The sequence below is a fragment of the Gymnoscopelus braueri genome (assembly GCF_963280865.1).
Source record: "Gymnoscopelus braueri genome assembly, chromosome: 1".
In the NCBI taxonomy this organism is placed as follows: Eukaryota; Metazoa; Chordata; class Actinopteri; order Myctophiformes; family Myctophidae; genus Gymnoscopelus; species Gymnoscopelus braueri.
Window position 1 is genome coordinate 10,383,116 of NC_137603.1, and position 70,042 is coordinate 10,453,157.

The 70,042-nt window shown below is 41.5% G+C and overlaps 3 protein-coding genes across 8 annotated transcripts in view; all 3 read right to left on the reverse strand.

Moving 5' to 3' along the window:
- Positions 1 to 30,928: 30,928 nt before the first annotated feature.
- On the reverse strand, positions 30,929 to 39,453 carry LOC308085161 (uncharacterized protein). 3 transcript variants are annotated; one of them, XM_080428244.1, is made up of 5 exons: positions 39,425 to 39,453; positions 39,272 to 39,330; positions 37,060 to 37,244; positions 36,559 to 36,651; positions 30,929 to 33,298 (listed from the first exon to the last, which is right to left on the reverse strand). In XM_080428244.1, exons 4-5 carry the CDS (start codon positions 36,617 to 36,619, stop codon positions 31,986 to 31,988), a joined length of 1,374 nt encoding a protein of 457 aa, XP_080284370.1. In that variant the 5' UTR covers positions 36,620 to 36,651; positions 37,060 to 37,244; positions 39,272 to 39,330; positions 39,425 to 39,453; the 3' UTR covers positions 30,929 to 31,985. The 3 variants fall into 3 exon arrangements, with proteins under 3 accessions (XP_080284370.1, XP_080284371.1, XP_080284372.1); XM_080428245.1 differs by lacking the exon at positions 39,425 to 39,453 and having other exon boundaries at positions 39,272 to 39,406; XM_080428246.1 differs by lacking the exons at positions 39,272 to 39,330; positions 39,425 to 39,453 and having other exon boundaries at positions 37,017 to 37,103.
- Positions 39,454 to 48,804: 9,351 nt separating this feature from the next.
- Positions 48,805 to 56,154, reverse strand: LOC308082515 (uncharacterized protein). Of its 4 annotated transcripts, XM_080424310.1 has the most exons (6): positions 56,044 to 56,154; positions 55,060 to 55,123; positions 53,305 to 53,489; positions 52,811 to 52,903; positions 50,370 to 50,648; positions 48,805 to 50,300 (listed from the first exon to the last, which is right to left on the reverse strand). In XM_080424310.1, the coding sequence occupies exons 4-6, from the start codon at positions 52,869 to 52,871 to the stop codon at positions 49,342 to 49,344; spliced, it is 1,299 nt and encodes a 432-aa protein (XP_080280436.1). In that variant the 5' UTR covers positions 52,872 to 52,903; positions 53,305 to 53,489; positions 55,060 to 55,123; positions 56,044 to 56,154; the 3' UTR covers positions 48,805 to 49,341. The 4 variants fall into 4 exon arrangements, with proteins under 4 accessions (XP_080280436.1, XP_080280433.1, XP_080280434.1 ...); XM_080424307.1 differs by having other exon boundaries at positions 48,805 to 50,648; XM_080424308.1 differs by having other exon boundaries at positions 48,805 to 50,648; positions 53,262 to 53,489.
- An 11,215-nt stretch (positions 56,155 to 67,369) lies between these two features.
- LOC308092861 (nuclear receptor ROR-alpha A-like) overlaps positions 67,370 to 70,042 on the reverse strand; it is a 63,882-nt gene continuing 61,209 nt past the window's right edge. The window contains exons 9-11 of the mRNA XM_080438959.1: positions 69,930 to 70,040; positions 69,143 to 69,255; positions 67,370 to 68,525 (exon numbers count right to left, since the gene is read on the reverse strand). Of these exons, the coding sequence (XP_080295085.1) occupies positions 68,361 to 68,525; positions 69,143 to 69,255; positions 69,930 to 70,040 (389 nt within the window). The 3' untranslated portion in view covers positions 67,370 to 68,360. The remainder of the gene's footprint in view (positions 68,526 to 69,142; positions 69,256 to 69,929; positions 70,041 to 70,042) is intronic.

Below are 70,042 nucleotides of genomic sequence, written 5' to 3' on the forward strand. Positions count from 1 at the left end.
GTCAAGTCTGTTTCTCATTTCATAAAAGCAACACTTTTGTGTTTTTGAACATGGCCTCACTAATAGCTGTTCTTTTCTTACTCTGGTTTATTTGTGCAGCATAGGCTCCAGAGAATCGCTGCAAATCACCTGAGAGTAGATCTGACCATATTGGAATAGTTGGGAGGAAGTTTGAGAACAGTTTGTTTAAAACAGTTTCTCCATGGTATTGATTTTCACCTGTGTCATTGATGGTTTTAAAGGAGAATACCGGACAAATTAAGTGTTGCCTTTGATGTCTCGTTACTTACCGACCGATGTGAAAAGTGGCGTTCTTTTTTTCCATAGATTCCCGAGTCGTCATTTTTTAAACCCCCTCCGTTGTCAGAATGGGAGCGCGTGGGTCAGGGAGATTCGTCTATTGTAACCGAGGCAAAGTTGTTTTTCTCTCTTCTGCTCGTCTTTGTGGAGTTTGACTATCATGAGACTCCACAAAGACCACCTCTGATTGTAGTAAGGTTTTAAAAGAAGAAAACAAAAAAGGAATGACTCCAAAAGACGAGTCCTAACAGTAGCAGTATAAATATACATGATATTTGTGCCTCTCTATCCAACTCCCTGACAACATACAGCTATTTCATTTGATCCTCCCGTGAGGTAAATATATTGGAATGATTTTTTGTTTTTTTCCCCCCTTTGGTGTGAATGCACTTTTGTCATTTCAGAGCACTTAACTGACTGAAACCCTTCTCAAACTGTTAATGTGACAAGAGTTTTCTCCTGTGTGGACACGCTGCTGGTGTCTCTTCAGGTAATCTGACCGACTTAAACTCTTTGTTATAATGTTTACAGTGGAAAGGTGTTTCTCCAGTGTGGATGCGCTGGTGTACCTTAAGTAGACGCGACCCAACAAAACTCTTGTCAGACTGTTTACAGTGGAAAGTTTTTTCCCCCAGTGTGAAACGCTGGTGTGTCTTCAGGTTAGATGCCTGACTAAAACTCTTGTCACAATGTTTACAATGGAAAGGTTTTTCTCCAGTGTGGACACGCTGGTGTTTCTTCTGTGAACTTGAGTCACTGAAACTCTTGTCACAATATTTACACTGGAAAGGTTTTTCTCCAGTGTGGACACGCTGGTGTCGCTTCAGGTTAGATGAAAAGCTGAAACTCTTGTTACACAGTTTACAGAGGAAAGGTTTTTCTCCAGTGTGGACAATCTGGTGTGTCTTCAGATGACTTGACTGAAATAAACTCTTGTCACAATGTTTACACTGGAAAGGTTCTTCTCCAGTGTGGACACGCTGGTGTCGCTTCAGGTTAGATGAAAAGCTGAAACTCTTGTTACACAGTTTACAGAGGAAAGGTTTTTCTCCAGTGTGGACAATCTGGTGTGTCTTCAGATGACTTGACTGAAATAAACTCTTGTCACAATGTTTACACTGGAAAGGTTTTTCTCCAGTGTGGACACCTCCACTTAACTCCTCCCAATCATCACTGTCTTCAGTGACTTCAGTGTCAGATTCAAGCTTGACTTCAACTTCATAGCAGTGTGAAGAGCTGTCTTCATCATCATCACCTTTCACTGATAATAATGTCAACATTGACCCATCAAGCTCCTCTGGTCTTTGAAGTATCTCCTCCTGTTCCTCTTTAATGTGTGGAGGCTCTGGTTCCTCCTGGAGCAGACTGGGGCTCCTCTTCTGCTCAGGAGAATCCTTCTCTTTACACGCAGCCATGTGCAGGATGTCTAGGAGCAGAAAAATAACATGATAGTGAACACGGGATTCCTAAAATGTATATCTATTGTACATAGCTATTACCTACTAAGACTGACAAAACAGTTACTAAATGAGTACAGGTTGTTACAGGTGGTTCTGGAAACTCTAAAGAAGGCTCGAAAGTGTTAACAAGATTATAGCAAAATACATATTTTAAAAAGTAACCTGAATCAATATATTTAGTTATATTACCCAACAAATGAATTACGGTGATGGAACAAATATTTATCATTAAAACGTGTTTTTTTTGTTCCTTTTAGCCCAAATGTTTTACTGTACCTCCATGCAGTTTACATATTTTGACCGATAAAGTATTAAACCAATCAATCAATCAATCAAGATGTGAGCTCTGATTTGGGAGTAAGTGAGGCTGTAGGCCAAGCTGTATACAACTGTATGTGTCTGTATGTACAGTATGTATGTATGTCACCTCCAAAGTAGACCAATCATAGCTCATGCCACTAAGTGCATGACGTTATGAACCAGAAGCACCTCCAAACACAAAAGCTTGACATGTCTGGTGAAAGTTAATAGGTCGTAGTTTAAAGGTTTAATGACATTCACTTTTACACCACATTCAAAGTCTTTGTCCTGGTCCTTCAAAAGTGTTAAATTCCATTCCAGTGATCCATGGCAGGTGTTTTTCTCTCACATTTCTAAAGCCTTTTCAACTGCAATGAAAAAAGAAATCTTTGCCTGCGGGTGTCGCTGGTGAGGGATTTTGCCTGTCAATCATCGCCTCTGCTCCGCCCCCCCCCCAAAGCAAAGGATAGGGGAGGGGAGGGGCGAGGAGGAGAGTGGGCGGGATTAATCGACTGTGACCTCACTGTCGAAGGGCCAAGCTCAGATTACTTTTCAGCCTAATTATTCAGAAAACCCCAGACCACAGAAAATCCACTGAATGTTCTAAGTTCAAGTTTTTTTGGTGTAATTGAAGTCATAAAACCCCAAATAAAACATTGAAAATAAAAAAAGTGAAAATGAATGTCAGGATACCTTTAAAATGTATGTACACTTATTTTCATGATCAGACCCTGTAGAGTATGTCTAGATATTAGTCTGTGAATCTGTCTGTGTGTCTGGTGCTAATTTCACAAACCACTGTACCGACCAGCGCCTCATTTCTTGTGCATGCTGCCAATAGGTCAAGCAAGCAAGCTTTTTTCCACATCTGATAGAATGCGCTGCAAGTCATGGTCATTATATTATTCCGTTTTATTATTAAAGTGGAGACTGTAAGTTTTCAATTGACGTGCCATGCACTGAAATCTGGAAATAGTTGAAGAAGATACACTTATTTTAATGTTGCTAACCACTTAAAGGACAACGTCACCCATTTTCAACCTGTCTTCATATAATTGGACCTCACTAAGGCTCATGATAATATGGCACAATTTTTCTCAGCATCAAAGGTTGGATTGGGGTAAGTCATCATCATGGCTCGGGGAAGTAATTAAGATTGGAAATATTCTCAACAATTATAAATATTATTAATATATTATTGTTTTGGCATCTATTGCCAACTATGTCCCCATTACGACCACGAATATTCTCTGAAAGTGTGAAAAAAATGCTTAGTTAAAGGGCAAGACCACTTTGGTAGAGGTTTGGGTTGTGTAGTTACCAAAGTGGTCTTGCCCTTTAACTAATACTAATGTTGAGCAGGGTCGACTCTGTACTTGGTCCTTTCTCTTTTCCCTCTACAACAAATCTCTTGTTGAGTTTGTAGATCAGCATTTTTTTTTAAAAATCAGTTTTCATAGTTTTCACCTACTACAAAACTTTTACCAGGCATGTCAGGCTTTCATGTGCTTCTGATTCATGACGTCAAGCACTTAGCGGCTTGAGCTGTGTGACAGACAAACCCTGTTCTAGATGCTTTTGGTCTGCCAAGATTATCGTATAGTAACAATACGTACTGAGGTGTGGGTGGTCTTCAGGTTTCTCCTGTTTAATAGAAATCTCCGTGGCTGAGTCTGGAGAGTTCATCTTCACCTGCAGTCTGGACTCCACACCATGGTCTGAAATGAAGCAATTGAATAAGGACTTTAATAACAGGAGACCTAGTGGTGTCAAGAATAACAACAATATTTGCAGATGCTAAAGACAAAATGGCCTAAGCCCAACTCTCCAATTATGAATCTTGGGTGCAATTGTGCAAAGATTATAAGATTCATATTAGGGAATCATGCTTAACGCATTCTGTGCCAAGTAAATAAATGAATAATGGCCAGTAGTGCGATTTCTTGTTTGTCTTTGTTTTTTATCAGAGGAAAACAAGGTTACAGACGTTCAGGTAAGTTTTCCCAAATCAAATAACAAGGAAGCGAATGGTGACTAAGATTTTGCGATCACGTGATCTCCTGTTTCTTTGTGTGCCTGAGAGTGAAATGGCGGATCACAGGTTGGGGAACAGCGCCATCTAGCGGAAAAACTGAAAACACTGTTTGCCCCAAAATACATCCCCAAGTTACAACTAATGTTCACAAGTAGGGATGGGATCACATAACCAGCCTATATTTGACCTCTGTGAGGGCAGTGATCAAAGTAGGACTGCTCAATTAATCAATGTTTTTTTTTTTTTTTTTACTTTGGCTTCTTACAATTATGAAAAAAGCACCCATTATTTTATGGACCCGACAAACCTAAAATGCTGTTCTAACACAGTATAGGCGAGATGTCAGCTATACTCCATATGAAATATGAAATCTAGCCTAGCTGTAGCAGCCTACAATAAGAAACATTCACCTCGATGAATAAGGAATCCATGATCACAAATGCCACGGTGCACTTTGATTCCACAGAGGTTTGATGTGCTTTGTGCGTGCGCTCTCTGCTCTCACTTTAACTGACGGGGGAACAACTTTGTTCCCATAGCCTATATTGAGCTGCAGTAATCTGATCCCCGGTCAGTCAGTCTATCATAGCAGCAATTGATTCTTGCAACCCGAGCCCCACGGGCTTCCGCTTCTTTCACACCCACAGGCGGAATACAGAGAACAACGATTTGTTGTGTATAAGCTTGTCTGGCACCTAGTTGATCGAGTTGAGAGAGCAACGTAGCACACGTAGCCAGTAACTTAACGGTCATTGCAGCGAGAGGCAAGCATGCAGCCAATACACAACGACGATTGTGCAACACAATGGGAACAGTGGGGTGCTAGACCAGCGCCAGTCGGGGAAAAAATAAATAAAAAATAGACCAGTGGGCGGCGAGATCGACAAGTCGAACGCTAAATAATGGGGGGACATCCGGTGCCTATGGTACGTGCACAAGACAGCACGACCAATTGGTTTCATCATCGGAATATTATCATGATATATTTTGTCATGATTATTGCATAGTAAAAAATGTATATTGCGACAGCTCTACAATAGAACAGAAAAAAATGAAAGAAAGAGAAAGAACATAAAACGTACTGAGGTGCGGGTGGTCTTCAGGTTCCTGTTTAATGTCCCTGGCTGAGTCTGGAGAGTTCATCTTGACCTGCAGTCTGGACTCCACACACTGGTCTGAAATGAAGGAATTGAATAAGGACGTTAGGGTTCCATGGCTCTACTTCCCCTAAAACATGATCATTGGGTATTATTATTAGTCCCGGAACAGTATTATTGAGGATATAGTCAATCCTGGGAAGAGCTGTCTCTGGTACTCGTCCAGGCTGCGTAAACACTGGAGAGTCAGCCTCTATGTATGATTTTATTTCTTGTTATGTATTTGTTGTGTGATATTTGTATGTACTCTATGGACCCCCTGTGTGTCTGGAATAAAGTTTGAATTGAATTGAATATTAATATATACGGAGGAAGAATGTTTTTCCAAAGCTTGTACTACAGTAAGTGTTAAAATTATATTTTTGTGTGGACAAAACCCACCAGTTCATTAAGTATACCTGGTTGGCACCTTAGCACAACCCACCTGACCCAGTCCTTCCCCGTCCTTCTACAGGACCTGTACAGCATGTGCCGTTTTCTTAGTAACTTGGCAACGCCCCCTTCTGTGACGCACGCCGAACTGCTTCGCCCCTAGTCACTGCGTCTCATTCCAAGAGGACAGCACTGGCCGGCTTTCCTCCGTGGTGGAAAATAGTCCTCAGGCACTGCCTGGGGTGTGGTGGGGGGAGATAATTAACCATTCTGTCCCTCCCTATCGGTATATAACTCGAACGGCGCTGAGTCGGCTCTAGTGGACCTTGCAACGTTTGGCGGTGTCTCTCGTTGTTCAAGTCCACTAAAACCTATAATACTTTGGTGATCTGAAAATAGCAGATCTACAAGGTATTGAATAATGATGCATCCCAATGAGACCCGTTGGGCACAATTCACTAAGCTGTTTACACCCATATTATTTTTACGTAGAATTTACACAACTTCCCATGTTAGTAGTCTGATTCATTCATCTTTTTTGACGGTGAATTGTGCGGGAGGCACGCTCTTTCTCATGTCTGCTCGGAGGCAGACTTATGTAGGACCAAAGCTTGCGTATGTCATTAGAATGCCTTATTCTTCATGAAAAATCAATTACAAGTGCAAAATCTCAATAAAAATATTTGTGCCCAACATTTGTCAACACTTAAGAAAGAAAATATAGGCTGGGTCTATGTCAAACGATCTATTGCCTGTATGCATATTATAGACATGATGCAAATTCAACCGTTTTTTATTTTATTTTCAGCATTTAGAGCTGAATTAATGTTCCCTCGGCGTGTTTGCCGTTTTCTTAAATTGTGATGTAACAATAAACTTGAAGTATACACGCTATATAATTTGAAGAAATGAGGAGAAAACCTTTGTCAATTATAATAACAGCAGAAAGGTGAGTTTGGAGCTAAACTGTCAATTTGCAGCCCATGAACAAGACAGGGAAACTATTTTCAATGCCATGCATTACCTGGATGGTCATTCTAGGCCTAATCTCTCAAGAACAGATTCTGCTCTGCGTTGGAATCTGTCGTGAAGGTTCGTCATAACGTGTACGCACTGTGTGGGCGTGGGCGTGCCTTCAGATCAGGAAGCAGGCCGCGCTTTACCCAATCAAATGTAGTGGGCGGGATTTACGTGTCCGCTGATCCTTCCCTACTCGAAACAAGCCGAAACTAATTTAACAATAGCGTCCGCGGAGCAGACAAAACCACGGAAAGATATTCACATTTTAACTTGCTCTTTCATCATAGAAACAAGTGGGCTTATAACCAAAACGATCCATGTTCTCTGGGAGAAGTGGTGTTAGTGTTCCGTGTAGAAATATTGTTAGTGGGAATGAAAACATAGTCCCACCACCCGGAAGTGGAGCGTGAAGGCAGACTAAAACCCCGGTTTCCTTGAGCACAGGTGCTGCGTCGTCATTGTCCCAGAGCCAGTGAGAGATAGTAAAAACAGCAGAGGGCGCTGTTTTTCATTCTCACTGGCTCTGGGTTCCCAGATTGTTCTAGGTCTGACACGCTACAGCATGACAAATGTTTAGTTGGTAAGGATTCAATGCCTGGTTCATGAAGACATGGAGCTCCAACTTCACTTGACAATCACATTAACATCATAGATTAACATTACTGTGGACAGAGTAAAGATTCTACTGGTTTACAAGACTTGATACGAGACTGTCATATATTATCTGACAGTCTTGGAGTTAGTTCAAAATAGTCTTTGCACTTTCGCACTTAAGGTCAGTACATCAACATAAACATTCAGATTTCAAATATAAAGTGCTTACCCAATGGCCACGGATAATACGATTATGTACGGGCCCTCAAAAAGACCTGTATCTGTCGTATTGTTCAATAAAAAGCATGTTAATCCGATCAGTGTCTGATTTTCTCATTGAGTTATAATGTATCAGAGTGCAATACATCTCCCAACCGATAGGGTCGCGAAGCTGAAAGCATATGAGGCCACCGATTGGAAATGCTTTTTATTGAACAATACGGAAGATACGGGTACTCCTGAGGGCCCGTACAGTTTTGTAACATCCGTGGCCATGAGGTAAGAACTTTATATTTGAAACCTGAACGTTTATTTAGATGTACGGGTTGTAAATGGAGAAAGTGCCAAAACCAGGTTGAAGTTCCGTCATGACAGACGAGCGTCATGTGAACCATGTCTACTCATGTACTAGCCATGGTTCGCTTGTATACAAGCGTCATGGTGCCGAGTCCCCCTGGTCTAAAGTTGTGTTCGATTTTTTCACATTGCCATCTCTCACATAAACATAAACGTTCAGATTTCAAATATAAAGTGCTTACCACCGAGCCACGGATGTTACAAGGCGACGCGAACCGCGATAAGTACCCGTATCTCCCGTATTGTTCAATAAAAAGCATTTTAATCGCATCACCGGCCATTTTCTCCAAATTGTCTCCGATACTTTCAACCATGCGACACTAATGGTTGGGAGGTGTATTGCACTCTGATACATTACAAAAAAAAAAAAGAAAAGAAAAGAAAATGGCCGGCGATGGGATTAAAATACTTTTTATTGAACAATACGGGAGATACGGGTACTCATCGCGGTCCGCGTCGCCTTGTAACATCCGTGCCTCGGTGGTAAGCACTTTATATTTGAAATCTGAACGTTTATGTTTATGTGAGAGATGGCAATGTGAAAAAATCGAACACAACTTTAGACCAGGGGGACTCGGCACTGGTATGACAGTCATGTTTCAGGGCTACTCATGTACAAGCTACGTTTGCACCTCATTGCTTTAAGTACTGTTTGTTGTGTTTTTCTGATCACATGAATTATAATCTAGCAAGTAACAGCAATTAGATTTATGTTCCATATTGAGTCAATAAATACTAATGACACCCAACATGAATGAGTTGATCTTTACCTGCTGTGTTTCAGTGGTTGAGCTGCTAACAAACGTCCTCCTGCTGCTTAACGACGACACTGTTTAGAAACGACACGTTTAAGTTTTCTTTGTATGTTACTTTTATATAAATCTATGGTATTTTAAAGTGTCAACAACAGTCAGTCAACACACCATGTTGTTTTCACTACTGCATTGAGCTGTGTTCCGTGAGCAACGCTAACAGCAACAGTGTTCCATCAGCAAATATAACGGAGCAAATATAAGACTTCCGGTGGACGATCTCTTCAGAATAAGAGTACACTCTAGAGCAAAAAGGAGCCATTGAAAAACGGTTAATTTGCACATTAAAACTATAAATTAAGCATTTAAACGACATATTATGTTTCTACACAACACATTTTATGTTTCTGTGTAACAAAAACGGTTTTTTAAACATTAATAATTTATCTAAATGGATAAATGGTCAGAAAAGGGCCGTTTTCAGACAATAGTGTCTACAAATTGGACACTGGACAGGAGACGGTGCTTGGCGCCGGAACTTCGGAGGTACGCACGCGTTCGGGGAGAGCCCCTCTACACTGCCACACTCTCCGCTAAGCGGGAGAGCTGTATTTGGAAAAGTGGCGGGCCGTCCAGTGAGGTCAGGGGTCAGAAAAGGTCCCTTTTCAGACAATAGTGTATACAAATTGGACACTGGACAGGAGACGGTGCTTGGGGCCGGAACTTCGGAGGTACGCACGCGTTCGGGGAGAGCCCCTCTACACCGCCACACTCTCCGCTAAGCGGGAGAGCTGTATTTCGAAAAGTGGCGGGCCGTCCAGTGAGGTCAGGGGTCAGAAAAGGGCCGTTTTCAGACAATAGTGTATACAAATTGGACACTGGACAGGAGACGGTGCTTGGCGCCGGAACTTCGGAGGTACGCACGCGTTCGGGGAGAGCCCCTCTACACCGCCACACTCTCCGCTAAGCGGGAGAGCTGTATTTGGAAAAGTGGCGGGCCGTCCAGTGAGGTCAGGGGTCAGAAAAGGTCCGTTTTCAGACAATAGTGTATACAAATTGGACACTGGACAGGAGACGGTGCTTGGCGCCGGAACTTCGGAGGTACGCACGCGTTCGGGGAGAGCCCCTCTACACTGCCACACTCTCCGCTAAGCGGGAGAGCTGTATTTGGAAAAGTGGCGGGCCGTCCAGTGAGGTCAGGGGTCAGAAAAGGTCCGTTTTCAGACAATAGTGTATACAAATTGGACACTGGACAGGAGACGGTGCTTGGCGCCGGAACTTCGGAGGTACGCACGCGTTCGGGGAGAGCCCCTCTACACCGCCACACTCTCCGCTAAGCGGGAGAGCTGTATTTGGAAAAGTGGCGGGCCGTCCAGTGAGGTCAGGGGTCAGAAAAGGGCCGTTTTCAGACAATAGTGTATACAAATTGGACACTGGACAGGAGACGGTGCTTGGCGCCGGAACTTCGGAGGTACGCACGTGTTCGGGGAGAGCCCCTCTACACCGCCACACTCTCCGCTAAGCGGGAGAGCTGTATTTGGAAAAGTGGCGGGCCGTCCAGTGAGGTCAGGGGTCAGAAAAGGTCCCTTTTCAGACAATAGTGTATACAAATTGGACACTGGACACTGGACAGGAGACGGTGCTTGGCGCCGGAACTTCGGAGGTACGCACGCGTTCGGGGAGAGCCCCTCTACACTGCCACACTCTCCGCTAAGCGGGAGAGCTGTATTTCGAAAAGTGGCGGGCCGTCCAGTGAGGTCAGGGGTCAGAAAAGGTCCGTTTTCAGACAATAGTGTATACAAATTGGACACTGGACAGGAGACGGTGCTTGGCGCCGGAACTTCGGAGGTACGCACGCGTTCGGGGAGAGCCCCTCTACACCGCCACACTCTCCGCTAAGCGGGAGAGCTGTATTTGGAAAAGTGGCGGGCCGTCCAGTGAGGTCAGGGGTCAGAAAAGGTCCGTTTTCAGACAATAGTGTATACAAATTGGACACTGGACAGGAGACGGTGCTTGGCGCCGGAACTTCGGAGGTACGCACGCGTTCGGGGAGAGCCCCTCTACACCGCCACACTCTCCGCTAAGCGGGAGAGCTGTATTTGGAAAAGTGGCGGGCCGTCCAGTGAGGTCAGGGGTCAGAAAAGGTCCGTTTTCAGACAATAGTGTATACAAATTGGACACTGGACAGGAGACGGTGCTTGGCGCCGGAACTTCGGAGGTACGCACGCGTTCGGGGAGAGCCCCTCTACACTGCCACACTCTCCGCTAAGCGGGAGAGCTGTATTTGGAAAAGTGGCGGGCCGTCCAGTGAGGTCAGGGGTCAGAAAAGGTCCCTTTTCAGACAATAGTGTATACAAATTGGACACTGGACACTGGACAGGAGACGGTGCTTGGCGCCGGAACTTCGGAGGTACGCACGCGTTCGGGGAGAGCCCCTCTACACTGCCACACTCTCCGCTAAGCGGGAGAGCTGTATTTCGAAAAGTGGCGGGCCGTCCAGTGAGGTCAGGGGTCAGAAAAGGTCCGTTTTCAGACAATAGTGTATACAAATTGGACACTGGACAGGAGACGGTGCTTGGCGCCGGAACTTCGGAGGTACGCACGCGTTCGGGGAGAGCCCCTCTACACTGCCACACTCTCCGCTAAGCGGGAGAGCTGTATTTCGAAAAGTGGCGGGCCGTCCAGTGAGGTCAGGGGTCAGAAAAGGTCCGTTTTCAGACAATAGTGTATACAAATTGGACACTGGACAGGAGACGGTGCTTGGCGCCGGAACTTCGGAGGTACGCACGCGTTCGGGGAGAGCCCCTCTACACCGCCACACTCTCCGCTAAGCGGGAGAGCTGTATTTGGAAAAGTGGCGGGCCGTCCAGTGAGGTCAGGGGTCAGAAAAGGTCCGTTTTCAGACAATAGTGTATACAAATTGGACACTGGACAGGAGCCGGTGCTTGGCGCCGGAACTTCGGAGGTACGCACGCGTTCAGGGAGAGCCCCTCTACACCGCCACACTCTCCGCTAAGCGGGAGAGCTGTATTTCGAAAAGTGGCGGGCCGTCCAGTGAGGTCAGGGGTCAGAAAAGGTCCCTTTTCAGACAATAGTGTATACAAATTGGACACTGGACACTGGACAGGAGACGGTGCTTGGCGCCGGAACTTCGGAGGTACGCACGCGTTCGGGGAGAGCCCCTCTACACCGCCACACTCTCCGCTAAGCGGGAGAGCTGTATTTGGAAAAGTGGCGGGCCGTCCAGTGAGGTCAGGGGTCAGAAAAGGTCCGTTTTCAGACAATAGTGTATACAAATTGGACACTGGACAGGAGACGGTGCTTGGCGCCGGAACTTCGGAGGTACGCACGTGTTCGGGGAGAGCCCCTCTACACCGCCACACTCTCCGCTAAGCGGGAGAGCTGTATTTGGAAAAGTGGCGGGCCGTCCAGTGAGGTCAGGGGTCAGAAAAGGGCCGTTTTCAGACAATAGTGTATACAAGTGGCCATACCCTAACCCAATAGTGTATACAAGTGGCCACACAACCCCACACCATAAAAGAATACAGACAGGCTTTGAAAGTTTAAAAAAAGACCTTTTAATTACTCTTTACTAATAAAACAGTGTACAAATTATCAAAAACAGAATATATATAAATACATTTTCCAATATTTGTTTTTAAACATTGCCAATTGTCTTAAGGTGGACTGAGAGGCTACTTTAGTAGTTTAGTAGTCACAGATTTGATCAATTTACTATATGTGTGTGTGTTAATAACAGCAAACATTATTCAAACACAATCATCATGCAAAACTGTAAAAATGTGGAAGTTCTAGGAAGTGCAAACCACACTCAAAAGTATAAAATGGTACTGCGTGCAACGTACCTAAGTGCAAAGATCACTCAAATGTATAATAAACGGGTACAACATGCAATGTACCAACGTGCAAACATCACTCAAATGTATAAAAAAGTATAACATGCAATATACTGAAGTGCAAACATCACTCAAAAGTGCAACACAGCAAACTTAAAGTGCAAACATTGTACACACACACACACACACAAATTGATCAATAGATAGATGTACGTATATAAAGCAGAACCAGCTCAGTCCAAACATTGCATAGTCCTGTGCTCTAATGTTTGTTTTTAGATGATCACAGTAAGCACAAAGACAAAAGAAAAAAAGAAGAAAACATTTGATTAAATCAAAACCTAAAGGAAAAAAAGGAAGACCAAAATGACGTTCCCTCCTGGTGTCTTGGGAACATGTCAGTTCTGGTCCCTCGCATCCTCCATTTGTGACGTTCTCCTACAACAGACACAACAGAGCCTTTTAGGTAGTTTGTCCAAGATACAGTAAATCACAGTACATGCTTTAACTTTGTACTCAGATAAATATCTTTTTGCCTGACAACTCATGCATAACACAATCTCACTTTTCACGGTGGCTTTTGAAAGTGTTGAGGCTCACATCAAACAGAACAGCTTTGGAAAACAAACAAGTGAAAATACCACAGCTGCTGCCGTCAGTTTGTTCTATGAAATTGGGACAACTGTGATAACACTCATATCTAAATGTAATACCCATACCTCTACCATACAATGCAAAGTACTGTAATGCTAAGTACCTTTGCAGTGGAAAAAATGCCTTAACCAGGTCTTGCTCATGCACACGTAGTGAATCCATTATCACAACATCTAATACTATAACATCACCATTCACTGTCTTTTTGGTGAAATCTACCGCGATGGCTCCCCAATGGGACTTATTTGCGTTGACGGGCAATATCACCAACTCGTAGTTCCACCAATTGCGTGATGCTCGTGGTACATCTGGGAGGACACTGATGTCATCACACCAAAAACTCTGTAACTGTTACTGTTGGCTTACAAAAGTGCTGGGACAAATAAATGCATTTTTTTTTCTTTCAACACTTGAAAGCAAGAGCTTATGGTACTCATCGATCATCTTATCACTCAGCCACTCGTTATTCTCCACAGCTGCCGTTGGAATGGATCTCCCTTTTCTAGCCCTTGTCTGCTTGTGTTGTTTGCATCTGTCTGTGCATTTATGTTTTTGTTCGACCTGCTGAAAGTTGATTAGTTTCACACTATTAGTTTTCTCGTATGACACGACAAAGCAACTAGCTGTGGTCAGTATTTTTAGCATCAGCTCAAAGGTATAGCCTGCTGTGTCATTGGATGCTTTTGTCATGATATGCCATTGCTGGTCTTTACACGTGTACAATGACACATATGGTGACTTGTCAAAAAATGCACAAATGCTGGACACAGCATAATCATTTTGGTGGTACAGACAGGAGAGAGTGAACGTTTTGGGAATTTCTGCACCAGATCTTAGCAGGAGAAGTAAAGTCTGTGGGCTGTGAATTACTTGATAGGTTGATAAGCTTAAGTCCTGCTTACATGTTTCACATTGGTCAAGTTGAGCAGAACATATTTTGGCAACTGTGTCCAAGATGCCTTTTTGTGACACTTCAAGTGGCTGCACTATGAGTTCTGATATGTTCTTTCTAGATGGTACGGCCTGGTCACCACATTGAGTACAAATATAGCGACCAAGACTTTTAAGGCAAAGCAGGTCATTTCCAAGGAAAGGAGCCCCAAGTGTGTCATTCACAAAGCTGTTTAATATGTGGTACACGTCTGTCATAGAAAATTGCCGAGACACTAATGACACCACCTGAGTGTTGGCAAGTTTCTCAAGCGCTCTTTTAAACAATGCTGGGGACTGCGCTGCTGCTGCTGCTGCTGCAAGCCGTGTGTGACATTTTTGGAAAGCAGATGTCTGTTTTAGAAATGTTAGTATTGGTAATGGTATGGCTTCACACATATTGTGATTTGGTCTTTCATTGCAAAAAAACACATCCACACCATGGCCAATATCTTCCAAATTGTCCTCTATTGTGATAACAGCATTAAGTGATGCATCATTACATTTCACATAGAAATAAATGTACCCATGTGGTTTTGCCAATTGCAATGCATTTGCTGGTTGAAGGATGTTTATATTTGTATCATCTGCTCTAATTACAACATTGTCATAAAGCAAATGTGCCCAGAAGTGTCCGGCTTTGGCCACTGAGCCTACATGACAAATGATTGAGCCCAACTTATACTTAATTTTACTGCTGTCACGAATGGGAATTTCGATTATATCAGATGGGACTACAGGCGTGTGGAGCACCGTCCCACCATTATCAACACGGGACACAACAGAGTAATGACATCAGGAGCATCAATCCAACATATTTGTCTCTTCATTTCTGAACCACATGCTGTACATCTCTGTTGACCTTCACCTTCCATGATTGTGTGTTCGAAAAGAGAATTGAGGGACTCACATTTCTGTATCAGCGGTAATGCAAAAACAGTAGGCGCGCATGAAATGCTTTCAACTTTCGATGCACATTTTTTACAGATGTCTGTATGTTTTGCCATAGCAGTTGTTTGGACACTACAATCATGCAACCAGATTAATAATTTGTGTATCAAATCTAGTGGGTCATTGTGCATTGACAAGGACAACGCTGGGATGCTCTTGACTAATTCTTGAGTGACACCATGGATTGTTTTAGCATCAAATGTGTGCCCTGGATTTTGAAAAAACGCTTGGATGAGAGCTGCTAAATTCCCTGGCATTGATGACATCGCAACCATATAAGTAGGTGTCAACTGTTTCAATTTATCTTGTACTACTTGCAGATGCAGTATCGATTGTAGGGTTGCATTTAGCCAACAATTACTCTCATTATTTGCAAACCTGCATATACTATTGCATATTTCCTCATTTGTGCCTCTGTTTTGTGCCTTTGTTTTGTCTGGCACACTTGCTGAGCTGTCATTTTGTAAGAAAATCTTTGAATTTGCTTGTGGCTTATTTTGATAAGAGCGTCTCAGCTGTGGCGGCAGAGTTCTCTTTTTGTTCCACTCTTCTACAGGTGGTGGGTGTGGACGCTGTGATGCCTGTGATATCCTGTAGCCTACTTTGGCAATGAAATCTATGGCTGACTGCTTGTATAGTGAGCGTATGCGCTGTATACATTCGTCAATTCTGTGTTTCTCATTTCGTAAAAGCAACACTTTTGTGTTTTTGAACATGGCCTCACTAATAGCTGTGCTTTTCTTACCATGGTTTATTTGTGCAGCATAGGCTCCAGAGAATCGCTGCAAATCACCTGAGAGTAGATCTGACCATATTGGAATAGTTGGGAGGAAGTTTGAGAACAGTTTGTTTAAAATAGTTTCTCCATGGTATTGATTTTCACCTGTGTCATTGCTGGTTTTAATTGTATTATTGGCTGTAGCCCTTAGTTGTTCAAAATAGTCTTTGAAGGGAGATGTACCTTCACAAACATCAGCAGTCAAGTCAAATATATCATCAACCGCAGTGTCATATGAATTGTCTTGTCGATCATGCTCTTTATCAATAATTCCTGCAATTCCTGGCAGCTTCTGTGTTTCATCCTCAATGCGGCCAAGACTAGCTGCCACCTCGCTGGAGTTCCTTTTGCTACCAAGTACAATACAAGCAGCAGATACTATATTACCTGCTTGTTTCAGTGTTTTGGCATTAACTAAAGCGCTGAAGATGAACATAGCCAACTTAAACCTATAATCTCTAGTATTGTACTGTTGTTTGCAAATGTGACTTGCCTGTTTCATCAGATGACTCTTACATGCTCTTATGGTACAAAAATTCAAATCTTTGCTATCTGCCTTTCCATTCACTATTCTCCAGCAGCGTAACAAGTACATTTTCATGCTATCTCCATTGAAGATATGCATACTGGCTTTCAAAAGCACTATGGACCTATCACTATTAATCTGCATGGGTGTTGTGTTGGCACCAAATATCTCCTTCTCTTTGCACCTCAATTCCGTGAGGAGCTCCTCTACAGCAGTCTGGGTGTGTTGTTCACTGATCATAAATGCTACAGGAGTTGAAGCGGACGAAGTGGATTTTACCCGATGCTGCAAAGTTTGCCTAAAAAAAACCCCTTACTTTACAACCTTCTAATCAGCTGTGACCTGCTCAAATCCCCTGCTCATTATAATCACAGACACGATACCGGCAGCATAATTAGAAATAACAGATTTTTTGTATATACATTTCAACAAAACATTTTAACATACTGTACAACAAGATCATTGATGCACTAACCTAACAATCAAATATTCACAACCTCTGTAGAAAATATAGGTTTAGTGTGTGGACTACAGTGGCTGGATTCAGACAAAACTGTTTTTTAACAACTGTAGTTGTTGCATTGACACACACACACACACACACACACACACACACACACACACACACACACACACACACACACACACACACACACACACACACACACACACACACACACACACACACACACACATATATATATATATATATTATTTACTCTTTACCCGATGCTGCAAAGTTTGCCTAAAAAAAAACCCTTACTTTACAACCTTCTAATCAGCTGTGACCTGCTCAAATCCCCTGCTCATTATAATCACAGACACGATACCGGCAGCATAATTAGAAATAACAGATTTTTTGTATATACATTTCAACAAAACATTTTAACATACTGTACAACAAGATCATTGATGCACTAACCTAACAATCAAATATTCACAACCTCTGTAGAAAATATAGGTTTAGTGTGTGGACTACAGTGGCTGGATTCAGACAAAACTGTTTTTTAACAACTGTAGTTGTTGCATTGACACACACACACACACACACACACACACACACACACACACACACACACACACACACACACACACACACACACACACACACACACACACACACACACACACACACATACATATACGTATACGTATACGTATATATATATACATATATATTATATTCAATGGTATTTGGGCTTTGTGCTCTAAAGAAATTGAGGGGAAAAAACACCATGCCATGACAAACACACACACACACACACACACACACACACACACACACACACACACACACACACACACACACACACACACACACACACACACACACACACACACACACACACTGTATTGTATTGTTAAATATGTTTATAAACCCCCCACATGTTACACCTGTACAAGCTACTATTATTATTTATAGAAAGGGGATTGCCATCTTTGGCATTCCAATTTAAATCTGAAACCTGTTTACAGTCTAATCACAGTGGTTAAACATGGGTGTATGGAAAATGTGCTAAGTGCCCATTGAATGTGGATCAAAGGCCAATTTCAATAACGACCTGTTAGGGCGTATAGGCTAATTCTTATATTTACATCCATCAATGCAGTTGTGGAAAAAGTACTAAAATGTTTTACTTAAGTAAAAGTATCAATACTGCAATGTAGAAATACTCTGCAAAAGTAAAAGTCCTGAATTCTAAATGTAATTAAGTAAAAGTACTGGTATCAAAATGTAATTAAATATACAAATATTTGCTTGTAGATCGGCTATTTTCAAATTGCCAAAGTTTAAATAGGGCTGAAGTGGTCTTGTATAAATATAAAAATCTTTTGCTTGTAGATCGGCTATTTTCAAATTTCCAAAGTTTAAATAGGGCTGAAGTGGTCTTGTAATTATAATCAAAAATATACAAAGTAACAAGTAACTAGTATAATATCTGCCTCTGAAATGTAGTGGAGTAGTACTTAGTTACTTTCCACCACTGTATACGTGTATTTTTCAAAATGCATAGTACAGTAATTGATTACATGTACTTAGTTACTTTCCACCACTGTATAAATGTCTTTTTCGAAATGCATGTATGTCTTTCATAAAACATTAAATGTGATGCTCTTACTTTGAAGGCAACCGGAAACCTTATATTTGCTAGCTCAGAAACCGGATGTGTTATATTTGCTACCGGAACGGAGCTTTTTCACTACTGCATTGAGCTGTGTTCCGTGAGCAACGATAACGGAGCAACGATAAGACTTCCGGTGGACGATGTCTTCAGAATAAGAGTACCCTCTAGAGCAAAAAGGAGCCATTGAAAAACGGTTAATTTGCACATTAAACTATAAATTAAGCATTTAAACGAAGCTATACAACACATATTATGTTTCTGTGTGACAAAAACGGGTTTTAAAACATTAATAACTTATCTAAATGGATAAATGGTCAGAAAAGGTCAGAAAAGTGCTGTTTTCAGACAACAGTGGACACTGGACAGGCGCCGGCGGACACTGCCGACACTTCTGACATATGCACGCGTGCGGGGACACCTCCCATACAATGCCACACTCTCGGATAAGCCCTAGAGGTGTAAAGAAAAGTGTGGCGGACCGTCCAGTGAGGTCAGAGGTCAGAAAAGTGCCGTTTTCAGACAACAGTGGACACTGGACAGGCGCCGGCGGACACTGCCGACACTTCTGACATACGCACGCGTGCGGGGACACCTCCCCTACAACGCCATACTCTCGGATAAGCCCGAGAGGTGTAAAAAGAAGTGTGGCGGACCGTCCAGTGAGGTCAGAGGTCAGAAAAGTGCAGTTTTCAGACAACAGTGGACACTGGACCGGCGCCGGCGGACACTGCCGACACTTCTGACATACGCACGCGTGCGGGGACACCTCCCCTACAACGCCACACTCTCGGATTTTATTTAGCGGGGAGTGTGGTGTTGTAGGGGAGGTGTCCCCGCACGCATGCGTATGTCAAAAGTGTTGGCATCGTCAGCCGGCGCCTGTCCAGTGTCCACTGTTGTCTGAAAACAGCACTTTTCTGACCTCTGACCTCACTGGACGGTCCGCCACACTTTATTTTTTACACCTCTCGGGCTTATCTGAGAGTGTGGTGTTGTAGGGGAGGTGTCCCCGAACGCGTGCGTACCTCAGAAGTGCTGGCACCAAGAACCGTCTCCTGTCCAGTGTCCACTATTGTCTGAAAACGGCACTTTTCGGACCTCTGACCTCACTGGACGGTCCGCCACACTTCTTTCTACCCCTGTGCCACTTAGCGGAGGGTGTGGCGGTGTAGAGGGGGTCTCGCCGAACGCGTGCGTACCTCAGAAGTGCTGGCACCAAGAACCGTCTCCTGTCCAGTGTCCACTATTGTCTGAAAACAGCACTTTTCGGGCCTCTGACCTCACTGGACGGTCCGCCACACTTTTTTCTACACCTGTGCCACTTAGCGGAGAGTGTGGCGGTGTAGAGGGGGTCTCGCCGAACGCGTGCGTACCTCAGAAGTGCTGGCACCAAGAACCGTCTCCTGTCCAGTGTCCACTATTGTCTAAAAACGGCACTTTTCGGGCCTCTGACCTCACTGGACGGTCCGCCACACTTCTTTCTACCCCTGTGCCACTTAGCGGAGAGTGTGGCGGTGTAGAGGGGGTCTCGCCGAACGCGTGCGTACCTCAGCAGTGCTGGCACCAAGAACGGTCTCCTGTCCAGTGTCCACTATTGTCTGAAAACGGCACTTTTCGGGCCTCTGACCTCACTGGACGGTCCGCCACACTTTTTTTTACGCCTCTCGGGCTTATCTGAGAGTGTGGCGTTGTAGGGGAGGTGTCCCCGAACGCGTGCGTACCTCAGAAGTGCTGGCACCAAGAACCGTCTCCTGTCCAGTGTCCACTATTGTCTGAAAACGGCACTTTTCGGGCCTCTGACCTCACTGGACGGTCCGCCACACTTTTTTTTACGCCTCTCGGGCTTATCTGAGAGTGTGGCGTTGTAGGGGAGGTGTCCCCGAACGTGTGCGTACCTCAGAAGTGCTGTCACCAAGAACCGTCTCCTGTCCAGTGTCCACTATTGTCTGAAAACGGCACTTTTCGGGCCTCTGACCTCACTGGACGGTCCGCCACACTTTTTTCTACACCTGTGCCGCTTAGCGGAGAGTGTGGCGGTGTAGAGGGGGTCTCGCCGAACGCGTGCGTACCTCAGAAGTGCTGGCACCAAGAACCGTCTCCTGTCCAGTGTCCACTATTGTCTGAAAACAGCACTTTTCGGGCCTCACTGGACGGCCTGCCACTTTATATATAATATAATATATCAATATATTATAATTATCTCTCAATGTTCACCAACATTCCGTACTACTGGTCTGTATCAATGTTTTATCAAGTTCAGGGGCGCTCAGTTATGGAACAGTTCTCACAAACACACACACACACACACACACACACACACACACACACACACACACACACACACACACACACACACACACACACACACACACACACACACACCACACATTTTGTATTAATGTTTCGGAATACATTCTTATTTGTATTGTATTTTAGTTTTTAAATAGGTGAGATCAACTTTATAAACCCCCCTGCTTTATTTTTTAAAACTCACCTGCACTATCTACTATTATTATTTGTAGCATATTTTGTTGTTGCTTTTATCACTTTGTATTTGCTTCTGCAATAAACAATATTATATCCTGATAATTTTCCAAGAGTGACCTGGCCTAGAGGCTGCATTATTACAATAATGGACAAACAATACAATACATAGGTAACAAACACAAATGAATAATCCAGTTAAAGTGCAAAACAGGATCAGAAACTGTGCTAAGTGCACATTTAATGGGGATCAATAGCCAGTTTAAATCAGGAACAACCTAGCACTTGGAAGTGATCTAGTATAAACCATTTAAAAAGACATACATCATAAATATATTTTTAAAATACATTTGTGTCTTTAAAAATAAAATTGTCACTTAGAGGTGTTCTAGTATACGCCATTTAAAAGACATACATCAATCAATGTTACAAATTCTCGATCTTATTTTGAAGGCAACCGGAAACCTTATTGTTGCTAGCTCAAAAACCGGATGTCCTATCGTTGCTCACGGAACGGAGCTACTGCATTGTGGGTATATTCTTCTTCTGACGACCACTTTGTCTAGACGCCAGTTGGTGTATAGCTGCCCCCTGCTGTTGGTCTCGGGTACTGTCCATTGTTTATATACAGTAACAGTAGAGTACTATGTGACCTTCCAGATCTGTAAACAAGAGAACATACATCTAGGAGTAAAGCAGTTAATCCAACTAATCAAATTAAATAATTATAAACATAATAATTGTTAATCATTAATTTGATAAATTAACCGATTAATAGTCAATCGCTATTTTGGATATGTCATTATAGGCAACATCTTCCCACAAATTGAAAATACAAAAATATTGAAAATAGCAGATCTACCAGCTCACAACACGTCACAGTGCGATGCGTTTCGAGCTTGTAGATCACCTATTTTCACATGTCTTACACGACACAGACATAGGACTGATTGATTGATTGATTGATTGATGTAGTTTATTTAGAAAGACATGAGAATAGTACATGACAGTACATAACAGCTTAGGTGGTTCGGGCATCTAGTACGGATGCCTCCCGAGCGTCTCCCTAGGGAGGTCCTCGCTGCACGTCCCACTGGGAGGAGACCCCGGGGCAGACCAAGGACCAGATGGGCGGATTACATCTCCACACTGGCCTGGGAACGCCTCGGGATCCCCCAGGAGGAAGTTGCTAATGTTGCTCAGGAGAGGAAGGTCTGGAGCTCTCTGCTGGAACTGTTGCCCCCGCGACCCGACTCCGGATAAGCGGTTGAAGATGGATGGATGGATGGAGTACATAACAGTACATGGAAGTACAAATTCACAATACAAGGTCTACTAAACTGGAAACCCTCATTAACCTTGAATGAGGGCCCCTGCAAGAATCTTCAGAGTATTCTTACTGACTAGGCGATCAATCCTCCACAATGACACTGATGTTGTCAATCAATTTGTTGAGAAGTAAAAAACATATTAAGAAAAAAAACAGCTCCTAATTATTTGATTAATCAGAAAACTAATCTATAGACGAATTGCTTAGAAAGTCATGGATAGTTGCAGCCCTACATCCATCACAGCTTTCATCAGTGCACATTGATGCTGCAGAGGTCTGATCACATCTCATAGAATACAGTACCATGTTACAGGAAGCAACATATACCTTGTATTAAACATATTACCCATATTATTTTCAAACTACAGTATGGAACTATATCAATATGTCTATGATAAATTCAGTCTGTATGGCATATTCAGACTGTGACACATTAAGATTATCACAAGTTATTTCAAAGCAATGTATGTTCCAAATAGTTATGAGTTTGGTTATTGAACCAGACTGTTCTGGGAAACAGGAAACAGTTCAGTATTAGTTCCAATGTTACTCACCAATTATTTGTTTACCAAGATTGAGACTGGATGCGGTGATTGTTCCATGCAATCAATTCTCAACCTGTTGTTTCGGGGTGCGCACCCCAACCCCCTCTTGTGTGTTGGCTAGTGCTGCGCGTCCTAGCGAGACCTGACAGAATGGGTTTCATTTGCAACCAGTATGACGCTTGCAACCAGTGTGACGTCGTCTGTTAAGGGGTCTATTAATTGTGATAAAAGTATTTTTAATGTTTAAAATCTTAAAATTAATGTGTGTCCCTGAGTTGACTGTCCCCCCCTGTTACCCCCCTGTTACATTGATGCAAATCCACCTGTGCATGTCCCCTGACTATTCCTCTAGCCACATCTCACGTCAGAAAGTAGCATATATTTTTGATAGGAAACCTTTAACCAGAAGAAGTATAAGTATCACTGTTTAATTTGCATTTTTATCAATGTTTTAGGATGTATTACTGGTGTGGTAAAGCATAACATGTCCACCCTGTTATGCTTAACTATAGAGGAAATTGATACATTTTCATAATAATGAAAATATGTTTGATAAATATATAAACATCCTTACTCGGTGTTCACAATGTGCTACCATGTTCTTCATTACAGTGTAAAACATAACAGTGTGGACACATTGTTACATTGGGTGGACAAAAAGTAATTGTATAAGCTTAATTGTATTTTATTTCCACCCTGTTATCTGTCCACCCTGTTACAGTGCTGCTTTTTAATCACAATTCAATGAAATCAACAAATAATATGCATATTATTTTGGTAATATGCAAGGAAGGGATTGGTAAAACAAACACAATTAAAAGTTGGGTGAAATTACATTGAGCCTTAATAAAAAATATGTGCTTTATAAGATAATAATTGTTTATAATTACTTTGATAATAAATACATTAGCATGGCAAAGGAAGGGACATCTAATCTCTTGGAAAACACTATTTAATGGGACATTGTCCCACTTCGTTTGATGAATTTGGTCATAATTATTAGGGACCAATTAATTAAAGGTAGGGTAAGTGATTTGCTTTGGTTAAAATAAGTGTTAAATAGCTCTATATTCTGATAGTACTCATTGCTATAGAGTGTTTGTTCAGTATTAGGAGTCTCCTTGTCTCTCCACCTCTTTATTAAACAGAAAATGCATTTTCGTTTCAGTTTCAGTTTCATTTCCAATTTTATCCAATCAGGACAGAGAACTCAATCAGGATACAGATTAAACAAGTGGAATTGGAAGTGATGACACTAAGAAATGAGCAGACAAAATTGGAACTGGAACACTATACAAATGAAGCTTAAAAATGGGTACTTTCTCCTCATTGGCTGAGATTTTGACACCTACCGAAAATTTTATTTTCTGTTTATTAAAGAGCTGGAGAGACAGGGAGACATCTGTTACTGAAAAAACACCCTATAGCAATGATTATTATTATTATTATCAGAATATAGTATTTTAACCTTTTAACAAAATACTTTTTGTTTTAACCAAAAAATATCACTTACCCTACCTTTAAGCTGGACAATATGTTTGTCTGACAGCTGAACATGCCCTCTTTCAGAACAATTTTCAAATCCTGTAAAATGTTATTATTTTTTGAAAAAAGTTACTAGGCTGAAATGGCACTGAATAGTTGGAATGACCCTAATAATCCATCAGTGAAAGCCACACACAGTTCTATTGAAATGTCTGCAGTTTGAATGGACATTAGACTTGGATCAAGACTGTCATACATTTCTTCTATAGAGCCATATGTAAATGCCAGACCCTATAAAATAAAATCTGACAGTCTTGATCCAGGGCTAAATGCTCTATTTACTATGCTCAAATGATAACTTCCACGTGTGTCTAATTACGCAGCACTCGCCGGCAAGGCCGTGCACCTTGAACCCAAACACGCCCCCACGGCACACTGGACTACAAATTTCACGCCCACTATTGAGACAGTGCACCCACGCGAGGTCCGTTAGAACGATGTACTGCAGCTGTCAATGCATTCTCTATGAGAGGCACTGCATCGTACATTACCGTAATTTCACTGGTTGACTACTGAGGCTGTAGCGTTTTTTTTTTGTGTTCTAAAAGTGTCCCATTTGTTTTATTTGTCCTTTTTAATGTGACATACCTGCCATCTCAAAATACAACCCACAATATACTATGATATACTCCATCAGTGTGTCCAAAGTTCTAGCATCTGAAATCTAAAGTTTAAGTGGTCGCATGGTACGTCACGGACATTTTCAATACCCAATTCTCATGTATAATTTTTATAGGCTATTTATTTTGGACAATTATCCAAACAGCATCTTGCAAGACTATTTGTATATTACTATCCTGGATAATTCACTAAGTAGTGAAGTAGTTGGGTTATTTCCCCAACTTACATGTTACTTGTAACAGAGTATTTCTACATTGCAGTATTGATACTTTTACTTAAGTAAGAAATGTGAGTACTTTTTCCACCACTGACTATACTACTATACTCATAGGACTATTAGCCTGCTGCTGCTGGTGCTACTACTACTATTCTTCTGGCACCCTCTACTGGACAGGCGCCTGTCCCCACCACATTTCATTAAACTTTGTTGATGTTGTTATAAGCCTAAAAACAAATGACTCATTTTAAGTTGATCCAAAAGGAAGTATGGTATCATAGGGAATAGGGTACATGGAGGTCCAGCGGGTGAACCCCAACCCTGATGTTAGTGCCTTGCTTTACCCATAGATCTGATACACGATAACACACAAAGATGCTGTATTTCACACAGAATAAACACAGTGACATAGCATTACTTGCTAGCTTTGTTCCAACCTTTATATATATATTTATGTTTTTTGTTTTGTTTTCATACATCACACATCAAAAATAGATGTGTCTAATGCACCTCTGATGAAGGGCTTATTCAGGATTCTAAGTACAATTTACCAATATTCAAAGCAGACTGAAAATTATTTAAAAGACACATTAAAATTCGTATTCCTCTTCTTTACAGTCATATTTACAAAATGAATCAAAATAATTCACATTTCCATTTCTGAATCTGGAGGGGAACTGTTTTGATGTTGTGAATACAATGGAGAAAAAACAAGAGTGTAAAAAGAATCAGATGTCAGATGCTTGTATGCATTACTGACATCAGTAGCAAATGGGTGACATCAAAGTTATCTATTGATAAATCTATTGATTTTTGTCATGACAACGCCTGGACACAAAGCTTAGGCAAACGTTAATTTCTCTCTGACAACTGTGTGAGCATTTAGATATCAAAGACAGTTTGTCTGTTGTTTTAGCCCAGCCTTTTGAGCTGCGGAAGTCAAAGGTCAATCAAAATGCACTTGAACCAGTCAAATGAACTCATAATTGAAATGTAATTAGATCAATCAACATGTCATCTTGATGTGCTGAGGCAGAGCCTATTTGAGGCACAGTCAATTTAGTGGGTAACCCAGAGCTACCGTACATACACAGGTAAAACCCACACAGTAAAAAATCCTGCATGTCAATTTAAAGCCTGAGTTATACTTGGTTGCACATAGTGTGTTGCGCACCTAAAATAGGCTATTTTTGGTGCGCAACTACGTATACATCAGGTGTTACTCTGAGAGGGCGAGTGAACAAACTCTCAATTTGTTTTCTCCAATCCATGTAGATCTTTCTCAGGTCAAAGTTCATGTGTTCAGAAATAATTGACCTTGTCTTGTGGTTGCTTCATAAGGTATGAGGACAAATTCACAATCATCATGTTCACAATTGAGATCATTTTCTGAAGGGCAGTGAACTACATTTTATTAGACACCAACCACAGTGGCCAGTAAACCCCCCCTACCTCCTACTGATGGTTGGTTACCATCCAAAGGGTATTGTAGTCTTAACACATTGGCTGCCAAAGACGCATATCTGCGTTCTAATTAATTTCTCGCCTGGCTGCCTTTTTTCCCCCCCGTTTTTTTCTTGTTTTTTGACCCAAAGACCAAGGAGATATGATTTATCGAAGATTTAAACTCCTATCCACTTCCTTGTTAACTTAAAACTTAAAACTTTAAAATTCTGTATCTCGGCTCCTGAGTACTTTTTTTTTCAATGAAAAATCTCTGGCAGTCTGTGTCATAGAGTGAATAATGCCATTTAGTTTATGTCACAGAATGCACAGGGCCAATGGTTAAGCAGCCTGACTATGGTTTACTTTATATTGTGTGAGTGACTATGAGTTTTATAGTTTGCTGTGATTTCGATTATTCTTGCTGTGTTTTATTGATTACTGTGTGTTATATTTGACGTGATGGACAATGAACTTGTATGCCACAGTATTGTTGTTCACCTGTCAGGTGCTGTGACAGAGGCGTGTGCATCAGACAGACTGATATCAAGGCATTAATTCGCCAGGAAAACTCCACGCCCATATAAAAGGGACACCAGGTTCCTACCTCGGGCTCTCTCTCTCGCCACCCAGACAGTTGCCTGCTGCCGCTGTTGCCGTCAGGTCACGCCAGACCAGACCTCCTCTTCTCTCCCTGCATGTTGTAGGCAAGATCTCCTCTTCTCTCCACGCTGTGCCCGTGGACCAGACCTCAGGCTCTTCTCCTCACCACACCGTGGGTCGGATCTCCGCAACGCTGAATCGCCTCCTCCCTCCACATCGCTGACGATCCGATCTCTGCAGTGTCAACGCTCTCTAACGTCCAGCTAAAGGAAAGTAACTATTTCCCTCCCTGGCGTATGTGTTAAGGCTCTTTATGAGCGTGATTGTGGAGAGTAATTCGAGTCCTCCTGTTTCCCTGTGTCGAGGCGCTGGAGCCAGACGGGTGACGTGACGGGTGACGTGACGGGTGACGTGACGACGACAGAGATTTATTGATGTGCTTCTAATACTCCTGTTAAAGGAAAGTGATCACGCCAGCGTGTTTATCATAGTTTGAAAGTGCCGGTTACAAGGAGGGCTGTCATTCATTGTACCGTTCTCCTCCTACAGCGGAGCTGTCTGCAGGGCGACCTGCCTTTTTACCCCCGGTCTCAGTAGCGGGGGGCGGGGCGGGTGCGGGGAGAGACAGGCGAGTTGAGTGAAACGAGTTGGGGAAAACGCAGTCCCCACAACATCATTTACGATTCTGTGCCTATCGGTACATAACTCGGACGGCGCTTAGTCGACTAGCAGACCATCGGCCGGTCGTCGCGGGCACTCGCGCCTGGAGGCGCTCGGGCGCGACTCCTCGGCCTCAAGGTCTGCTAAGTCGGCGCGCCTGGCGTCATGGTCCAAAACTATACTTTATCGGCGAAAAAAAGTAGTCTGCTGTGTTTGAAAAAGCATTGTCCCATGCGGGAGTCGAACCCAGACTCCCAATGCTAATGGATTGGGAGTCTGATGACTAGCGAGGTGCGCCACTGAGGCCGGTGCTGAAATTGGGTATTTGGGCTGTATTAGAATGTGACAACCCCCAACGTTCCCAACTCTTCTAATGTAGAGTGAAAGAAGCACCGCCCAGTAGGCCCCTACGGGGCCTACAGGGCGGGGCTACTCAGACCGGGGGTAAAAAGACTGTTCGCCTCGCCCGGCGAGCGGCAACGCGGAAACTCCGGACTGGAGTTCGCGGACTGAACAGGGTTATACTGGCCGTCTAGTCACGGTTGTGGCGAGCCGCAAAAACCGGATCGGATTCACCACAGGACCGGACTGGACTGATACAAACTCGGTATCTCTAACCCACTGACTGACTTGCTTTCTTCCACAGTTTTATGAATTGGAGTTGCTTGCTATTATGAATTGAAGTGCTTGCTATTTTAAATGTTGATGTATTGTATTGAAAAGGGTACCCTTGCATAAATTGTCTGTTTAGTTTTAGTAAATAATAAAAGGTCTATATTTTTATACATATATACTGTGTCGTGTCATTCACTCTGTATATCGGTGTGAACGGGAGTCCGAACCTAGAGTGGTAACAACTCTACCCAAAAACCTGTTACATCTACAGCAAAAAATCTGAAATAATTCTGGCAGATTAGGTGTTAACATACCAAACAATTATAATTTTAGAAAAAACGAGACCTCCAAATAAAGGTTGGTTGTTAGATCTTTAGAATAGAACAGTGCCAAATGATACTGTAGGTGGGTATCTGCCACAATGGTTAGTATAGTATATACTTACTAGCCACAGCTGAATTTTACCAGATGTCTGGTGGTGGCTTGTGCTAATTTGCTATCCATATCATGTCCCCAGTTTTCACTGCTTTCTCTAAACTACTTTTCACTTTAACACATATTGTTTGTATGACATCAACACTACATTCTGGGAGACATATCATTAGCTTTCAACCATGCTCTTCTGAGTTTGACTCTTTGTCAACAACAATCCCATCTCACAGAGGCTGGAAAGCCCAAGGGGACAATACTGCTTTTTAAGCCCAAATGCAGCAGCAATAGTTTGTAAAAAAATCTGATTTATAGTCACCATCTAAAAGGAAAAAAAGACAACTATCCTGCCCTAGCTCTCCGCTAAGCCAGACAGGTGTATTTTGAAAAGTGGCGGGCCGTCCAGTGAGGTCAGGGGTCAGAAAAAGGCCATTTTCACTGCATAGCCTTTACAAATTGGACGCTGGACACGAGACAGCTATTTGTCGTGGCACTCTTGTATGACATACGCACGCTTTCAGGGAGACCCCCTCTACAACGCCACACTCTCCGATAAGCCAGACAGGTGTATTTTGAAAAGTGGCAGGCCGTCCAGTGAGGTCCGGGGTCAGAAAAGGGACATTTTCAGTGCATAGCCTTTACAAATTGGCGGTGGACACGAGACAGCTATTTGCCGTGGCACTTGTGACATACGCACACGTTCAGGGAGACCCCCTCTACAACGCCACACTCTCCGCTAAGCCAGACAGGTGTATTTTGAAAAGTGGCGGGCCGTCCAGTGAGGTCAGGGGTCAGAAAAGGGACATTATCAGTGCATAGCCTTTACAAATTGGTGGTGGACACAAGACAGCTATTTGCCGTGGCACTTGTGACATACGCACGTGTGGTGTGGACGCTGTGATGCCTGTGGTATCCTGTAGCCTACTTTGTAAATGAAATCTATGGCTGACTGCTTGTATAGAGAGCGTATGTGCTGTATACATTCGTCAAGTCTGTTTCTCATTTCGTAAAAGCAACACTTTCGTGTTTTTGAACATGGCCTCACTAACAGCTGTTCTTTTCTTACTCTGGTTTATTTGTGCAGCATAGGCTCCACGCTCCAGAGAATCGCTGCAAATCACCTGAGAGTAGATCTGACCATATTGGAATAGTTGGGAGGAAGTTTGAGAACGGTTTAGTTTCTCCATGGTATTGATTTTCACCTGTGTCATTGATGGTTTTAATTGTATTATTGGCTGTAGCCCTTAGTTGTTCAAAATGGTCTTTAAAGGGAGATGTACCTTCACGAACATCAGCAGTCAAGTCAAATATATCATCAACCACAGTGTCATATGAATTGTCTTGTCGATCATGCTCTTTATCAATAATTCCTGCAATTCTGCTCTCGTTCACAACGGACGTGGTGGATGTTTCAACCCAGACTAACACCGGATACGTGTCCGTCCCTCTCTCTCATCCGTGTTGCAACACACACCACTCTGAGTTCCCGCAGATTGTTAACCCCACAAATGCTGGTTTACATCAAAAACACGAAACATTGTTTTCAACAGAACTGTTTACATACAGTTTTGTTTTTTGTACCAGAATGTTCTGGGAAACTGTTCTGTAAGATGGATTGATTGTACCTGAATAATCTTTTGTCTACATTCTTTTGTCTATATTTTTTTTCTCTAGTCTTCCTATAACTGCTGATAACTGACTGTAATCATGTGATGTGACACTAAAGTTGTGTATTCTGATTCCTGCCTCCAGACTAAATTCTTCCACACATCCAAAATATAGTAATGTTAAGAGAACATAGCTTATGTTTCACCTTCCTGATAATAATACAATACATAAAAACGTATTATATACTAAAGCATAATCATGAAACATATTGCATGTGTGCGCGCGTAGTGCTTTCCATAGACTTTAATTCACTATAACAATAATAATGTAATACAACTAAATAATGACCATAGCCATCCCATTAATTGTAACACTTACTGTCATAATTCATAAACAACTACATGCAGAGTATGTTTTACCTCAGTTAAAGGAGGAGTTCACCCAAAAAATGACTTATTTTCTATAGATTGCACACCCTATGAAGCTTTGAATCCATGGATTCTTTTTTGTTTTTGTCGCATTCTTAAGCTAATAATTTGATTCCCGTCTCCTACCGGCTAATGTATCCGGTAGGAGACACAAAGTAGATTATTTGTGTCTCCTACCGGAAATACACACGGTCATCAAATTATTGTCTTAGGAATGCCATAAAAACTAAAATAAATCCATGAAATCAAGGCTTCATGGGGTGAATAATTGATAGAAAATAAGTCATTTTTTGGGTGAACTCCTCCTTTAACTGATATTTAATAAGTAAAATAATTGAAATAGTGGCCCATTCATTGGGCATGTAATAGAACACAGCAAAGAGACATTAAATCATAATAAAACAAACTATAACATTATAGTCAAACAGTTCTACCTCATACAATTGATATGGTTTACATGGGTCATTTCTTGCATAAATTAATAATGCCAAAATAATTTACATACCTCTAGGTAAAAAACTTTTTTTTAAATACCGTTATTATGAACTGATTGTAGTAAGGTTTTAAAAGAAGAAAACAAAAAAGGAATGACTCCAAAAGACGAGTCCTAATGGAAACTTCTGTTGACAGTAGCAGTATAAATATACATGATATTTGTGCCTCTCTATCCAACTCCCTGACAACATACAGCTATTTCATTTGATCCTCCCAGTGAGGTAAATATATTGGAATGTTTTTTTGTTTTTTCCCCCCCTTTGGTGTGAATGCACTTTTGTCATTTCAGAGCACTTAACTGACTGAAACTCTTCTCAAACTGTTAATGTGACAAGAGTTTTCTCCTGTGTGGACACGCTGCTGGTGTCTCTTCAGGTAATCTGACCGACTGAAACTCTTTGTTATAATGTTTACAGTGGAAAGGTTTTTCTCCAGTGTGGATGCGCTGGTATACCTTAAGTTGACGCGACCCAACAAAACTCTTGTCAGACTGTTTACAGTGGAAAGTTTTTTCCCCAGTGTGAACACGCTGGTGTGTATTCAGGTTAGATGACTAAAACTCTTGTCACAATGTTTACAATGGAAAGTTTTTTCCCCCAATGTGAACACGCTGGTGTCTCTTCAGGTTAGATGACACATTAAAACTCTTGTCACAATGTTTACAATGGAAAGGTTTTTCTCCAGTGTGGATACGCTGGTGACTTTCCACAGAAGCTGACTGATTAAAACTCTTGTCACAATATTTACAGTGGAAAGGCTTCTCTTCTCCAGTGTGGACACCCTGATGTATTTTCAGATATGATGAACTAGAAAAACTCCTGTCACAATGTTTACACTGGAAAGGTTTTTCTCCAGTGTGGACACCCTGATGTATTTTCAGATATGTTGACGTAGAAAAACTCTTGTCACAATGTTTACAGTGGAAAGGTCTTTCTCCAGTGTGGACACGCTGGTGTCTTTCCACAGAAGCTGACTGATTAAAACTCTTGTCACAATATTTACAGTGGAAAGGCTTCTCTTCTCCAGTGTGGACACCCTGATGTATTTTCAGATTTTCAGAACTAGAAAAACTCCTGTCACAATGTTTACACTGGAATGGTTTTTCTCCAGTGTGGACAAGCTGGTGTTTCTTCAGTGAATCTGAGTCAATGAAACTCTTGTCACAATGTTTACAGTGGAAAGGTCTTTCTCCAGTGTGGATACGCTGGTGTCGCTTCAGGTTAGATGAAAAGCTGAAACTCTTGTTACACAGTTTACAGAGGAAAGGTTTTTCTCCAGTGTGGACAATCTGGTGTGACTTCAGATGACCTGACCGAAAGAAACTCTTGTCACAATGTTTACACTGGAAAGGTTTTTCTCCAGTGTGGACAAGCTGGTGTTGCTTCAGTGAATCTGAGTCACTGAAACTCTTGCCACAATGTTTACAGTGGAAAGGTCTTTCTCCAGTGTGGATACGCTGGTGTCGCTTCAGGTTAGATGAAAAGCTGAAACTCTTGTTACAATGTTTACACTGGAAATGTTTTTCTCCAGTGTGGACACCTCCACTTAACTCCTCCCAATCATCATCACTGTCTTCAGTGACTTCAGTGTTTTCTCCAGTGTGGTCACCTCCACTTAACTCCTCCCAATCATCACTGTCTTCAGTGACTTCAGTGTCAGATTCAAGCTTGACTTCAACTTCATAGCAGTGTGAAGAGCTGTCTTCATCATCATCAACTTTCACTGATAATAATGTCAACATTGACCCATCAAGCTCCTCTGGTCTTTGAAGTATCTCCTCCTGTTCCTCTTTAATGTGTGGAGGCTCTGGTTCCTCCTGGAGCAGACTGGGGCTCCTCTTCTGCTCAGGAGAATCCTCCTCTTTACACGCAGCCATGTGCAGGATGTCTAGGAGCAGAAAAATAACATGATAGTGATTCGTGAACACGGGATTCCTAAAATGTATATCTATTGTACATAGCTATTACCTACTAAGACTGACAAAACAGTTACTAAATGAGTACATGTTGTTACAGGTGGTTCTGGAAACTCTAAAGAAGGCTCGAAAGTGTTAGCAAGATTATAGCAAAATACATATTTTAAAAAGTAACCTGAATCAATATATTTAGTTATATTACCCAACAAATGAATTACGGTGATAGAACAAATATTTATCATTAAAACGTGTTTTTTTGTGTTCCTTTTAGCCCAAATGTTTTACTGTACCTCCATGCAGTTTACATGTTTTGACCGATAAAGTATTAAACCAATCAATCAATCAAGATGTGAGCTCTGATTTGGGAGTAAGTGAGGCTGTAGGCCAAGCTGTATACAACTGGATGTGTCTGTATGTACAGTATGTATGTATGTCACCTCCAAAGTAGACCAATCATAGCTCATGCCACTAAGTGCATGACGTTATGAACCAGAAGCACCTCCAAACACAAAAGCTTGACATGTCTGGTGAAAGTTAATGGGTCGTAGTTTAAAGGTTTAATGACATTCACTTTTACACCACATTCAAAGTCTTTGTCCTGGTCCTTCAAAAGTGTACAAAAAGTTTTAAGTGAAAATCCCATTCCAGTGATCCATGGCAGGTGTTTTTCTCTCACATTTCTAAAGCCTTTTCAACTGCAATGAAAAAAGAAATCTTTGCCTGCGGGTGTCGCTGGTGAGGGATTTTGCCTGTCAATCATCGCCTCTGCTCCGCCCCCCCCCCCCCCCCCCCCCGAAAGGAAAGGATAGGGGAGGGGAGGGGCGAGGAGGAGAGTGGGCGGGATTAATCGACTGTGACCTCACTGTCGAAGGGCCAAGCTCAGATTACTTTTCAGCCTAATTATTCAGAAAACCCCAGACCACAGAAAATCCACTGAATGTTCTAAGTTCAAGTTTTTTTGGTGTAATTGAAGTCATAAAACCCCAAATAAAACATTGAAAATAAAAAAAGTGAAAATGAATGTCATGATACCTTTAAAATGTATGTACACTTATTTTCATGATCAGACCCATGTCTAGATATTAGTCTGTGAATCTGTCTGTGTGTCTGGTGCTAATTTCACAAACCACTGTACCGACCAGCGCCTCATTTCTTGTGCATGCTGCCAATAGGTCAAGCAAGCAAGCTTTTTTCCACATCTGATAGAATGCGCTGCAATGTCATGGTCATTATATTATTCCGTTTTATTATTAAAGTGGAGACTGTGAGTTTTCAAGTGACGTGCCATGCACTGAAATCTGGAAATAGTTGAAGAAGATATACTTATTTTAATGTTGCTAACCACTTAAAGGACAACGTCACCCATTTTCAACCTGTCTTCATATAATTGGACCTCACTAAGGCTCATGATAATATGGCACCATTTTTCTCAGCATCAAAGGTTGGATTGGGGTAAGTCATCATCATGGCTCGGGGAAGTAATTAAGATTGGAAATATTCTCAACAATTATAAATATTATAAATATATTATTGTTTTGGCATCTATTGCCAACTATGTCCCCATTACGACCACGGATATTCTCTGAAAGTGTGAAAAAAATGCTTAGTTAAAGGGCAAGACCACTTTGGTAGAGGTTTGGGTTGTGTAGTTACCAAAGTGGTCTTGCCCTTTAACTAATACTAATGTTGAGCAGGGTCGACTCTGTACTTGGTCCTTTCTCTTTTCCCTCTACAACAAATCTCTTGTTGAGTTTGTAGATCATCATTTTTTTCAAATCCCCCCCACCGGCAAAGGGATGCTAGGGTTGAAGTGGTTACACCTCAAAGCAACAAGCTTCTAAAAAGCTTGTCAAAGATCTGTTATCTCACACAGAGCAGACTAACAGACCTCTCACCCCCTACAGAGGCACGCCATAAAATCAGTTTTCATAGTTTTCACCTACTACAAAACTTTTACCAGGCATGTCAGGCTTTCATGTGCTTCTGATTCATGACGTCAAGCACTTAGCGGCTTGAGCTGTGTGACAGACAAACCCTGTTCTAGATGCTTTTGGTCTGCCAAGATTATCGTATAGTAACAATACGTACTGAGGAAAACAAGGGAGGCAAGTTACAGACGTTTTCCCAAATCAAATAACAAGGAAGCGAATGGTGACTAAGATTTTGCGATCACGTGATCTCTTGTTTCTTTGTGTGCCTGAGAGTGAAATGGCGGATCACAGGTTGGGGAACAGCGCCATCTAGCGGAAAAACTGAAAACACTGTTTGCCCCAAAATACATCCCCAAGTTACAACTAATGTTCACAAGTAGGGATGGGATCACATAACCAGCCTATATTTGACCTCTGTGAGGGCAGTGATCAAAGTAGGACTGCTCAATTAGTCAATGTTTTTTTGTTTTTTTTTTACTTTGGCTTCTTACAATTATGAAAAAAGCACCCATTATTTTATGGACCGACAAACCTAAAATGCTGTTCTAACACAGTATAGGCGAGATGTCAGCTATACTTCATATGAAATATGAAATCTAGCCTAGCTGTAGCAGCCTACAATAAGAAACATTCACCTCGATGAATAAGGAATCCATGATCACAAATGCCACGGTGCACTTTGATTCCACAGAGGTTTGATGTGCTTTGTGCGTGCGCTCTCTCACTTTAACTGACGGGGGAACAACTTTGTTCCCATAGCCTATATTGAGCTGCAGTAATCTGATCCCTGGTCAGTCAGTCTATCATAGCAGCACTTGATTCTTGCAACCCGAGCCCCACGGGCTTCCGCTTCTTTCACACCCACAGGCGGAATACAGAGAACAACGATTTGTTGTGTATAAGCTTGTCTGGCACCTAGTTGATCGAGTTGAGAGAGCAACGTAGCACACGTAGCCAGTAACTTAACGGTCATTGCAGCGAGAGGCAAGCATGCAGCCAATACACAACGACGATTGTGCAACACAATGGGAACAGTGGGGTGCTAGAATAGCGCCAGTAGGGGAAAAAATAAATAAAAAATAGACCAGTGGGCGGCGAGATCGACAAGTCGAACGCTAAATAATGGGGGGACATCCGGTGCCTATGGTACGTGCACAAGACAGCACGACCAATTGGTTTCATCATCGGAATATTATCATGATATATTTTGTCATGATTATTGCATAGTAAAAAATGTATATTGCGACAGCTCTACAATAGAACAGAAAAAATGAAATAAAGAGAAAGAACATAAAACGTACTGAGGTGCGGGTGGTCTTCAGGTTCCTGTTTAATGTCCCTGGCTGAGTCTGGAGAGTTCATCTTGACCTGCAGTCTGGACTCCACACACTGGTCTGAAATGAAGGAATTGAATAAGGACGTTAGGGTTCCATGGCTCTACTTCCCCTAAAACATGATCATTGGGTATTATTATTAGTCCCGGAACAGTATTATTGAGGATATAGTCAATCCTGGGAAGAGCTGTCTCTGGTACTTGTCCAGGCTGCGTAAACACTGGAGAGTCAGCCTCTATGTATGATTTTATTTCTTGTTATGTATTTGTTGTGTGATATTTGTATGTACTCTATGGACCCCCTGTGTGTCTGGAATAAAGTTTGAATTGAATTGAATATTAATATATATACGGAGGAAGAATGTTTTTCCAAAGATTGTACTACAGTAAGTGTTAAAATGATATTTTTGTGTGGACAAAACCCACCAGTTCATTAAGTATACCTGGTTGGCACCTTAGCACAACCCACCTGACCCAGTCCTTCCCCGTCCTTCTACAGGACCTGTACAGCATGTGCCGTTTTCTTAGTAACTTGGCAACGCCCCCTTCTGTGACACACGCCAAACTGCTTCGCCCCTAGTCACTGCGTCTCATTCCAAGAGGACAGCACTGGCCGGCTTTCCTCCGTGGTGGAAAATAGTCCTCAGGCACTGCCTGGGGTGTGGTGGGGGGAGATAATTAACCATTCTGTCCCTCCCTATCGGTATATAACTCGAACGGCGCTGAGTCGGCTCTAGTGGACCTTGCAACGTTTGTCGGTGTCTCTCGTTGTTCAAGTCCACTAAAACCTATAATACTTTGGTGATCTGAAAATAGCAGATCTACAAGGTATTGAATAATGATGCATCCCAATGAGACCCGTTGGGCACAATTCACTAAGCTGTTTACGCCCATATTTTTTTTACGTAAAGGAATTTACACAACTTCCCATGTTAGTAGTCTGATTCATTCATCTTTTTTGACGGTGAATTGTGCGGGAGGCACGCTCTTTCTCAAGTCTGCTCGGAGGCAGACTTATGTAGGACCAAAGCTTGCGTATGTCATTAGAATGCCTTATTCTTCATGAAAAATCAATTACAAGTGCCAAATCTCAATAAAAATATTTGTAACCTTGAAGTATACACGCTATATAATTTGAAGAAATGAGGAGAAAACCTTTTTCAATTATAATAACAGCAGAAAGGTGAGTTTGGAGCTAAACTGTCAATTTGCAGCCCATGAACAAGACAGGGAAACTATTTTCAATGCCATGCATTACCTGGATGGTCATTCTAGGCCTGACACACTACAGCATGACAAATGTTTAGTTGGTAAGGATTCAATGTCTGGTTCATGAAGACATGGAGCTCCAACTTCACTTGACAATCACATTAACATCATAGATTAACATTACTGTGGACAGAGTAAAGATCCTACTGGTTTACAAGACTTGATACGAGACTGTCATATATTATCAGACAGTATTGGAGTTAGTTCAAAATATTCTTTGCACTTTCGCACTTGGGGTCAGTACATCAACATAAACATTCAGATTTCAAATATAAAGTGCTTACCCAAAGGCCACGGATAATACGATTATGTACGGGCCCTAAAAAAGACCTGTATCTGTCGTATTGTTCAATAAAAAGCATGTTAATCCGATCAGTGTCTGATTTTCTCATTGAGTTATAATGTATCAGAGTGCAATACATCTCCCAACCGATAGGGTCGCGAAGATGAAAGCATATGAGGCCACCGATTGGAAATGCTTTTTATTGAACAATACGGAAGATACGGGTACTCCTGAGGGCCCGTACAGTTTTGTAACATCCGTGGCCATGAGGTAAGAACTTTATATTTGAAACCTGAACGTTTATATAGATGTACGGGTTGTAAATGGAGAAAGTGCCGTCATGACAGACGAGCCATGTCTACTCATGTACAAGCTACGTTTGCACCTCATTGCTTTAAAGGGTAAGACCACTTTGGTAGAGGTTTGGGTTGTGTATTTACCTTGCCATGATGTAACTACAAAGGTGGACAAGAAATCAAAAAGAATCGCTCCATTGATTAGAAATTGATAATTCAAGATATGCTCCTCAATGACTTACATTGTACGGTAAAACAGCTCTCAAAGTCACTCTTTTAGCACATAAATGAACACAAACGAAGTTGATTCAGACAATATAGAACATCACCAGACCCAGTACTGTTTTTTTTTAAATACAAATGTTAACTTCCTGTTGATTTTGCTATTTTATTAAGAAGAACTGGATTCGCGGATCCGGATCTTCAAATAGTAAGTAAAAAAAGTAAAAAAAAATATTAAAAAAACAAACAGTTGTGGCCATGTTTCCCATTCAACCCGGAAACCCCCCCTACGTCCGCTGCCAGTACTGCTCCCGGTTTGGCTACAATGGGAAACATGGCCACAGGCTGACTAAATAAGCGATTTAAACGGGTGGTTTCTAGTTTCGCTCCGGACCTAAAATATTATGCTCCGAACCAAACCTTAAACATCCGTGTGGTTTGGAATCTACCATTAGTTTTGGGATACGATGTATACAAAAGGGTAAACAGCGGAGCCTTGGCGGACGTTCACCCGATTCTGGAAGAGAACGACATAGAACCTCATCTCGGAGCTGTATAGCGGAGTGAGAGGTTCTTTATGGAGCTACCAACATGAATGAGTTGATCTTTACCTGCTGTGTTTCCGTGGTTGAGCTGCTAACAAACGTCCTCCTGCTGCTTAACGACGACACTGTTTAGAAACGACACGTTTAAGTTTGCTTTGTATGTTACTTTTATATAAATCTATGGTATTTTAAAGTGTCAACAACAGTCAGTCAACACACCATGTTGTTTTCACTACTGCATTGAGCTGTGTTCCGTGAGCAACGATAAGACTTCCGGTGGCCGATGTCTTCAGAATAAGAGTACCCTCTAGAGCAAAAAGGAGCCATTGAAAAACGGTTAATTTGCACATTAAACTATAAATTAAGCATTTAAACGAAGCTATACAACACATATTATGTTTCTGTGTGACAAAAACGGGTTTTAAAACATTAATAACTTATCTAAATGGATAAATGGTCAGAAAAGGTCAGAAAAGTGCCGTTTTCAGACAACAGTGGACACTGGACAGGCGCCGGCGGACACTGCCGACACTTCTGACATATGCACGCGTGCGGGGACACCTCCCATACAATGCCACACTCTCGGATAAGCCCTAGAGGTGTAAAGAAAAGTGTGGCGGACCGTCCAGTGAGGTCAGAGGTCAGAAAAGTGCCGTTTTCAGACAACAGTGGACACTGGACAGGCGCCGGCGGACACTGCCGACACTTCTGACATACGCACGCGTGCGGGGACACCTCCCCTACAACGCCATACTCTCGGATAAGCCCGAGAGGTGTAAAAAGAAGTGTGGCGGACCGTCCAGTGAGGTCAGAGGTCAGAAAAGTGCAGTTTTCAGACAACAGTGGACACTGGACCGGCGCCGGCGGACACTGCCGACACTTCTGACATACGCACGCGTGCGGGGACACCTCCCCTACAACGCCACACTCTCGGATTTTATTTAGCGGGGAGTGTGGTGTTGTAGGGGAGGTGTCCCCGCACGCATGCGTATGTCAAAAGTGTTGGCATCGTCAGCCGGCGCCTGTCCAGTGTCCACTGTTGTCTGAAAACAGCACTTTTCTGACCTCTGACCTCACTGGACGGTCCGCCACACTTTATTTTTTACACCTCTCGGGCTTATCTGAGAGTGTGGTGTTGTAGGGGAGGTGTCCCCGAACGCGTGCGTACCTCAGAAGTGCTGGCACCAAGAACCGTCTCCTGTCCAGTGTCCACTATTGTCTGAAAACGGCACTTTTCGGACCTCTGACCTCACTGGACGGTCCGCCACACTTCTTTCTACCCCTGTGCCACTTAGCGGAGGGTGTGGCGGTGTAGAGGGGGTCTCGCCGAACGCGTGCGTACCTCAGAAGTGCTGGCACCAAGAACCGTCTCCTGTCCAGTGTCCACTATTGTCTGAAAACAGCACTTTTCGGGCCTCTGACCTCACTGGACGGTCCGCCACACTTTTTTCTACACCTGTGCCACTTAGCGGAGAGTGTGGCGGTGTAGAGGTGGTCTCGCCGAACGCGTGCGTACCTCAGAAGTGCTGGCACCAAGAACCGTCTCCTGTCCAGTGTCCACTATTGTCTAAAAACGGCACTTTTCGGGCCTCTGACCTCACTGGACGGTCCGCCACACTTCTTTCTACCCCTGTGCCACTTAGCGGAGAGTGTGGCGGTGTAGAGGGGGTCTCGCCGAACCTGTGCGTACCTCAGCAGTGCTGGCACCAAGAACCGTCTCCTGTCCAGTGTCCACTATTGTCTGAAAACGGCACTTTTCGGGCCTCTGACCTCACTGGACGGTCCGCCACACTTTTTTTTACGCCTCTCGGGCTTATCTGAGAGTGTGGCGTTGTAGGGGAGGTGTCCCCGAACGCGTGCGTACCTCAGAAGTGCTGGCACCAAGAACCGTCTCCTGTCCAGTGTCCACTATTGTCTGAAAACGGCACTTTTCGGGCCTCTGACCTCACTGGACGGTCCGCCACACTTTTTTTTACGCCTCTCGGGCTTATCTGAGAGTGTGGCGTTGTAGGGGAGGTGTCCCCGAACGTGTGCGTACCTCAGAAGTGCTGTCACCAAGAACCGTCTCCTGTCCAGTGTCCACTATTGTCTGAAAACGGCACTTTTCGGGCCTCTGACCTCACTGGACGGTCCGCCACACTTTTTTCTACACCTGTGCCGCTTAGCGGAGAGTGTGGCGGTGTAGAGGGGGTCTCGCCGAACGCGTGCGTACCTCAGAAGTGCTGGCACCAAGAACCGTCTCCTGTCCAGTGTCCACTATTGTCTGAAAACAGCACTTTTCGGGCCTCTGACCTCACTGCACGGCCTGCCACTTTATATATAATATAATATATAATTCTATTATAATTATCTCTCAATGTTCACCAACATTCCGTACTACTGGTCTGTATCAATTCTTTATCAAGTTCAGGGGCGCTCAGTTATGGAACAGTTCTCACACACACACACACACACACACACACACACACACACACACACACACACACACACACACACACACACACACACACACACACACACACACACACACACACACACACACATTTTGTATTAATTTTTCGGATTACATTCTTATTTGTATTGTATTTTAGTTTTTAAATAGGTGAGATCAACTTTATAAACCCCCCTGCTTTATTTTTTAAAACTCACCTGCACTATCTACTATTATTATTTGTAGCATATTTTGTTGTTGCTTTTATCACTTTGTATTTGCTTCTGCAATAAACAATATTATATCCTGATAATTTTCCAAGAGTGACCTGGCCTAGAGGCAGCATTATTACAATAATGGACAAACAATACAATACATAGGTAACAAACACAAATTAATATCCAGTTAAAGTGCAAAACAGGATCAGAAACTGTGCTAAGTGCACATTTAATGGGGATCAATAGCCAGTTTAAATCAGGAACAACCTAGCACTTGGAAGCGATCTAGAATAAACCATTTAAAAAGACATACATCATAAATATATTTTAAAAATACATTTGTGTCTTTAAAAATTAAATTGGCACTTACGAGGTGTTCTAGTATGCGCCATTTAAAAGACATACATCATAAATGTATTTTTAAAATAGATTTGTGTCTTTTAAAAAACGTTACAAATTTTCGATCTTATTTTGAATAGCTCAAAAACCGGATGTCCTATCGTTGCTCACGGAACGGAGCTACTCTGGAGCTACTGCATTGTGGGTATATTCTTCTTCTGACGACCACTTTGTCTAGACGCCAGTTGGTGTATAGCTGCCCCCTGCTGTTGGTCTCGGGTACTGTCCATTGTTTATATACAGTAACAGTAGAGTACTATGTGACCTTCCAGACCTGTAAACAAAAGAACATACATCTAGGAGTAAAGCAGTTAATCCAACTAATCAAATTAAATGATTATAAAAATAATAATTGTTAATCATTAATTTGATAAATTAACCGATTAATAGTCAATCTCTATTTTGGATATGTCATTATAGGCAACATCTTACCACAAATTTTAAATACAAAAATATTGAAAATAGCAGATCTACAAGCTCACAACACGTCACAGTGCGATGCGTTTCGAGCTTGTAGATCAGCTATTTTCACATGTCTTACACGACACAGACATAGGACTGATGTTGTCAATCAATTTGTTGAGAAGTAAAAACATATTAAGAAAAAAACAGCTCCTAATTATTTGATTTATCAGAAAAGTAATCTATAGACGAATTGCTTAGAAAGTCATGGATAGTTGCAGCCCTACATCCATCACAGCTTTCATCAGTGCACATTGATGCTGCATTGGTCTGATCACATCTCATACAGTACCATGTTACAGGATGCAACATATACCTTGTATTAAACATATTACCCATATTATTTTCAAACTACAGTATGTAACTATATCAATATGTCTATGATAAATTCAGTCTGTATGGCATATTCAGACTGTGACACAGTAAGATTATCACAAGTTATTTCAAAGCAATGTATGTTCCAAATAGTTATGAGTTTGGTTATTGAACCAGAATGTTCTGGGAAACAGGAAACAGTTCAGTATTAGTTCCAATGTTACTCACCAATTATTTGTTTACCAAGATTGAGACTGGATGCACAGGTGATTGTTCCATGCAATCAATTCTCAACCTGTTGTTTCGGGGTGCGCACCCCAACCCCCTCTTGTGTGTTGGCTAGTGCTGCGCGTCCTAGCGAGACCTGACAGAATGGGTTTCATTTGCAACCAGTATGACGCTTGCAACCAGTGTGACGTCGTCTGTTAAGGGGTCTATTAATTGTGATAAATGTATTTTTAATGTTTAAAATCTTAAAATGAATGTGTGTCCCTGAGTTGACTGTCCCCCCCTGTTACCCCCCTGTTACATTGATGCAAATCCACCTGTGCATGTCCCCTGACTATTCCTCTAGCCACATGACGTCAGAAAGTAGCATATATTTTTGAGAGGAAACCTTTAACCAGAAGAAGTATAAGTATCACTGTTTAATTTGCATTTTTATCAATGTTTTAGGATGTATTACTGGTGTGGTAAAGCATAACATGTCCACCCTGTTATGCTTAACTATAGAGGAAATTGATACATTTTCATAATTATGAAAATATGTTTGATAAATATATAAACATCCTTACTCGGTGTTCACAATGTGCTACCATGTTCTTCATTACAGTGTAAAACATAACAGTGTGGACACACATTGTTACATTGGGTGGACAAAAAGTAATTGTATAAGCTTAATTGTATTTTATTTCCACCCTGTTATCTGTCCACCCTGTTACAGTGCTGTTTTTTAATCACAATTCAATGAAATCAACAAATAATATGCATATTATTTTGGTAATATGCAAGGAAGGGATTGGTAAAATAAACACAATTAAAAGTTGGGTGAAATTACATTGAGCCTTAATAAAAAATATGTGCTTTATAAGATAATAATTGTTTATAATTACTTTGATAATAAATACATTAGCATGGCAAAGGAAGGGACATCTGATCTCTTGGAAAACACTATTTAATGGGACATTGTCCCACTTCGTTTGATGAATTTGGTCATAATTATTAGGGACCAATTAATTAAGCTGGACAATATGTTTTTCTGACAGCTGAACATGCCCTCTTTCAGAACACATTTCAAATCCTGTAAAATGTTATTATTTTTTGAAAAAAGTTACTAGGCTGAAATGGCACTGAATTGCTGGAATGACCCTAATAATCCATCAGTGAAAGCCACACACAGTTCTATTGAAATGTCTGCAGTTTGAATGGGCATTAGACTTGGATCAAGACTGTCATACATTTCTTCTATAGAGCCATATGTAAATGCCAGACCCTATAAAATAAAATCTGACAGTCTTGATCCAGGGCTAAATGCTCTATTTACTATGCTCAAATGATAACTTCCACGTGTGTCTAATTACGCAGCACTCGCCGGCAAGGCCGCGCACCTTGAACCCAAACACGCCCCCACGGCCGTCGTGAGAGACACACTGGACTACAAATTTCACGCCCACTATTGAGACAGTGCCCACGCGAGGTCCGTAAGAACGATGTACTGCAGCTGTCAATGCATTCTCTATGAGAGGCACTGCATCGTACATTACCGTAATTTCACTGGTTGACTACTGAGGCTGTAGCGTTTTTTTTTGTGTTCTAATAAAGTGTCCCATTTGTTTTATTCGTCCTTTTTAATGTGACATACCTGCCATCTCAACATACAACCCACAATATATTATAATGTACTCCATCAGTGTGTCCAAAGTTCTAGCATCTGAAATCTAAAGTTTAAGTGGTCGCATGGTACGTCACGGACGTTTTCAATACCCAATTCTCATGTATAATTTTTATAGGCTATTTATTTTGGACAATTATCCAAACAGCATCTTGCAAGACTATTTGTATATTACTATCCTGGATAATTCACTAAGTAGTTGAAAATATCGGGATATGTCACACCTCCTAGTTGGGTTATTTCCCCAACTTACATGTTACTTGTAACAGAGTATTTCTACATTGCAGTATTGATACTTTTACTTAAGTAAGAAATGTGAGTACATTTTCCACCACTGACTATTACTACTATACTCATAGGACTATTGGCCTGCTGCTGCTGGTGCTACTACTACTATTCTTCTGGCACCCTCTACTGGACAGGCGCCTGTCCCCACCCCATTCCATTTAACTTTGTTGATGTTGTTATAAGCCTAAAAACAAATGACTCATTTTAAGTTGATCCAAAAGGAAGTATGGTATCATAGGGCATAGGGTACATGGAGGTCCAGCGGGTGAACCCCAACCCTGATGTTAGTGCCTTGCTTTACCCATAGATCTGATACACGATAACACACAAAGATGCTGTATTTCACAGAGAATAAACACAGTGACATAGCATTACTTGCTAGCTTTGTTCCAACCTTTATATATATATATATATATATATATATGTTTTTTTTTTTTTTTTTTCATACATCACACATCAAAAATAGATGTGTCTAATGCACCTCTGATGAAGGGCTTATTCAGGATTCTAAGTACAATTGACCAATATTCAAAGCAGACTGAAAATTATTTAAAAGATACATTAAAATTCGTATTCCTCTTCTTTACAGTCATATTTACAAAATGAATCAAAATAATTCACATTTCCATTTCTGAATCTGGAGGGGAACTGTTTTGATGTTGTGAATACAATGGAGAAAAAACAAGAGTGTAAAAAGAATCAGATGTCAGATGCTTGTATGCATTTCTGACATCAGTAGCAAATGGGTGACATCAAAGTTACAACCAAATCTATTGATTGTGTTTGTCATGACAACGCCTGGACACAAAGCTTAGGCAAACGTTAATTTCTCTGACAACTGCGTGAGCATTTAGATATCAAAGACAGTTTGTCTGTTGTTTTAGCCCAGCCTTTTGAGCTGTGGAAGTCAAAGGTCAATCAAAATGCACTTGAACCAGTCAAATGAACTCATAATTGAAATGTAAGTAGATCAATCAACATGTCATCTTGATGTGCTGAGGCAGAGCCTATTTGAGGCACAGCCAATTTAGTGGGTAACCCAGAGCTACCGTACATACACAGGTAAAACCCACAAAGTAAAAAAAACCTTTATGTCAATTTAAAGCCTGAGTTATACTTGGTTGCACATAGTGTGTTGCGCACCTAAAATAGGCTATTTTTGGTGCGCAACACTGGCGTGCAACTTCGCATAAATCAGGTGTTACTCTGAGAGGGCGAGTGAACAAACTCTCAATTTGTTTTCTCCAATCCATGTAGATCTTTCTCAGGTCAAAGTTCATGTGTGCAGAAATAATTAACCTTGTCTTGTGGTTGCTTGATAAGGTATGAGGACCAATTCACAATCATCATGTTCACAATTGAGATCATTTTCTGAAGGGCAGTGAACTAGTACATTTTATTAGACACCAACCACAGTGGCCAGTAAACCCCCCCTACCTCCTACTGATGGTTGGTTACCATCCAAAGGGTATTGTAGTCTTAACATACCAAACAATTATAATTTTAGAAAAAATGAGACCTCCAAATAAAGGTTGGTTGTTAGATCTTTAGAATAGAACAGTGCCAAATGATACTGTAGGTGGGTATCTGCCACAATGGTTAGTATAGTATATACTTACTAGCCACAGCTGAATTTTACCAGATGTCTGGTGGTGGCTTGTGCTAATTTGCTATCCATATCATGTCCCCAGTTTTCACTGCTTTCTCTAAACTACTTTTCACTTGAACACATATTGTTTGTGTGACATCAACACTACATTCTGGGAGACATATCATTAGCTTTCAACAATGCTCTTCTGAGTTTTACTCTTTGTCAACAACAACCCCATCTCACAGAGGCTGGAAAGCCCAAGGGGACAATACTGCTTTTTAAGCCCAAATGCAGCAGCAATAGTTTGTAAAAAAAATCGAATTTATAGTCACCATCTAAAAGGAAAAAAAGACAACTATCCTGCCCTAGCTCTCCGCTCTCCGCTTAGCCAGACAGGTGTATTTTGAAAAGTGGCGGGCCGTCCAGTGAGGTCAGGGGTCAGAAAAGGGACATTTTCAGTGCATAGCCTTTACAAATTGGACGCTGGACACGAGACAGCTATTTGCCGTGGCACTTGTGACATACGCACACGTTCAGGGAGACCCCCTCTACAACGCCACACTCTCCGCTAAGCCAAATAGGTGTATTTTGAAAAGTGGCGGGCCGTCCAGTGAGGTCATGGGTCAGAAAAGGGCCATTTTCACTGCATAGCCTGTACAAATTGGACGCTGGACACAAGACAGCTATTTGCCGTGGCACTTGTGACATGCACACGCCTTCAGGGAGACCCCCTCTACAACGCCACACTCTCCGCTAAGCCAGACAGGTGTATTTTGGAAAGTGGCGGGCCGTCCAGTGAGGTCAGGGGTCAGAAAAGGGACATTATCAGTGCATAGCCTTTACAAATTGGCGGTGGACACAAGACAGCTATTTGCCATGGCACTTGTGACATACGCACGTGTGGTGTGGACGCTGTGATGCCTGTGGTATCCTGTAGCCTACTTTGTAAATGAAATCTATGGCTGACTGCTTGTATAGAGAGCGTATGTGCTGTATACATTCGTCAAGTCTGTTTCTCATTTCGTAAAAGCAACACTTTTGTGTTTTTGAACATGGCCTCACTAATAGCGGTTCTTTTCTTACTCTGGTTTATTTGTGCAGCATAGGCTCCAGAGAATCTCTGCAAATCACCTGAGAGTAGATCTGACCATATTGGAATAGTTGGGAGGAAGTTTGAGAACAGTTTGTTTAAAATAGTTTCTCCATGGTATTGATTTTCACCTGTGTCATTGATGGTTTTAATTGCATTATTGGCTGTAGCCCTTAGTTGTTCAAAATGGTCTTTAAAGGGAGATGTACCTTCACGAACATCAGCAGTCAAGTCAAATATATCATCAACCACAGTGTCAAATGAATTGTCTTGTCGATCATGCTCTTTATCAATAATTCCTGCAATTCTGCTCTCGTTCACAACGGACGTGGTGGATGTTTCAACCCAGACTAACACCGGATACGTGTCCGTCTCTCTCTCTCATCCGTGTTGCAACACACACCACTCTGAGTTCCCGCAGATTGTTAACCCCACAAATGCTGGTTTACATCAAAAACACGAAACATTGTTTTCAACAGAACTGTTTACATACAGTTTTGTTTTTTTGTACCAGAATGTTCTGGGAAACAGTTCTGTAAGATGGATTGATTGTACCTGAATAATTTTTTGTCTACATTCTTTTGTCTATATTTTTTCTCTAGTCTTCCTGTAACTGCTGATAACTGACTGTAATCATGTGATGTGACACTAAAGTTGTGTAATCTGATTCCTGCCTCCAGACTAAATTCTTCCACACATCCAAAATATAGTAATGTTAAGAGAACATAGCTTATGTTTCACCTTCCTGATAATAATACAATACATAAAAACCTATTATATACTAAAGCATATATTGCATGTGTGCGCGCGTAGTGCTTTCCATAGACTTTAATTCACTATAACAATAATAATGTAATACAACTAAATAATGACCATAGCCATCCCATTAATTGTAACACTTACCGTCATAATTCATAAACAACTACATGCAGAGTATGTTTTACCTCAGTTAACTGATATTTAATAAGTAAAATAATTGAAATAGTGGCCCATTCATTGGGCATGTAATAGAACACAGCAAAATGACATTAAATCATAATAAAACAAACTATAACATTATAGTCAAACAGTTCTACCTCATACAATTGATATGGTTTACATGGGTCATTTTTTGTATAAATTAATAATGCCAAAATAATTTACATACCTCTAGGTAAAAAACTTTTTTTTAAATACCGTTATCATGAACTGATTGTAGTAAGGCTTTAAAAGAAGAAAACAAAAAAGGAATGACTCCAAAAGACGAGTCCTAATGGAAACTTCTGTTGACAGTAGCAGCATAAATATACATGATATTTGTGCCTCTCTATCCAACTCCCTGACAACATACAGCTATTTCATTTGATCCTCCCAGTGAGGTAAATATATTGGAATGTTTTTTTGTTTTTTCCCCCCCTTTGGTGTGAATGCACTTTTGTCATTTCAGAGCACTTAACTGACTGAAACTCTTCTCAAACTGTTAATGTGACAGTTCTCTCCGTGTGGACACGCCGCTGGTGTGTCTTCAGGTTAGATGCCTGACTAAAACTCTTGTCACAATGTTTACAATGGAAAGGTTTTTCTCCAGTGTGGACACGCTGGTGTTTCTTCTGTGAACTTGAGTCACTGAAACTCTTGTCACAATATTTACACTGGTAAGGTTTTTCTCCAGTGTGGACAAGCTGGTGTTTCTTCAGTGAATCTGAGTCACTGAAACTCTTGTCACAATATTTACACTGGAGATGTGTGTGGGCACGCTGCTGGTGTCTCTTCAGGTTAGATGACACATTAAAACTCTTGTCACAATGTTCACAATGGAAAGGTTTTTCTCCAGTGTGGATACGCTGGTGACTTTCCACAGAAGCTGACCTAGCGAAACTCTTGTCACAATATTTACAATGGAAAGGTTTTTCTCCAGTGTGGATACGCTGGTGACTTTCCACAGAAGCTGACCTAGTGAAACTCTTGTCACAATGTTTACAATGGAAAGGTTTTTGTCCAGTGTGGATACGCTGGTGACTTTCCACAGAAGCTGACCTAGTGAAACTCTTGTCACAATATTTACACTGGAAAGTTTTTTCTGCAGTGTGGACACGCTGGTGTTTCTTCTGTGAACTTGGGTCACTGAAACTCTTGTCACAATATTTACACTGGAAAGGTTTTTCTCCAGTGTGGACACGGTGGTGTGTCTTCTGTGAACTTGAGTCAAAGAAACTCTTGTCACAATATTTACACTGGAAAGGTTTTTCTCCAGTGTGGACAAGCTGGTGTCGCTTCAGGTTAGATGAAAAGCTGAAACTCTTGTTACACAGTTTACAGAGGAAAGGTTTTTCTCCAGTGTGGACAATCTGGTGTGACTTCAGATGATTTGACCGAAAGAAACTCTTGTCACAATGTTTACACTGGAAAGGTTTTTCTCCAGTGTGGACACCTCCACTTAACTCCTCCCAATCATCATCACTGTCTTCAGTGACTTCAGTGTTTTCTCCAGTGTGGACACCTCCACTTAACTCCTCCCAATCATCACTGTCTTCAGTGACTTCAGTGTCAGATTCAAGCTTGACTTCAACTTCATAGCAGTGTGAAGAGCTGTCTTCATCATCATCAACTTTCACTGATAATAATGTCAACATTGACCCATCAAGCTCCTCTGGTCTTTGAAGTATCTCCTCCTGTTCCTCTTTAATGTGTGGAGGCTCTGGTTCCTCCTGGAGCAGACTGGGGCTCCTCTTCTGCTCAGGAGAATCCTCCTCTTTACACGCAGCCATGTGCAGGATGTCTAGGAGCAGAAAAATAACATGATAGTGAACACGGGATTCCTAAAATGTATATCTATTGTACATAGCTATTACCTACTAAGACTGACAAAACAGTTACTAAATAAGTACAGGTTGTTACAGGTGGTTCTGGAAACTCTAAAGAAGGCTCGAAAGTGTTAGCAAGATTATAGCAAAATACATATTTTAAAAAGTAACCTGAATCAATATATTTAGTTATAATACCCAACAAATGAATTACGGTGATAGAACAAATATTTATCATTAAAACGTGTTTTTTGTGTTCCTTTTAGCCCAAATGTTTTACTGTACCTCCATGCAGTTTACATGTTTTGACCGATAAAGTATTAAACCAATCAAGATGTGAGCTCTGATTTGGGAGTAAGTGAGGCTGTAGGCCAAGCTGTATACAACTGGACGTGTCCGTATGTACAGTATGTATGTATGTCACCTCCAAAGTAGACCAATCATAGCTCATGCCACTAAGTGCATGACGTTATGAACCAGAAGCACCTCCAAACACAAAAGCTTGACATGTCTGGTGAAAGTTAATGGGTCGTAGTTTAAAATGTGTACACTTCAGACCCTGTAGAGTATGTCTAGATATTAGTCGGTGAATCTGTCTGTGTCTCTGGTGCTAATTTCACAAACCACTGTACCGACCAGCGCCTCGTTTCTTGTGCATGCTGCCAATAGGTCAAGCAAGCAAGCTTTTTTTCCACATCTGATAGAATGCGCTGCAAGTCATGGTCATTATATTATTCCGTTTTATTATTGGATAAAGTGGAGACTGTAAGTTTTCAATTGACGTGCCATGCACTGAAATCTGGAAATAGTTGAAGAAGATACACTTATTTTAATGTTGCTAACCACTTAAAGGACGACGTCACCCATTTTCAACCTGTCTTCATATAATTGGACCTCACTAAGGCACCATTTTTCTCAGCATCAAAGGTTGGATTGGGGTAAGTCATCATCATGGCTCGGGGAAGTAATTAAGATTGGAAATATTCTCAACAATTATAAATATTATAAATATATTATTGTTTTGGCATCTATTGCCAACTATGTCCCCATTACGACCACGGATATTCTCTGAAAGTGTGAAAAAAATGCTTAGTTAAAGGGCAAGACCACTTGGTAGAGTTTTGGGTTGTGTAGTTACCAAAGTGGTCTTGCCCTTTAACTAATACTAATGTTGAGCAGGGTCGACTCTGTACTTGGTCCTTTCTCTTTTCCCTCTACAACAAATCTAGATCACATAACCAGCCTATATTTGACCTCTGTGAGGGCAGTGATCAAAGTAGGACTGCTCAATTAATCAATGTTTTTTTTTATTTTTACTTTGGCTTCTTACAATTATGAAAAAAGCAACCATTATTTTATAACCGACAATCCTAAAATGCTGTTCTAACACAGTATAGGCGAGATGTCAGCTATACTCCATATGAAATATGAAATCTAGCCTAGCTGTAGCAGCCTACAATAAGAAACATTCACCTCGATGAATAAGGAATCCATGATCACAAATGCCACGGTGCACTTTGATTCCACAGAGGTTTGATGTGCTTTGTGCGTGCGCTCTCTGCTCTCACTTTAACTGACGGGGGAACAACTTTGTTCCCATAGCCTATATTGAGCTGCAGTAATCTGATCCCTGGTCAGTCAGTCTATCATTGCAGCACTTGATTCTTGCAACCCGAGCCCCACGGGCTTCCGCTTCTTTCACACCCACAGGCGGAATACAGAGAACGATTTGTTATGTATAAGCTTGTCTGGCACCTAGTTGATCGAGTTGAGAGAGCAACGTAGCACACGTAGCCAGTAACATAACGGTCATTGCAGCGAGAGGCAAGCATGCAGCCAATACACAACGACGATTGTGCAACACAATGGGAACAGTGGGGTGCTAGACCAGCGCCAGTAGGGGAAAATAAATAAAAAATAGCCCAGTGGGCGGCGAGATCGACAAGTCGAACGCTAAATAATGGGGGGACATCCGGTGCCTATGGTACGTGCACAAGACAGCACGACCAATTGGTTTCATCATCGGAATATTATCATGATATATTTTGTCATGATTATTGCATAGTAAAAAATGTATATTGCGACAGCTCTACAATAGAACAGAAAAAATGAAAGAAAGAACGAACATAAAACTTACTGAGGTGCGGGTGGTCTTCAGGTTCCTGTTTAATGTCCCTGGCTGAGTCTGGAGAGTTCATCTTGACCTGCAGTCTGGACTCCACACACTGGTCTGAAATGAAGGAATTGAATAAGGACGTTAGGGTTCCATGGCTCTACTTCCCCTAAAACATGATCATTTGGTATTATTATTAGTCCCGGAACAGTATTATTGAGGATATAGTCAATCCTGGGAAGAGCTGTCTCTGGTACTTGTCCAGGCTGCGTAAACACTGGAGAGTCAGCCTCCATGTATGATTTTATTTCTTGTTATGTATTTGTTGTGTGATATTTGTATGTACTCTATGGACCCCCTGTGTGTCTGGAATAAAGTTTGAATTGAATACTAATATATACGGAGGAAGAATGTTTTTCCAAAGATTGTACTACAGTAAGTGTTAAAATGATATTTGTGTGTGGACAAAACCCACCAGTTCATTAAGTATACCTGGTTGGCACCTTAGCACAACCCACCTGACCCAGTCCTTCCCCGTCCTTCTACAGGACCTGTACAGCATGTGCCGTTTTCTTAGTAACTTGGCAACGCCCCCTTCTGTGACGCACGCCGAACTGCTTCGCCCCTAGTCACTGCGTCTCATTCCAAGAGGACAGCACTGGCCGGCTTTCCTCCGTGGTGGAAAATAGTCCTCAGGCACTGCCTGGGGTGTGGTGGGGGGAGATAATTAACCATTCTGTCCCTCCCTATCGGTATATAACTCGAACGGCGCTGAGTCGGCTCTAGTGGACCTTGCAACGTTTGGCGGTGTCTCTCGTTGTTCAAGTCCACTAAAACCTATAATAATAATAGTGATCTGAAAATAGCAGATCTACAAGGTATTGAATAATGATGCATCCCAATGAGACCCGTTGGGCACAATTCACTAAGCTGTTTACGCCCATATTTCTTTTACGTAAAGGAATTTACACAACTTCCCATGTTAGTAGTCTGATTCATTCATCTTTTTTGACGGTGAATTGAGCGGGAGGCACGCTCTTTCTCAAGTCTGCTCGGAGGCAGACTTATGTAGGACCAAAGCTTGCGTATGTCATTAGAATGCCTTATTCTTCATGAAAAATCAATTACAATTGCCAAATCTCAATAAAAATATTTGTGTGCCCAACATTTGTCAACACAGAAAATATAGGCTGGGTCTATGTCAAACGATCTATTGCCTGTATGCATATTATAGACATGATGCAAATTCAACCGTTTTTTATTTTATTTTCAGCATTTAGAGCTGAATTAATGTTCCCTCGGCGTGTTTGCCGTTTTCTTAAATTGTTATGTAACAATAAACTTCCCAGGTAGCAAATAATGTCAGATTTCTAGTGTGACGACGTCTCCACGCCCCGCCGACCGGAGCGTCCGCTCGTCGGGACCCGACGTCTCCACGTGGCGTCCTTGATCAGCGTTTACCGTGCGCAACGCCAAGCGTCCACCCAGCATAGCGTTGGCGGGACGGGCGGACGCGCCAGCGGCCGAGTAGCGTGGCGCTGTTGTATATGATCCCCCACCCCCATATATAGCGACCCCCCACCCCCCTGGGTGGGCGATTATTTTTTAATATAGCCTAGATATTGTATTCATATTACGTGTGTATAGTTCAGACATTTAACCCATACTTTGTAAGGTGCTCCTTTATCCCTGTCCAGCAAACCTCTTTGCCAAAAATAGCTGATCTACAAGCTCACAACATGTCCGCGACGCGTTGTGAGCGTGTAGATCTGCTATTCCCCCAATAGAGAGGCAAGGGTTCAAGTGGTTATGTATAAATACAGTACCTATCACAAAGATTGGCACACAGCCCTCCAAATCCCTGCTGAAGACCCCTAGCCTAATGTAATAATGCAGCACAGATGTTACATTTGTTGTTTTCATTTTATTAGAAAAGGTACACAAATTAAGCAATACATATCCATAATGAAACAAACTTTATTAATTTAAAATATATTTTCATATATACACAAATGCTATGTTGTTGTTTACCAAATTACGTGGAATTTAATGTCATCATAATACACTGTTTTTATATATCGGTAGTCCAGGATAGTGGTTCTCAAGGCATTCAAAATGGACCATTACAGGTCTGCAACTCCGAGAGCATACAAATGGGTCAATTTGGTTCCATTTGCACACTCTCAGAGAGTAAAAGACAGAGTTATGGGGGTCAAAACTTTGACCTGGTCTAGGCAGCTTGGTTGTTTACAATAAGAAAAATCTCATCTTACCAAGAGTTGTCCAAGGGACAGTGGCGCAAGGCAGTCTACTCTGGACTCCGATTCACTGGTGTCACTGTTTTGGAACAGAAAACGGAAGGGTAAGTATATCATACACACACTTAACAAAACAATAAATATCAAATTCTAGTGCAATATACAAGTACAGTGTAGCAAATGGCAAAAATAGCAGATCTACAAGGACAGAGAGAGGCTTACAGAAAAGTATACCATATACACACTTAAAACAAATAAAGAAATAATCGAAATCTACAAGGAGAGAGGCTTACAGAAGAGTAAGTATACCATACACACACACACACCACTAATAAAACAAATAAAGAAATATATCCCTGATGTAAACGGATACTTAAAAAGGGCACCTCCATGTAAAAATCGCCAATTTTACATTGAGTCCACTCTTCTTAAGTGCCCACTCTTCCCGTTCCATGTAAACAAGCTATAACGGCGCCAGGAGATGACGTCAAAAGCAAAAGAAATAGCGACGCATTTTATGACGTGAGGGCTTAAAACCCCACACGTTAATCACATGATAAAGTCACTTTAAATTGATTCAAAATGATAACAGGTCAAGCTGAAACGGGAGATTCAATCGGTAGTGATCGGTAGTACTGGGCTACTACAGACGAACTACAAGCGGAAGTGGCAAGACTTCCGTTTGTAGTTCACAACATGTACGGCTGTATAAGCTATAACAATGCATTATTTTACCCCAGAACCAGTCTAAAAATATAAAACCTGTAAAGGTAGTCCGGTACCCTTGTCTGAAGTCGACGTGAATGAGGACAACACAGAGTAACACTGAGTATCACAGAGTATCATACGAGCAGTAGCACCAGCGTTAGCAAGACTGCTAACGCTGGTTCTAGTTAGCATTAGCGCGGTGCTAACGCTAAAAGCAACTGCACAATACTAATACAAAACAGCATAACATGGACATATTACGATTAACACAAACACAACGTCAAAACCTACCTTGTAGTGGTCAAGTCGATGTCGAGGAGAGGCCGTTTCCTTACACTGTGTGTCCACAACAATGCAATACTGGTAACGAGACATTCTGAATGACTATTGCACCCTTTTTACATCCTGGGTCAGTGTAGAGGACGACGCACATTGGTCGGTTCATGTGATGTCGTCACAAGTCACGCCCCCCCACACACTTTTTTTTTACACCTCTCTGGCTTATCCGAGAGTGTGGCGTTGTAGGGGAGGTGTCCCCGCACGCGTGCGTATGTCAGAAGTGTCGGCAGTGTCCGCCGGCGCCGGTCCAGTGTCCACTGTTGTCTGAAAACGGCACTTTTCTGACCTCTGACCTCACTGGACGGTCCGCCACACTTTTTTTTACACCTCTCGGGCTTATCCGAGAGTGTGGCGTTGTAGGGGAGGTGTCCCCGCACGCGTGCGTATGTCAGAAGTGTCGGCAGTGTCCGCCGGCGCCGGTCCAGTGTCCACTATTGTCTGAAAACGGCACTTTTCGGGCCTCTGACCTCACTGGACGGTCCGCCACACTTTGTTTTACGCCTCTCGGGCTTATCTGAGAGTGTGGCGTTGTAGGGGAGGTGTCCCCGAACGTGTGCATACCTCAGAAGTGCTGGCACCAAGAACCCTCTCCTGTCCAGTGTCCACTATTGTCTGAAAACGGCACTTTTCGGGCCTCTGACCTCACTGGACGGTCCGCCACACTTTTTTCTACACCTGTGCCGCTTAGCGGAGAGTGTGGCGGTGTAGAGGGGGTCTCGCCGAACGCGTGCGTACCTCAGAAGTGCTGGCACCAAGAACCGTCTCCTGTCCAGTGTCCACTATTGTCTGAAAACAGCACTTTTCGGGCCTCTGACCTCACTGCACGACCTGCCACTTTATATATAATATAATATATTATTCTATTATAATTATCTCTCAATGTTCACCAACATTCCGTACTACTGGTCTGTATCAATTTTTTATCAAGTTCAGGGGCGCTCAGTTATGGAACAGTTCTCACAAACACACACACACACACACACACACACACACACACACACACACACACACACACACACACACACACACACACACATTTTGTATTAATTTAATTCGGATTACATTCTTATTTGTATTGTATTTTAGTTTTTAAATAGGTGTGATCAACTTTATAAACCCCCCCTGCTTTATTTTTTAAAACTCACCTGCACTATATCTACTATTATTATTTGTAGCATATTTTGTTGTTGCTTTTATCACTTTGTATTTGCTTCTGCAATAAACAATATTACATCCTGATCATTTTCCAAGAGTGACCTGGCCTAGAGGCAGCATTATTACAATAATGGACAAACAATACAATACATAGGTAACAAACACAAATGAATATCCAGTTAAAGTGCAAAACAGGATCAGAAACTGTGCTAAGTGCACATTTAATGGGGAACAATAGCCAGTTTAAATCAGGAACGACCTAGCACTTGGAAGCGATCTAGTATAAACCATTTAAAAAGACATACATCATAAATATATTTTAAAAATAGATTTGTGTCTTTTAAAAAACGTTACAAATTCTCGATCTTATTTTGAAGGCAACCGGAAACCTTATTGTTGCTAGCTCAAAAACCGGATGTCGTATCGTTGCTCACGGAATTGAGCTACTGCATTGTGGGTATATTCTTCTTCTGACGACCACTTTGTCTAGACGCCAGTTGGTGTATAGCTGCCAGTTGGTGTATAGCTGCCCCCTGCTGTTGGTCTCGGGTACTGTCCATTGTTTATATACAGTAACAGTAGAGTACTATGTGACCTTCCAGAGAAGAGAACATACATCTAGGAGTAAAGCAGTTAATCCAACTAATCAAATTAAATGATTATAAAAATAATAATTGTTAATCATTAACTTGATAAATTAACCGATTAATAGTCAATCTCTATTTTGGATATGTCATTATAGGCAACATCTTACCACAAATTTTAAATACAAAAATATTGAAAATAGCAGATCTACAAGCTCACAACACGTCACAGTGCGATGCGTTTCGAGCTTGTAGATCAGCTATTTTCACATGTCTTACACGACACAGACATAGGACTGATGTTGTCAATCAATTTGTTGAGAAGTAAAAACATATTAAGAAAAAAACAGCTCCTAATTATTTGATTTATCAGAAAAGTAATCTATAGACAAATTGCTTAGAAAGTCATGGATAGAGTTGCAGCCCTACATCCATCACAGCTTTCATCAGTGCACATTGATGCTGCACAGGTCTGATCACATCTCATAGAATACAGTACCATGTTACAGGATGCAACATATACCTTGTATTAAACATATTACCCATATTATTTTCAAACTACAGTATGTAACTATATCAATATGTCTATGATAAATTCAGTCTGTATGGCATATTCAGACTGTGACACAGTAAGATTATCACAAGTTATTTCAAAGCAATGTATGTTCCAAATAGTTATGAGTTTGGTTATTGAACCAGAATGTTCTGGGAAACAGGAAACAGTTCAGTATTAGTTCCAATGTTACTCACCAATTATTTGTTTACCAAGATTGAGACTGGATGCACAGGTGATTGTTCCATGCAATCAATTCTCAACCTGTTGTTTCGGGGTGCGCACCCCAACCCCCTCTTGTGTGTTGGCTAGTGCTGCGCGTCCTAGCGAGACCTGACAGAATGGGTTTCATTTGCAACCAGTATGACGCTTGCAACCAGTGTGACGTCGTCTGTTAAGGGGTCTATTAATTGTGATAAATGTATTTTTAATGTTTAAAATCTTAAAATGAATGTGTGTCCCTGAGTTGACTGTCCCCCCCTGTTACCCCCCTGTTACATTGATGCAAATCCACCTGTGCATGTCCCCTGACTATTCCTCTAGCCACATGACGTCAGAAAGTAGCATATATTTTTGATAGGAAACCTTTAACCAGAAGAAGTATAAGTATCACTGTTTAATTTGCATTTTTATCAATGTTTTAGGATGTATTACTGGTGTGGTAAAGCATAACATGTTCACCCTGTTATGCTTAACTATAGAGGAAATTGATACATTTTCATAATTATGAAAATATGTTTGATAAATATATAAACATCCTTACTCGGTGTTCACAATGTGCTACCATGTTCTTCATTACAGTGTAAAACATAACAGTGTGGACACACATTGTTATATTGGGTGGACAAAAAGTAATTGTATAAGCTTAATTGTATTTTATTTCCACCCTGTTATCTGTCCACCCTGTTACAGTGCTGTTTTTTAATCACAATTCAATGAAATCAACAAATAATATGCATATTATTTTGGTAATATGCAAGGAAGGGATTGGTAAAATAAACACAATTAAAAGTTGGGTGAAATTACATTGAGCCTTAATAAAAAATATGTGCTTTATAAGATAATAATTGTTTATAATTACTTTGATAATAAATACATTAGCATGGCAAAGGAAGGGACATCTGATCTCTTGGAAAACACTATTTAATGGGACATTGTCCCACTTCGTTTGATGAATTTGGTCATAATTATTAGGGACCAATTAATTAAGCTGGACAATATGTTTTTCTGACAGCTGAACATGCCCTCTTTCAGAACAAATTTCAAATCCTGTAAAATGTTATTATTTTTTGAAAAAAGTTACTAGGCTGAAATGGCACTGAATTGCTGGAATGACCCTAATAATCCATCAGTGAAAGCCACACACAGTTCTATTGAAATGTCTGCAGTTTGAATGGGCATTAGACTTGGATCAAGACTGTCATACATTTCTTCTATAGAGCCATATGTAAATGCCAGACCCTATAAAATAAAATCTGACAGTCTTGATCCAGGGCTAAATGCTCTATTTACTATGCTCAAATGATAACTTCCACGTGTGTCTAATTACGCAGCACTCGCCGGCAAGGCCGCGCACCTTGAACCCAAACACGCCCCCACGGCCGTCGTGAGAGACACACTGGACTACAAATTTCACGCCCACTATTGAGACAGTGCACCCACGCGAGGTCCGTTAGAACGATGTACTGCAGCTGTCAATGCATTCTCTATGAGAGGCACTGCATCGTACATTACCGTAATTTCACTGGTTGACTACTGAGGCTGTAGTGTTTTTTCTTTGTGTTCTAATAAAGTGTCCCATTTGTTTTATTTGTCCTTTTTAATGTGACATACCTGCCATCTCAACATACAACCCACAATATACTATAATGTACTCCATCAGTGTGTCCAAAGTTCTAGCATCTGAAATCTAAAGTTTAAGTGGTCACATGGTACGTCACGGACGTTTTCAATACCCAATTCTCATGTATAATTTTTATAGGCTATTTATTTTGGACAATTATCCAAACAGCATCTTGCAAGACTATTTGTATATTACTATCCTGGATAATTCACTAAGTAGTTGAAAATATGGGGATATGTCACACCTCCTAGTTGGGTTATTTCCCCAACTTACATGTTACTTGTAACAGAGTATTTCTACATTGCAGTATTGATACTTTTACTTAAGTAAGAAATGTGAGTACTTTTTCCACCACTGACTATTACAACTATACTCATAGGACTATAGACCACCGAAGTCTGACGTCATTTACCCATCCTTTGTTTGTCTACCTGGTTCGCAGTTTTCCACCCCGTTCTGAATCCCATAGATGTATTTAATATCGCGTCAAATAAGAACCATGTTCCAAAAATAAACAAATGACCCCGGCGGTTTGACTCTTATGGATATGCATCAACTGACGGTGAGAAAACGATAATGTTACTTCCGCCGAATTAGTTACATTTTCGCCAGAAACAGATTGTATCAAATATAAGTGACTGACTATCATAAACGATATAGAAGCTCCTCCCTGACAATAACGCCGGGACAGCTTGTTTATTTTTGCACCACAATTCTTATATGAGACGATTCTAAGATGACCCAATGTTATTCTCCATAGAGAAATTACTTCCGCAAACCTGGGGATGAACGAATGACGTCAGGACTTCGGTGGTCTATTAGCCTGCTGCTGCTGGTGCTACTACTACTATTCTTCTGGCACCCTCTACTGGACAGGCGCCTGTCCCCACCCCATTCCATTTAACTTTGTTGATGTTGTTATAAGCCTAAAAACAAATGACTCATTTTAAGTTGATCCAAAAGGAAGTATGGTATCATAGGGAATAGGGTACATGGAGGTCCAGCGGGTGAACCCCAACCCTGATGTTAGTGCCTTGCTTTACCCATAGATCTGATACACGATAACACACAAAGATGCTGTATTTCACACAGAATAAACACAGTGACATAGCATTACTTGCTAGCTTTGTTCCAACCTTTATATATATATATATATATGTTTTTTTTCATACATCACACATCAAAAATAGATGTGTCTAATGCACCTCTGATGAAGGGCTTATTCAGGATTCTAAGTACAATTTACCAATATTCAAAGCAGACTGAAAATTATTTAAAAGACACATTAAAATTCGTATTCCTCTTCTTTACAGTCATATTTACAAAATGAATCAAAATAATTCACATTTCCATTTCTGAATCTGGAGGGGAACTGTTTTGATGTTGTGAATACAATGGAGAAAAAACAAGAGTGTAAAAAGAATCAGATGTCAGATGCTTGTATGCATTACTGACATCAGTAGCAAATGGGTGACATCAAAGTTACAACCAAATCTATTGACTGTTTGTCATGACAACGCCTGGACACAAAGCTTAGGCAAACGTTAATTTCTCTGACAACTGTGTGAGCATTTAGATATCAAAGACAGTTTGTCTGTTGTTTTAGCCCAGCCTTTTGAGCTGTGGAAGTCAAAGGTCAATCAAAATGCACTTGAACCAGTCAAATGAACTCATAATTGAAATGTAATTAGATCAATCAACATGTCATCTTGATGTGCTGAGGCACAGCCTATTTGAGGCACAGCCAATTTAGTGGGTAACCCAGAGCAACCGTACATACACAGGTAAAACCCACACAGTAAAAAATCCTGCATGTCAATTTAAAGCCTGAGTTATACTTGGTTGCACATAGTGTGTTGCGCACCTAAAATAGGCTATTTTTGGTGCGCAACACTGGCGTGCAACTACGTATAAATCAGGTGTTACTCTGAGAGGGCGAGTGAACAAACTCTCAATTTGTTTTCTCCAATCCATGTAGATCTTTCTCAGGTCAAAGTTCATGTGTGCAGAAATAATTGACCTTGTCTTGTGGTTGCTTGATAAGGTATGAGGACAAATCACAATCATCATGTTCACAATTGAGATCATTTTCTGAAGGGCAGTGAACTACATTTTATTAGACACCAACCACAGTGGCCAGTAAACCCCCCCTACCTCCTACTGATGGTTGGTTACCATCAAAAGGGTATTGTAGTCTTAACATACCAAACAATTATAATTTTAGAAAAAATGAGACCTCCAAATAAAGGTTGGTTGTTAGATCTTTAGAATAGAACAGTGCCAAATGATACTGTAGGTGGGTATCTGCCACAATGGCTAGTATAATATATACTTACTAGCCAGAGCTGAATTTTACCAGATGTCTGGTGGTGGCTTGTGCTAATTTGCTATCCATATCATGTCCCCAGTTTTCACTGCTTTCTCTAAACTACTTTTCACTTGAACACATATTGTTTGCATGACATCAACACTACATTCTGGGAGACATATCATTAGCTTTCAACCATGCTCTTCTGAGTTTTACTCTTTGTCAACAACAATCCCATCTCACAGAGGCTGGAAAGCCCAAGGGGACAATACTGCTTTTTAAGCCCAAATGCAGCAGCAATAGTTTGTATAAAAATCTAATGTATAGTCACTATCTAAAAGGAAAAAAAGACAATTATCCTGCCCTAGCTTGGCACACTGATACAGGTGCATGCTGGGTAATAAACCTCTGTATTGCGATAGTTATTTATCACAATATTAACACATGTGTAAAATACTCAATAACATCAAAGAAACACAGGGTCAAAGGGTGGCATAGTTCATCAAATCAAGATCCTGCTCACTAAAAAAGGAAACCTAGCACCACACATCGTCTTAAAACACAAAGTACCTGCCCTCCTTACCTAGACTGTAAAACTATATCTAAATTAGAGCAGTGCATATCAAAACAGATAATATACATAACGGTGCATACCCAATTAACACTGATTCTTTTTTTCTTCTTTTTTTTCTTCGTAGGTAACTAAAGCAGTATTTTCCCTGTGGCGTTCCCTGTGGTGCATAAAGTTAATTACAGAGGGTGAAGTCAAACCAATGACGGATGTCGGAGAGAACAAAATACGGTATCAGTGTGCATGATCACATTTTCAGAACTGAAACATATTAGACCAGAAAGGAAACGAAACAAACTACACACTTACTATCAATACTGCAACTAAAAGGAAAAAAAAAAGTACATTATTGCTTGACATTCAGTTATGGCTAAAGTTACTTTCATTATTTGCCAGAAATACATAGTTTGACTGCTGTGCTTTGGAACTTGAGACTTATGTTGTGATGATGTGGCATGAAATGGAATAGAGTGGATAAACATTAAACAAATGATATATTTATTATTCCATGACAAGTAGGCTGGCAAGGTAAAATATATTAGTCTGTGGAGGTTCTATTTCATTTTACTGGAGTTTGCTGTTGAACTCAAAACTACTGGTACAGCAGTTCTGGTTTTAGCTGATCTTGTTTGCATAGTCTATTGTACTTGTACATAGTAATTTTTTTCTCTATGTATAGTAAAACCCTGTAAGTGGCCATTCTGCTTTTTTATGGGGAGACTCTACACCTGCATCATCATTGTAACAACCTTGTCTGGGGTTACCTTCAATGTAAGGAATATACACTTTACATTGACCATGTACAAGTGTTTAATAATATTATGTAACAAAATGTGCACACTTAGTACATTCTCGCCTTTGTGCTCGCGCATAGATACATGCAAACCACACAAATGCCCATGTACAAACATCAACACGTGAATAGAAGGTATTATAGTTCTAATGTAGCCTAATTGCTCACCAATTTAAAATCAAATAAAACCAAAGCCATTGCTTTCAATGAGATATTTCATCTACTACACACTGCTTTCAACAAGATATGAAAAAATGTGTGACAATTCACTTGTTCATTTTGATAACACTAGTGCTGCATGACCGCATTTCACAATTTCATGTGATATATATTTTTTAGAAATAGGACAACATGAAAAATTATTATTATTATTGCATTGCTCTATTGGTACTATAATGGAGCAATGCAAACCCATTTTTACCAGTTTGAAATTCTTGCAAAGTTTGCCTCCTATGGTCACTTTAGCATAAAATAAGCTTCTTTTTTCTAGAGACAAATTCCTATTGCTGGACATCGTAACGATAGACAGGACCTTTGGTCTGGTGATCATAATGTGCTATAACTAATGTCCCTGAGCTTGACTTGTTTCTTGACATCTTGGAGATCTGTGGTTAGAATTCATTAAATTAAATTAGTGCAAGTAAACTGCAATGTTCTTGCCATGATGTCTCTTTTTCATGGTACAGCGTAGAAGTAATGATTCAAGATAGTGTACTGTAGGTTCATCGGCACTGCAAAATCTACACAGTCTCTTTAAAAGTGTGAAACATTACCCTACAGGCCCACTTTGGATTTTGTCGTGTGAGCTCCCCCATAGCATTTACCACCAGACAAGGTTTTACCATCATTGGCCTCCATTTTGGGCCTTATTGCGGAGTCTCCATGAAACTGTATGAGAAGGACCATCATTGTCACTGATGCAGACACATACACTTCCTAGAAATCAATAAAAAAAAGAAGTTTATATATTTTTTTATCTTCCCAGGTACTCATTTGTTTCCCCCATTCTCTGACAAAATCTCCTGCATTTAACTTTTTCCCAACCACTAGATGGCACTGCATGTTCACTTCTGAATTAGAGGAAAACTGTGGGCTGATTTCAGATCACCTCATCTCATTATATTGTCTCGTGTCTGGCTAACCTAGATTTCTAGGTTTTAGTTCAGACTGGACGCGGGTTAGCGCGTCCATCTTCACGGAGCACAGATGCATCAAAGGGATAACCTAGAACTGTGTGTGTGTGCTAGATCAGGAGATATTTTTAGTCTTGTTTTTTTGTGACTGTGCTGGTAGGGATGGAAAGGGCAAGGCAAGGTGGGACAATCAAAAATAGAGGCAGGTGGTGGTACTTGAGAAAAAAATTATAATACAAAGTTGGACACAAAACTCCAAATATCTTCCAAGAACTGTAAAGAGACTCAAAACAAGCCGTATTTCATTCCAATTCTGGTCAGAACAGCACGGTTCAACTTTGTTGAACAAAGTTGCTCTGGACGCCACTGGATTACATCAGTGGTTCTCAAAGTAGGGTCTAGGGACCCACAGGGGTCCTTGAAGGGGCTCCAGGGAGTCCCCAGATAAATTAGTTAATATAGCATAAAAAAAAGAAAAAAAGCCAATCAACAAGCTCACAACGTGTCGCCATGCGACCCGTTGAGAGCTTGTTGATCTGTTTTTTTGTTCATTTTTTTAATTAAGACCTGGAACGCATCTGTGTCACTTTAGATTTCTTTGGCTATTCAAAAATAGCAGATATACAAGCTCATAGCGCGGCACCGAGTGCCGCGCTATGAGCTTGTAGATCTGCTATTTTTGAAAAATCTTGAGATTTTTGTTGTTTTCCCAAAAACTGTTAGGATTTAGATTTGTTTAAAGAATCGCCTCAGGTCTTAATGGGTTAAAATAATTTGAACATTTGAGAAAAAAATACAAATTCTCTCATGGGGTTCTCTGGCACAAAATATTTTTAGATGGGGGTCCGCGGCCAACTACATATCAATTTGGAGGTCCTTGTCATAAAATTTTTTTGAGAACATGGTACAGCTTTGGTGCTGCTGGTGTGTGGTCATTCATGCTCAAAGCTGAACATATTATCCTAGCAATCCAGTCAGGCAAACTGAGTCAAGGTCAATTCCTGGGATACTATAACTCTGGAACCACGTAGATACTGGATCAAATCCTGCCAGAGCACATGTCGGCCTACTGTCTCCCTCTCAGCTTACTGTTTGTCTCTCCTATACTGTCTCCCTCTAAGCTTCCCTACTATTGTCTCTCATACACTGTCTCCCTCTCAGCTTTCCTCCTGTCTGTCCTATACGGTCTCCCTCCTGTCTGTCCTACACTGTCTCTCTCTTTGCTTTCCAACTGAACTGTCTGTCTGTCTGTCTGTCTGTCTGTCTGTCTTAAACTGTCTCCCTCTCAGCTTTGCTACTGTCTGTCTGTCTCTCCTATACTAGCTCCATCTCAGCTTACTGTCTCAATGAAGAAAATAAAACAATGGCGCAGATTGACCTTGATTCTACGATTTCAAATGCATGTTCATTAATTATTTCATTCAAATGGCAGTTTCAGTGGTATCATTTTGTTGATATATCTGTATGTAAAGTTGAAAGGAAGTTAAATGCAAGAAATAAAAGTTTTCTTCAATCCAAAAACTAGTGCATTTCAAAGTGCAAGGTCAAATGAACAATAGGTAAATATCACATATAGCTCCAAATATGAACACATTGATGTTAATAATAATAGCCTGTGATTTTAATCACAACTTCGGATCTTTAAGATATCATGAGGCGTTTGTTATTGCAGTGTGGAGCTCTTGTGTGGAAATGTGGACTTGGTTCAGATGACTGCCCAGCTCTTTCGGTTGTGACTGAATGTGAATGTGTCCCCATTGTTTCTTTATGATTGTTTACAAAGTGCCATAGTGCCAATTTTAAGTTTCAGTGAATGCTAAGAGATTCATTATAAAAAAAGATCAATGTTTATATATTTCAATAATTCTGTCCAGTGAAGTTGTTGGAACTTTGTCAAACAAGGTTCCCTAAATTTCATAAGTAATTTACCACAGAGTATTATTTACCTGGACCAATATTTACCGTAATTTCTGGAAGAGAAGGTGTCACTTTGTTTTCCAGTTTTGGAATTAACTAATTTTGTCAGACATTCTAATTCGATGGGCCTTCAGGTCTGAAGCAGGCTGGAGTCTTGACATACAGTATACACATTAGGAGCTATTGATTAATGACCATCTATGTTCTAGTACTTTGTGGGGTAAATGTTTTTATTGTCCACAGGGACCATTACAAAATAAAATAAAAAACCTGAAATTGGCCTTTGAAGGCCACCGTGTGCCTGAATTAACCTCTGACAGAAAATGGCAGGAAATTAAGATTTCTTTCTTTTTTTCTTTCTTTCTTTTTTACATCTTTAGATTCAATCTTTAATTGTAATATTTTTTTCCTTTTTTTTAAAAAGTTTAATGTGTGGAAATCAAAAGGCGATGTAACATGAAAAATGAACATCTCATGGAAATGGACAAAAGAAAACCATTAGTTATGAACTTGGAATACAGCACATGCATCAGTAATTCTTGCCCCGTGGGATGCGAGCCTCCCAGATGAATCCCAAATGAGTCTGTGAAAAGAAATGACTTTTTGTCCTCAGGAAGAATTCTTGCGGACCCTGGTCACACGAATTACAACAGCTGCACTGCTCTCTGTGGGTTGAAACTCTGAGGGATGTTGCACTTCTGATCCCACCCCAATCTGTGGATGTCACAGATTTTGTATCAGCTGTCAATGGGTATACACATGAAGAGCTCCCGGGTGGGGCATTGAAGCACCAGATGGGCGGAGTTGACACTCGATTTAAACAAGCCTTCCCAGCGCCAGAGGCCTGACCTGCCAGCTCCCAGTTAGCGGCGAGGAGAGGCCTTCCTAATCAAAACAATGGGCCACGTGGGAGAGAATCAACCAAAACGGCTAAATGCTCATGTTTAGAGGCGGGTTTGTTTTGCCATCATTACTCACAACTAAGTGCAACTTGGAAAGTTTCAATCCACAGGGAGCAGTGCAGCTGCAGTCCTCTGTCCTATTGTGTGATTCAGGGGTGGATTGATCCTTTAAACCTGCCAGCTTGCTGGAGGAGGGGGGGGTGTGTGACTGTCCGGTATAAGTGCTGCAGAACACCGTCTCTCTGCTTCCTCGCCACATCCAACAACCCAGTCCCGTTTGAGTGTCGTTGTATCGCGGCAAAGCAATCGAAGGACGAGACAAAATTGAAAAGCGATGAATCAATCAACAGTGAAGGGGGGGAAGGAGGAGTGCAGTGTGGCCATGTCTCAGACAGAGAGCCACCCCCCCCCCTGTCTTCCTCAATGTCTCCACCGTTGCAGCATCCTGCCAGGGACCACGCCCCGTGCTTAGACACAGTCTAGTAAAGTACGTTACCATCCCGCGGACGGCTAGCCGTCGGCCAGCACAGTCTGGTCCAAGTCCGTGCCGAAGAGCTCCTTGTACAGCGGAGGGAAGTGGGAACGCACAATGTCTGGGTAGAGCGTACGGAAAGAGGACAGCTTCTCTGTGTGCCGGCTGCACAGCGCCCGCAACGTGGACACCTTGCATATCAGCTGGAGATGAGACACAGGGGGGGGGGGGGGGGGCAGAGGGAGGAGGTTAGGAGAAGAAAGGAGGGTGACGCTAAGTTAAAGTTTTATGACCTCAATTACACCCCAAAAAACTGAACTTTGAACATTCAGTGGATTTTCTGTGGTCTGTTTTTTTTTTTATAACTAGGATGAAAAGTAATCTGGGAGTGGCCCCTTGACTTTGATGTCATAGTCACTTAATCCCACCCCCTCTCCTCCCCGCCCCTCCCCTCCCCTATCCTTTCCTTTGGGGGGGCGGAGCAGAGGCGATGATTGACAGGCAAAATCCCTCAACAGCGACACCCGCAGGCAAAGATTACTTTTGACATTGCAGTTGAAAAGGCTTTTATGTGAGAGAAAAACACCTGCAATGGCTCACTGGAGTGGAATTTTCAGTTAAAGCTTTTTATACACGTTTGAAGGACCATGACAAAGACTTTTAATGTGTTGTAAAACTGAATGTCATCAAACCTTTAAAGTGTAACTCAACACTGCCCTCAGTTTGCTGCCCTAAAATGGTTAAATGTGTGTGTGTGTGTGTGTGTGTGTGTGTGTGTGTGTGTGTGTGTGTGTGTGTGTGTGTGTGTGTGTGTGCGTACTTTTGTTAATATTCCGTCTTCTCGTTGGCTCTTCTGTAGGACGTGTTGTAGAGCCAGTTGAGTCTTCTGCTGCAGTTTCTCCACCTTAACCTTCTCCTGTAACCAAGACCGATCTAAACACGCGCGCACACACACACACACACACACACGCACACGCACACGCACACGCACACGCACACGCACACGCACACACACACACACACAGCAACAGTTTAGGACATAATGCGGTTTCCACGTGACAGCGACGATATTACTGGGGGTTCTTAATCCATTCGGAAAAATTGAAAAATGGTGAAATATTTGTGCAAATCTTTCAATATATATATACATTTTAACTCAAATCTTTGCTTCTGGGGGTCCCTGGAACACATTATTTTGAGATGGGTGGGTCCACGGACAAATACATATCATCTTGGGGGTCCTTGACATGAAAAATGTTTGAGAACCACTTATATATAGCAACATAAGTAAAACATTAAATTAAATAAAAATAACTGTTAGGATTTAGAAGACATTATTTTGTAGAATCCCCCCAGAAGCAAAGATTTGAGTTGTTCGCTTTGAAAAATATATATATTCACGCATTTTCACGATTAAAAAAAATAAATAGCAGATCTACAAGCTCATAGTGCGGCACTCGGTGCTGCGCTATGAGCTTGTATATCTGCTATCTTTTTAATAGCCAAAGAAACCTCAACATGACACAGATGCGTTCCCGGTCTTAATGGGTTAACATTTGAAAGGTGGAGAACCACAATAATATATATTGCATGAGTGTGGCGCTTACCTGCAGAGAACAGCACGAAGGCGGAGAACAGGGCGATCTCATCCTCAGAGAGATACAGCGAACACATGTTCTTGGCAAAGTCATATACTGAGGTAATCAGGTCATCACATCCT

What these genes read in the sequence shown, in the direction of transcription:
- LOC308085161 (XM_080428244.1), bottom strand. Translation starts at nt 36,619, where the DNA reads ATGAACTCTCCAGACTCAGCCAGGGACATTAAACAGGAACCTGAAGAC. An exon ending in TGAAGACCACCCGCACCTCA is followed by an intron (nt 33,299 to 36,558) that starts GTACGTTTTATG and finishes TTCTGCTCCTAG; the next exon opens with ACATCCTGCACATGGCTGCG.
- LOC308082515 (XM_080424309.1), bottom strand. Translation starts at nt 52,871, where the DNA reads ATGAACTCTCCAGACTCAGCCAGGGACATTAAACAGGAACCTGAAGAC. An exon ending in TGAAGACCACCCGCACCTCA is followed by an intron (nt 50,649 to 52,810) that starts GTAAGTTTTATG and finishes TTCTGCTCCTAG; the next exon opens with ACATCCTGCACATGGCTGCG.